At 41.0% G+C, this 72,089-nt stretch overlaps 1 protein-coding gene across 1 annotated transcript; it reads left to right on the top strand.

Moving 5' to 3' along the window:
- The first annotated feature begins 7,995 nt into the window (after positions 1-7,995).
- opn8b (opsin 8, group member b) lies at positions 7,996-56,767 on the top strand. The gene is made up of 4 exons (XM_055885349.1): positions 7,996-8,348; positions 51,709-52,002; positions 52,619-52,944; positions 54,401-56,767. Exons 1-4 carry the CDS (start codon positions 8,204-8,206, stop codon positions 54,797-54,799), a joined length of 1,164 nt encoding a protein of 387 aa, XP_055741324.1. The 5' UTR covers positions 7,996-8,203; the 3' UTR covers positions 54,800-56,767.
- The last annotated feature ends 15,322 nt before the right edge of the window (positions 56,768-72,089 follow it).

The raw sequence follows: 72,089 nt of genomic DNA on the forward strand, positions 1-72,089 counted from the left end.
AAGAAATGCAAGCTTTTGTGAGTGTAATGCTAGAACAGCTAGCCCCAAATTAGCATGGTCACGAATGTCAGAAAAGCAATCAAATTAATCGCTTAACTTTGATAGTCTACTCACGAGACTCCCAGTTACACAATAAATGTTCTTTTTGTTCGATAAATATTACTTTTATAACAAAAAAACGCCATTTGGGTTGTGCGTTATGTTCAGAAAACTACAGCCTCCTTCCGGTCCTAAAAGCCAGAAGAAAATTCACAAACGTATCAGATTCAAAAATATTACTAAAAATATTTATAATCATGCAATCACAAGTGAAATATACCAAAATACAGCTTAGCTTGTTGTTAATCCACCTATCGTGTCAGAATTTGAAAATATGCTTTGCAATGAAAGCAATCTAAGCTTTTGTGAGTATATCAATCAATGCTAGAACAGTTAGCCTTATATTAGCTTGGTTAGCTTGGTCAAGAAAGTCAGAAAAGCAATCAAATTAATCGCTTACCTTTGATAATCTTCGGATGTTTGCACTCACGAGACTCCCAGTTACACAACAAATGTTATTTTTGTTCGATAAATATGACTTTTATCACAAAAAAACACCATTTGGGTTGCGCGTTATGTTCAGAAAACCAAAGCCTCGTTCCATTCGACGAAAATTCCAAAAAGTATCCGTAATGGATGTAGAAACATGTCAAATGTTTTTTATAATCAATCCTCAGGTTGTTTTTAACAAACATAATCGATAATATTTCAACCGGACTGTAACCTACTCAATAAGAGAGAAAAATAAAATGGAGCGCTACCCTCTCGCGCGCAGGAACTAATCTGAGGACACCTGACTACTTTTGAAAAATCTCGCTCATTTTTCAAAATAAAGGCCTGAAACTATGTCTAAAGCCTGGTCACAGCCTGAGGAAGCCATTGGAAAATGAATCTGGTTGATACCCCTTTAAACGGAAGAAAGACGGGCCAGGAACCACAGATTAAAAAAATGTAAAAAGATCATTGGTTAGATTTTCTCAGGTTTTCGCCTGCAGAATCAGTTTTGTTATACTCACAGACAATATTTTGACCGTTTTGGAAACTTTGGAGTGTTTTTTATCCTAATCTGTAAATTATATGCATTATACGATCTGGACCTGAGAAATAGTCCGTTTACCTTGGGAACGTTATTTAAAAAAAAAAATAATAATCTGACCCCTAGCGTCAAGAGGTTTTAAACCCTTTACAATGAAGATCTGTGAAATTATTTGGATTTTTACGAATTATCTTTGAAAGACAGGGTCCTGAAAAAGGGACGTTTATATTTATGCTGAGTTTATCATAGAATACTATCATACCTAATATCCATCTGTTAGCACAAGTCAGGTCAGTGATGCTGAGAGATTTCCTAGGGATCATCTTCTTTCAGGAAGAAGCAAAACTAGAAACAAAACTTTTCAGATTCTGAGAAATCATCACTCACTCTTGTTGCATCCTTTAGAGTGTGGGACTGACCTTTTGGATAATTTGTTAATTGGTAATAGGCCTACAGTGGAGTCAAAGGCACAAAATACCCACTGCACGCCCACCCACTGATGTTACATGGCAACAGCTCTTCTGAATAGCTAAAACTGTGTAGCCTACTTGTCATAATGTTCTCTCTCCTACGCTAGTTTCAATCTGTCTTTCAATCAGAAGTCAAGATGTTGATGAGAGGCTCCCGGGTTGCAGATGAGATGGAAAGATCAGCTTCAAATCAATGTGCTCTGCGTCAGGTAATGAGAGTTATAATGAGGATGTGGAGACCTAGGTTAGCTCTGGCTACAGATCCCAATAACACCTATCTAATAGTGTAACACAGGCCTATGCCACCTATCTATCTATCTATCTATCTATCTGTCTATCTATCTATCTATCTATCTATCACTGTTCTCTTTCTGAATGAAATGCGATAAAGGTCAAATAAATGATCAACTGACACCAATTGACGAATACTCAAGTGACAGTAATCTATCACTTGATCTTGTCAGTCTAGGATGTTTTGCATATGCATGGTCAGGGAATAGAGCAGGGAGCAGTAATATGTTCCCTGTTTAAAATTAAATGTGGTGAAAAGAATGATGGAGCCTTGACACCTTGAAAATAATTAATTTCTCTTGTTGTTTTTCAATACAGCACATTGTTGTCTCTCTCACTCAACGGACTATTCTATTAATACACAACTACTAAATAAATAGCCAATATATTTAAAACAATTTTGAAACAACATAACATGAAAATATTTCAGGGGTATTTAACCAGGGGTCCGCGGCCCTCTAGGGGTCCGGGGAGATACTGCAAGTGGTCTGCAAAGAAACACAAAAATTGGAATTAAAAAATATATGTTTTCAATAATATTGCAAACAACAACAGAATAGGCCTAAACAAATGTTGAATTAGATACCTACAGTAGAAAAGAGAATAATCATTCTCATCTTTCTTGACTTGGACATACACTACATGGACACCTTGACACCTGTGGACACCTGCTTGTCGAACATCTCATTCCAAAATCATGGTCATTAATATGGAGGTAGTCCCCCCTTTGCTGCTATAACAACCTCCACTCTTCTGGGAAGGTATTTTACTATATGTTTGAACACTGCTGTGGGACCTTGTTTCATTCAGCCACAAGACCTACCACCAAACTTTACAGTTGACACTATGCATTTGGGCAGGTAACGTTCTCCTGGAATCCGCCAAACCCAGATTCGTCTGTCAGACTGCCAGATGGTGAAGTGTGATTTATCACTCCAGAGAACGCATTTCTACTGCTCCGGAGTCAAATGGTGGCGAGCTTTACACTCCTCCAGCCGACGCTTGGCATTGCACATGGTGACCTTAGGCTTGTGTGTGGCTGCTTGGCCATGGAAACTAATTTCAGGACGCTCCCAACGAACAGTTCTTGTGCTAACGTGGCTTTCAGAGGCAGTTTGGAACTCGGTAGTGAATGTTGCAACTGAGGATTTTTATATGCTACGCGCTTCAGTACTTGGCAGTCCCGTTCTGTGAGCTTGTGTGGCCTCCCACTTCACAGCTGAGCCATTGTTGCTCCTAGACGTTTCCACTTACAGTTGACCGGGGCAGCTCTAGCACTGACTTGTTGGAAAGGTGGCATCCTATGACGTGCCATGTTGAAGGTTACTGAGCTCTTCAGTACGAGCCATTCTACTGCCAGTGTTTGTCTATGGAGATTGCATGGCTGTGTGCTCAATTTTATACACCTATCAGCAATGGGTGTGACTGAAATAGCCGAATCCACTAATTTGAAGGGCTGTCCACATACTTGTGTATATATAATGTACATTTTTTGGCAACACAAGGCTAACCTTTGTTTAGCCAGTTAATTACCCAGCTAACAAGGAATGTAACTGAGACATTTATAACGTTCCCCTTAAGTCTTCTAGAGGTACATAGTACGTTTGGGTCATTATAGGCATAATGTTTCTGATAAGTATTTTAGAGTTTAAAAAATATCCGTTCACTCTACAGACATCATGGGAACATTAAAAACGTTCCTTGGTAGTCCATGAAAGGTTATGAATATCATGTCATTTTAGAGATATCCTAGCAACATTTCATTACGTTACAATCGGAATGATAGAAATACATTTTGTAACGTTGTCTGTAAGTCAAGTGGTGGTACTCTTGTAACATTGTCTTTCTAAGTGTATAGGAACATTTGTTAAAACATCTTACGGCTGAGATCCCGTTAACCTGTTTGGGCTGCAGGGGCAGTATTGAGTAGCCAGATAAAAGGTGCCCATTTCAAACGGCCTCGTACTCAATTCTTGCTCGTACAATATGCATATTATTATTACTATTGGATAGAAAACACTCTCTAGTTTCTAAAACCGTTTGAATTATATCTGTGAGTCAAACAGAACTCATTTGGCACAAACTTCCTGACCAGGAAGTGGAAAGTCTGAAATCGAGGCTCTGTTCTACTTCCTGCCTATAAATGGACATGATACGTATTAGTATACGTGCACTTCGTAGACCTTCCCCTGGATGTCAAGAGGCGGTGAGAGAAGAAATGTAGTGTTTATCTTGGTCTGAAGTGGAATACAAGCTCTTTGTATGACGTGTCCGCCCATTTCCTGTTTTCTGGAGAGCGCGAAGGGGGACCTGGATTTGCCTTCTGTTTAGCTGCCGTTAAAGAGCAGCGTTTAAGAGCAGTTGGAGGCCACGGAAGGAGTGTTGTATGGCAGGATATCTTTAAAACATTTAGACTCACACTATCGAAAGAAAATGGTAGGGATGGCCATTTAAAATGTCTTTGTTTATTTAAAAAAATGTCATCTATATCACGTATTTGAACAGCAATTGAAAAAAAAAAGCTTGCTGTTTATCAAGAGTCCCTGGAATGTGACCAGATTTGAGAGATTGCAACCTGCAATATTATTGAATCCAAATATCTTAATGTCAAATGCAGTTGTCATATATGCCATATGCTTATTTAGTGTTTCGATTGATTTCCCAATTAACACTTGTCTTAAGAAGAAATGATCAGCCCTCTCTCTGCCTGTTTACAAGTTTTAGCCCATGATTACATGATACACTACAAAAATGATTTCTCATTACTATCAATCAGAACTGTATGGCCAGCTGTTTTAGCTGAGGAAAACACAAATGAGTGGGACTTTTGTTTTTATCAGATCTGATATCTGACCCTCTGCTGCGGCCAGGACCTGGGCTCAGGAATCACATGAATGATGATAAAAATTGGAACAGAGGAGCTGTGTACAGGCTTGAAGGGGAAGAGGGCCTTTAATGAGATATCAATCTATGATGCTGTCACAAGTAAGCAAATGCACAAGTTTAGATCGGTATTTATTATTATTTAGTAGATAGTATTATTGGTCAAGTGATGGTAAATCAATTGTGTATTTATAAAAATGTCAAATGAATTAAATCAGTAACAAGGCCGTTACAAACTAAATGTGAAATCCTACCACCTGTTAAGATCATGGAGAGAGGACAACGGAAAGGTGGAGAGAGGTCTCATGGCCAAAACTGCCTATGAGGGAAGAGAGGGACAATACCCAACTTATGTCTCAGCCAGCATAGGTGGAAAAGTAGTGATATTACATGGAATGTACCATTTAATTTTTTTTCACAACATAGGAGCGTCCCTGAAATCACACCACAAGGCTGCCTACCAAGAGGTTGATGACAAAATAACAGACGCTCTCAAACATGCACCAGCTCGGCTGGTGAAAGGTATGATTAAAAACAACACTTTATTCTTTTTTATATAATTTTTTTACTTCACTTTTTTCCAGTCGGTCGGTATAGCTCAATTATTGTGCTAGTACAAAAGGAATGTAGAAGGGAGTCGACATTAAACCGGCATTTTGATAATTTGTTTACTGAAAATAATGACCAATTTGTGTTAGTGACTTCCAGGAGCGTCAGTGGAGGAGGATGGAGCAGCAGCACCTGAATAAACATAACATAGTTATTAGCTTTAAGCAGTTGTACAGTTCTTGATTGGAGTGCAGTGTTCATGTTTTTACTGACTCTTATTTTGTGAGCTTATTGCTATGATTTTGTTTCCGAATCTATTGTGATACAGTTTAAGTAAAAAATAAAATAAAAAGAGAACTTCTTATTTTCTGGATTTTTGCATATTTTGTCAGTGGACACCTACCGACAGGAGACTGTGTATATTTTCAGGGTAGATTAAATGACGTGTCTTATAATGTCATTAGATATTCAGGGGCCCCCTCATTTTAACCTCCTGAAGTGACTTGGGACGTAACTTGTGTCAACTGACACCATAGGTACATCTAGGAGACTTTATATGAAAACATTATTTTTAGGTCAACCTCATAACGTTGCTAAAAGTCCGAAAGTACATTGAGAGCCGCACAAAAGGCAGTATCTGGTAACCACTGGGAACGTAACTTGCGTCAGTGGGTACCTACAGTACCAATAAGACACGTAACAGTGTGCACGTTCAGGGACCATTCAAGGCCATCTCTTGGAACGTTACTGAATAACGTTATTTGTCTCTTTAAAATACCACACATTTCTACGTCCTGTAAAGACTTGGGACGTATGTTTTGTCAGCGGGCACCAATGCTACGTAGAAGGCACGTTTCACAATAACGTTATCATGAATTATGTGGGGACTAAAATAACTTTGGTCACGTCCTGGAAAGTACTTTTGTTAGCTGGGTAGCTGCTCTTACCTAAAATGTGTTTAGACAAACCTTTCTAGCTAGTAGACTATGTTAGAGTTTACATTTCCTCTACCATTTATAATGTGGGGAGGTCAAAATAATGAAAAACTATCAACCAAATTGTTAAGAGAATTTTGTTCTCAGTGTTCATAATACCCAATTGAATTAATTACTCAGCCTGAAACCCAGAATTTGTAAGAAACTGGTTGAATTGAATCAGACGGAGGCCCAGCCACAATAGTCAGAAAATGTATTTACGAGAGCGCTCTGCTTATCATTTCCTGTACATTGGATTATATACCTCTCATTTCGTCATAACTGTCCCTCCTCCTCTAATACAATGACAATATAGTTCACAAGTCTTCTCCTTCTCATACATTGCCTGCCACCTGTTATACAATCTACTACAAGCCCAAGGTTTCTCCCCTCCCTGGGTGGGGAGACTTCCTTCCCTGTTATCAGTTCCACAGTGGTCACAAGTTGTCTGACGCAGTTCCTTGTCTGCTAACAGTCCCTCTTTCTTATGGACAAACATTATTCATCAGACAGGATATAATTCTGTTAGTTATATTTCTATGTTAAATGTATACATCATTTAGTCATTATTCATAAAAATCCCATAACACAAATCTATTCATTTTAAAATGTTGACTACTTCTCCTTGCCATTATCATTCACTTGATGATAAGACAAGACATGTGAAACATATTTTTTTGTGTTAAAGTATGATTGGGGTTCCTGGGTCACCAGTTTGCCTGGGAGGGGGTCCCTGTGCAAGAAAAGGTGAAGACCCCTGGTCTAGGCTAGTGTGAGAACCTGAGTGTGAGAGCACATGAAGCAACCTTGCGAGAGGTCCCCTCTGCTGTAAGAAAAGCACCACAAATGCATGTGACAAAGATGATCCATCACACATGCATGCAATGTAAGTGTGACAAACTGGCTATTTATGGGACTGCTTGTCTGCGCCAACCTGATCTCAGAGCATTTGGTTTCATTCTGTACGTAAATCCTGACTCCATTTAGTATGATATGTTACATTTTGTATGGTATGTATTAATTTCTGGATGTCCATCCCCCATTTCGTATGATATGTTATGAATTACAATTTGTATTATATGTTACGGATTTGATAAATAAACAATATGGTACGAATTTGCAAAACGTACAATATGTAATGAATTTTAACGTATGACATGTTACGAATTCTAGCTAGGTGGCTAACATTAGCTAGCTGGCTAACATTAGCTAGGTTAGAGTTAGGGGTTATGGTTAAGGTTAGTGTTAAGTTTAGGAGTTAGGTTTAAGGTTTAAGGTTAGGGTTAGGTGAAGGGTAAGCTAAAAGGGTTAGGGAAAGGGTTAGCTAACATGCTAAGTAAGTGCAAAGTAACTAAAAAGTAGTAAGTAATTGAAAAGTTTCTAATTAGATCAAATGCTAAAGTTGTCTTGATAAGATTTGAGGTATTACCTTTCCACCCCGACCAACCACCCTGCTTTTGTTTTTGCCTTGAGTAACCATCTGTCATATGTAACCATACCAAACATAACATCATAAAACTGTTTATCGAACCTCTCGGATTTATGTACAGAATAATACGAAATGCTCTGAGACCAGGTTGTCTGCGCTGTCCGCGACCGCCACTTTACACACACGTTTATTATACACGCTCAAAAGTTATTTTCATGGACAAAGACAGTGCCTGTTCTAATGTTATGTGACTACATTCTATTCAACATAACACTCCCCCAGACGATAGTGTTTGATATACACATGGGTTGCACGGGATTTCAGATATCGAGCCCACCCTTCTCTCACACTCAATCTCTGACTTGGTTAGAAGCAGTGTCAACTCCACCTAAACGCGCTTCTTTCTCACATCGCAGCTAGCCGAGTTAGTACAGGCTGCTGGTCTGGATACTTCAAGTCAGATGGTTTTGACACAAGAAATCCACAACATCAATTGTGTCTGTCTCCGCTGCGTATTTAGGTTTGCGTTTACATGAAAGCAGAATATTTTACAGCTTTTTGCCTTTGGATTGGTGCTTCGGCGCAAATCTACAAATTAATGTCCCAGATGGATATTTATTCGTCGAAGTTATCACCTGCAGTGGATTTCGCAGCCGGTGCTTTCCTGCTCATTATAGGTAAACGCTTTTTCTTATGTCACTGTAAATGTTTAGTTTAATTTGTCACGCGCCAAATGGTTAGCCTTTTACGACTTATCTCAATAGTTTTGATGATAAGAAACTGATGAAGCATTTACAGTACCTAATCTAGCCAAATTAATAAACGGGCAATCTGGGATTGGTGCATGATTATTGAAGAATAAAATTTATAAATGCTTCATGAGATTAGTTCAACAATCTCACCCCATCGAACCCAAAATAAGCCTATGCTATTTTTACACCATTGTTTGTAAACAAGGTAATCGTAAACAAACAATGTAGCTTCAAAACATAGCCTATCATTTTGATCTCATGGTTGTCCGCACTTACATTTCTTCAGCGCCATCCCTCAGCTGTTTACCAAAACACATGGCGGGTGATGGCTTGGTTATTAGCCTACTTAACTAGTCTATTGAATAACTTTATTATTACGTATTATGAAGGGTACATGGATTTTGAAATATATGTCTCTCGAGTTACCGTCTGGTAACGTCTTTATTAGTCTCCACTTCTAAACAGTCTTGTCATTAGGGATCATAAAGGCTCTCAAGACAAATTCCCACTTTCTCATACATTTCACACTTTTCTATTGTCTTAGACGCTCTTTCTCTCTCTCATCCTCCCTCTCTCTGTCTATCTCTCTCAAGCACGCACACATCACACACACACACACACACACACACACACACACACACACACACACACACACACACACACACACACACACACACACACACACACACACACACACACACACACACACACACACACACAAATGAGCACATTTCACTGTTCATCTAGTGTCAGAGACAGAAGTCGGTGGCAGACAAGTGGTTAGCGGAGGATGTGAATCAGACCATCTTTAGTGTCCCTGGCTGTGTCTGTACGTGTGTGTGAGTGGACGTGTGTGTGATTCCAGCAGAGACCTCCCCGTGCCTTCCTCTCTGCATCTCTGGTTGTCTTGTGACATGCCGCTGTGCTCTCCTCTATGAAGAAAGAGAGAGAGAAAGAAAGGAGAGTAAGAGAGGAGGAGATGATGAAAGATTAAGTGATACTGCCTTGGCTCGGACACATTGTCTGCTCAGTACATAGTAATAAGACTGCTCAACCATGTGTGTGCGTGCATGCGTGTGTGACCATCCATGTGTGTGTGCATGCATGCGTGTGTGACCATGCATGTGTGCGTGCATGCGTGTGTGTGACCATCCATGTGTGTGCGTGTGTGACCATCCATGTGCATGCGTGTGTGACCATCCATGTGTGTGGGTACATGCGTGTGTGACCATCCATGTGTGTGGGTACATGCGTGTGACCACCCATGTGTGTGTGCTTGCATGCGTGTGTGACCATCCATGTGTGTGTGTGCATGCGTGTGTGACCATCCATGTGTGTGGGTACATGCGTTTGTGACCATCCATGTGTGTGGGTACATGCGTGTGTGACCACCCATGTGTGTGTGCTTGCATGCGTGTGTGACCATCCATGTGTGTGTGTGCATGCATGTGTGACCATCCATGTGCATGTGTGTGTGACCATCCATGTGTGTGGGTACATGCGTGTGTGACCATCCATGTGCATGCGTGTGTGACCATCCATGTGTGTGGGTACATGCGTGTGTGACCATCCATGTGTGTCAAATCAAATTTTATTGGTCACATACACATGGTTAGCAGATTTTAATGCGAGTGTAGCGAAATGCTTGTGCTTCTAGTTCTGACCATGCAGTAATATCTAACAAGTAATCTAACAATTTCACAACAACTACCTTTTACACACAAGTGTAAAGGAATTAATCAGAATATGTACATATAAATATATGGATGAGCGATGGCCGAACGGCATAGGCAAGATGCAGTAGATGGTATAGAGTACAGGATATACATATGAGATGATTAATGTTGGGTATGTAAACATTATATAAAGTGGCGTTGTTTAAAGTGACTAGTGATACATTTATTACATCCAATTTTTTATTATTAAAGTGGCTAGAGATTTGAGTCAGTATGTTGGCAGCAGCCACTCAATGTTAGTGATGGCTGTTTAACAGTCTGATGGCCTTGAGATAGAAGCTGTTTTTCAGTCTATCGGTCCCAGCTTTGATGCACCTGTACTGACCTCGCCTTCTGGATGATAGCGGGGTGAACCGGCAGTGGCTCGGGTAGTTGTTGTCCTTCATGATCTTTTTGGCCTTCCTGTGACATCGGGTGCTATAGGTGTCCTGGTGGGTAGGTAGTTTGCCCCCGGTGATGCGTTGTGCAGACCTCACTACCCTCTGGAGAGCCTTACGGTTGTGGGCGGAGAAGTTGCCGTACCAGGTGGTGATACAGCCCAACAGGATGCTCTCGATTGTGCATCTGTAAAAGTTTGTGAGTGTTTTTGGTGACAAGCCAAATTTCTTCAGCCTCCTGAGGTTGAAGAGGTGCCGTTGCGCCTTCTCACCACATAGTCTGTGTGAGTGGACCATTTCAGTTTGTCCGTGATGTGTACGCCGAGGAACTTGCACGTGCATGCGTGTGACCAACCATGTGTGTGCGTGAATGCGTGTGTGACCTTCCATGCGACAGGGTGATTGCTGCCTTTTACTCACTCATGATATCGTTGCATGAAGTTTAGTCCACAGGCTGGTAGAGAATATTAAACTAGTGGAATATAGGTTGAGTTTGCATGAAGTGACCTCGACCTAGGTCTCTGCATTCTTCGTGCCAACTGACGCATGAGGTGGAGACCTCTTCACTTCTGGCATTCTGAAGATTGTTTGGCAGCCAGGCACCAATGAAAGTCATGCACTGTAAGCAGTGGTGTAAAGTACTTAAGTAAAAATACTTGAAAGTACTATTAAGTAGTTTTTTTGGGTATCTGTACTTTACTATTTATATTTTTGACAACTTTTACTTTTACTTTACTACATTCCTAAAGAAGTGTATGTACTTTTTACTCCATACATTTTCCCTGACACCCAAAAGTACTCATTACATTTTGAATGCTTAGCAGGACAATAAAATTGTCTAATTCACACACGGATCAAAAGACCATCCCTGGTCATCCCTACAGCCTCTTATCTGGAGGACTCATTAAACACATGCTTCATTCGTAAATTATGTCTGAGTGTTGGAGCGTGCCCCTGGCTATACACAAATAAAATTAAAACAAGAAAATTATTCCATCTGGTTTGCTTAATATAAGGACTTTGAAAGGATGTTGATACTTCAGGATGTTTTATCAATTACATTTACTTTTGATACTTAGTATATTTCAAACCAAATACTTTTAGACTTTTATTCAAGTAGTATTTTACTGGGTGACTTTTACTTGTCATTTTCTATTAAGGTATCTGTACTTTTAGTATGACAATTGGATACTTTTTCCACCACTGACTGTAAGCTACGCTTTCTCTAGCACACCAATTTATGTCATTCAGAAACACTTTGGTTTTGAATCACAGAGAAGCCTTTTCTATTCCACTTCCATTGTCATGTCGTCAAACTAATATTGTTATAATGCAGCGTTTCCCAAACTCGGTCCTCGGGACACCAAGGGGTGCACATTTTCTTTTTGACTTGCAACTAAAATAATCAACTCATTATCAAGCTTTGATTACTTGAATCAGCTGTGCAGTGCAAAAACCAAACCGTGCACCCTTTGTGGTCCCCAGGACAGAGTTTGGGAAATGCTGGAATAATGTCTCTCACACATCCTGAAATTAGGGCTGGAAATAGACTATGGTTTTGGAGCTCAAAATGATAACCATATAAATAGAATGATTAATAGTAATAAAATTCTTAATTATCCATTAGTCTCCCACAGTGGCGATTTTAGCATGTAAATCTTGGTGGGGCAAACAAAAAATATTATTTTTTAGACGCATGCCAGCAAAACCACAACACAACTCAACACTAAACAATACATTAGTTTCCCTATAATGGTGACAAACAGTGCCCACAAACTGTTAGGGCCTACCTAAAGCTGTCCCAACAGCAGAGCTTTCTTTTCAGCACCATTGAATAAATCCTTACCACTCCTACACTTGGCTATCAGCGGAGCCTTGTCTGGTAGCAAAAAAAGTTAATTCAGCCTCATTTACTGCCTTTAAAAAAAACATAGCTTATCTGACTGACTTGCTTAAAAGGTTTTATGAACACTGTGTCCCGAAGGGCAAAGTGCTGAGAGTCTAAGGTGGAATCAGCTCCTAACCCTCACATAATCTCAATCTTAATAAAACATTCGCTCATAAAACACAAGACCTCTCACAGACATACTTTACCTAAAAACCTACATGTCACCCAATCAAAACAACAAAATGCTGTGGGATCCTAAGACAGATAGGTGTGTCCCAAAGCATAACACGGAACAAGGTGACCCTTATTTCAATAAAGTCAAGGTTTAGAGTTAACGTTGAGTCAGGTCAAGTGGTCAGGAGTGCTTAGGGGCAAATTATACCTGGAATGTCTCCTACGACCACCCTGACCACCTGTATAAGACTTACAGTACATCTCCCTATAGGGGTGGTGAGGTTCAGAATTACGCTTCAGTTACGTAATGTGAATGTATAGGCCTGAGTGAAATAAAGTATGTGGTATACAGGTTAGGAATTGGGCAAGGTCTGACGCTTAAACAGGTTAGGAATTGGGCCAGGTCTAACACTAAAACAGGTTAGGAATTGGGCAAGGTCTGACGCTGAAACAGGTTAGGAATTGAGCAAGGACTGATGCTGAAACAGGTTAGGAATTGGGCAAGGTCTGACCCTTAAACAGGTTAGGAATTAGGCCAGGTCTGACACTAAAACAGGTTAGGAATTGGGCAAGGTCTGACGCTGAAACAGGTTAGGAATTGAGCAAGGACTGATGCTGAAACAGGTTAGGAATTGGGCAAGGTCTGATGCTGAAACTGGTAGATCAGTGGCAACCTGTCATTCAGTGCAGGTAGGGCAGAGCCTGTTTAGCTAAAAAATAAATAATCTATGAGTTAATAAAGCCTCATACAAACATGGTCTCATTTTTCCTTTCTTGAGTAAGGCAGCTCTAAAATGCAGGTGTTTCAGCCTAGCTCCGTGCTTTCTGTGGTGGTGGGGCAGCCAGCAGAACATATGGATCGTAGGGCTTGGTAATGTTCTCTAGTTGCGCCGTGATTGGCTCAGTGTTCTGCCACTCATCGGGACACTACGTCACCACAAAATCTATGGGGAGAGCTCCAAAATTCAAGCCCCTTGGGTGCTGCCATAGATTTACATTAGAATTGCCCATCCGTGAAGGCTCAAGGTCATTGGCAACAGATAAAATTACGTCAAATTACATTATATCTGCCGTAGCTTTGATTGGACTGATCATGTCAACATCATACTTTCAAAATCTTAGCTAGCAAGCTAGACAAGCAGTCATCATGAATCACGTGAATCAGGAAGTGAAAAATCTGAAATCGAGGCTCTGTTCTAGGGCCATCCTATTCAATTGCTTGAAATCTATGGATATACATGCACTTCATACGCCTTCCACTAGATGTCAACAGGCAGTGGAAGGTGGAATGGGGTGTCTAGCTTGATCTGAGGTCGAACAAGAGCTCTTGGAATGACGTGACCGCAATTTCCTTTGTCTACCAAGGCGCAGGGAGGATATCAGCATTGGCATCTGAAAAGCGTTCGGTATAGACGGCTAATATCTCCGGCTTTGATTTTATTTGATACATGTGATAATATCATCGTAAAGTATGTTTTTCAATATTATTTTATCAGATTATTCAACGTTTATCGGGAGTTTTGGAGTTTTGCGTTCCCTGCGTTAGGTGAAGATGGACATCTTCGCGCCACTTGGCTAGCTAAGGTTGCTAATTCGACAGGAGATGAGGACATTTTAAAACCAAACAACGATTTATTCTGGACAAAGGACCCCTTGTACAAGATTCTGATGGAAGCTCAGCAAAAGTAGGAACCATTTATGATGTTATTTCGTATTTCTGTGGAAAATGTTTAGTCCTATTTTCCGCCCATTTTGCGGGCGCTGTCTCGCTATAACGTAAGCTGTTTGTTATGGTAAAGTTATTTTTAAAAATCTAACACGACGATTGCATTAAGAACTAGTGTATCTTTCATTTGCTGTCCAACATGTATTTTTTAGTAAAGTTTATGATGAGTTCTTTGGTCAGATTAGGTGACTGTCCAAAATAATCCCGGATAATTTGGTGAATCGATGCTACATATTCACAACGTATAACCACGGTTTGCAGCTCAAAATATGCAGATTTTCGAACAAAACATAAGTGTATTGTATAACATGATGTTATAAGACTGTCATCTGATGAAGTTGGTCAAGGTTAGTGATTAATTTTATATCTTTTGCTGGTTTTTGCGAATGCTATCTATGCGGTGAATAAATGCGGTTGTGTGTTTGACTATTGTGGTAAGCTAATATAATGCTATATTGTGTTTTCGCTGTAAAACACTTAAAAAATCTGAAATATTGGCTGGATTCACAAGATGTTTATCTTTCATTTGCTGTACACCATGTATTTTTCATAAATGTTTTATGACAAGTATTTAGGTATTTCACATTGCTCTCTGTAATTATTCTGTCTGCTTCGGTGCTATTTGTGATTGTAGCTGCAATGTAAAACTATGATTTATACCTCAAATATGCACATTTTCGAACAAAACATAGATTTATTGTATAACATGTTATAAGACTGTCATCTGATGAAGTTGTTTCTTGGTTAGTGACTAATTATATCTCTATTTGGTCGGTTTTGTGATAGCTACCTATGCGGTAAAAAGAATTGTGAAAATATGCGGTTGAGTCTTTTGCTATTGTGGTTAGCTAATAGAAATACATATTGTGTTTTCGCTGTAAAACATTTTAAAAATCGGAAATGATGGCTGGATTCACAAGATGTGTATCTTTCATTTGCTGTATTGGACTTGTGATTTCATGATATTTATATGCTAGTATTTACTTGTGGCGCTATGCTAGGCTATACTAGTCAGCTTTTTACTGATGAAGATGCTCCCGGATCAGGGATGGTGATGAAGTAGAGGTTAATGCAACCGCTGTGTCGGATTTTTTTTTAACTTTACGGAAAAAGCAAACCATGCAATAATCTGAGATGGAGCTCAGAGCAATAGTCAAATTAGCCGCCATGTTGGAGTCAACAGAAACCAGAAATGACATGATAAATATTCCCTTACCTTTGATGATCTTCATCAGAATGCACTCCCAGGAATACCAGGTGCACAATAAATGCTTGATTTGTTCGATAATGTCCGTTATTTATGTCCAATTAGCTACTTTGGTTAGCGCGTTTGGTAAACAATTCCAAAGTCACGAAGCGCGTTCACTAAAACCTGACGAAATGTCCAAAAGTTCCGTAACAGTCAGTAGAAACATGTTAAATGATGTATTGAATCAATCTTTAGAATGTTGTTAAAATAAATCTTGAATAATGTTCCAACCGGAGAATTACATTGACTTCAGATGAGCGATGGAACGGAGCTCCCTCTTATGTGAAGGCGCATGGTGAAAGAATGGTCACCTCATGGCAGTGGTGACTCATTCCTCTCTCCTTCGGCCCCCCTTCACAGTAGAGTCATCAGACAAAGTTCTACAGACTGTTGACATCTAGTGGAAGCCGTAGGAAGTGAATACTCATTCATATATCGCTGTGATTTCAATGGGATCTTGGTTTAAACTCGACCAGCCTCAGAATTTCCACTTCCTGTTTGGATTTTTTCTCAGGTTTTTGCCTGCCATATGAGTTCTGTTATACTCACAGACATAATTCAAACAGTTTTAGAAACTTCAGAGTGGTTTCTATCCAATACTAATAATAATATGCATATGCGTAACTGTGACTAAGGAGCAGTCCGTTAATTTGGGCACCTTTCATCCAAGCTACTGAATACTGCCCCTGCAGCCATAAGAAGTTACAGAAGATATCCCGAATGTTTGTGATGAATATCGTGTAGCATGTGGGCAATTCCACAGTAACGGAATAATGCTGAGACTCAGATTTTTTACCCTAAAATGTATGCCAAACAAAAAACATTGATTTCAAAGTTTAATAAACCATACAACTCTATGCAGAAGCATTACTTTGAACAATTTACACAGAAAATGTCACAAAACATGTTTAATGGAAGAATTTTCCAGATGCAAAGTTCGGTAACAGAAATACGGTGAAGTCTCAACCACGTTTTCCAATAAACCCTATTAAATATATGCTCTGAATTTGACTTTGAAAAAACGTTTTGTTATTGAACTAGTGAAGTGGATTTACACTCGGTAACAGAATTACGGTAACGGAATTACATCACGGGTCCATGATCTGTACTAAACAGAAATGCATAATTATGGATATGAATGTCTTTCTCTTCATGGTGATGTATATTGAATAGGTACACAAAGTTAGAAATATGCAATGTCATCCTTTACATATATGGGTATTATTCTACACACTGGCTATTATTCTAATGAGCTCCTCCCCCAAACAAGACCAAATTTGGTTGATCCAGAACAGACCCAATCTGAACCCATTATAGATGTCTATGTTACACAACTTTAGACATCACAGTACAGCACAGTAGAGCACAGCATTGTGCAGTACAGCACAGCACATCACAGTACAGTAGAGTACAGTACAGTAGAATATAGTATAGTACAGTATAGTTCAGTACAGTACATTAAATACAGTGCAAACAGTACATTATACTGTACTCTAGTATGCTCTACTGGACTGTACTGAACCCTACTCTACTGCACTGTGCTTCACTGTACTGTGCTTTCCAAACTTGTGAAACATAGACATCTATGATTGGTTCAGATTTGGTCCGGTCATCAATCATGGACGTCTATGTTTGGGACTGGACCAAAAATCAACACCTTTGGACGTTGAAATCAAGGCGCATGTGGGTACCGATAGTTCGCATGGGGTGTGAGTAGCTCAGTTTTGTACCTGAAAAACTGTGGTTATATGTAGAAACCAGACAACAAAGTTTAAATCAATCCTCTAAAATAGATAAATCAACATATCCCCAAGCAACTGGGAAAGTGTGAGCAATCAGTTATGGACAACAGCAAACCAATCAGTTGGTAAAGCGTGGCAGCGACACGAATCCAAAAAGCCATGGCTTCCCCCAGAGGAAAAGACAAGGATCAATTTGGAGATGAAAACGAGAGTAACGAACAGTTAAAGGCTATCCAGGAAAACATCGCTAAAATGCTCTCAGTGCACACCAAAACAAACTAACTGGTACAATTTTTATTATAAAAGTAAATTTGCTCGAAAAGAAAGTAGAGGCTATCGTGTCAGACACGCACAAACAAGGTGTGCGCATGAACGAGCAACACAACATATTTGCCTTTTGGAAAACAAAGTTACAAACTTTAGAAGACAAATTGGACCAGCAAGAAAACAGAATGAGACTAAACAACATAAGAATATTGTCCTTACCAGAAAACAAGGAAGAATGAGACCTTTCCAGCTGCATGGCCAAACTGATATCAGAGGAACTTGACGTGGATATAGATCTGGTGAAATATCAACATAGGATCGCCGTGAAAAACAGAAGAATGCTAAATACCCACATATGGTCATCTTCAAACTGTGGAACTATCAGACCAAAATAAACATTCTGAGGGCACAGGAGGAAAGGAGATCAAAATCCACGGAGGGTCCATTCGACCTGTCTGCTAGGCTGAGAAAGAGACGCAAGGAATACATTCCGATCAGACAGTCACTGGAGGAAAAAGGGATCAAGTCTCAGCTCCGCTTCCCGGCAGTGCTGTGGGTATGGAAGGGAACACAAAGGATGAAATTCACAAGCCCCCGATGAAGCCCTAATCAAGCTACAAGAAACCTTCCAGTTGAAGTAGGAGATCCCCCTGCTCTGAGAAGTCAGAAAAAACGATAAGCGCATTAGGCTACACTTTTTATTTGTGTTATTCAACCTAATTTATTTACATACAATGATGCCTAAGACCAGCTTATCGTAAGTTGAGACATTGTCCTTTCTCCCTCCTCCCAATACAATCTATACTCTACTTTCCACAAGTAACTGTTCTTCTCTATGAAGTAATGATAGAAGTAGCCGTTGCCAATGGGCTATATGGACACTGAAACGACAATACAAAGGGGGACATATAGCATGTACTGTATGTCAATAACTGTTCTATGGATGTGCGTGTGTGTGGGAGTGTAGGTGTGTATATGTGTGTGTTTGTGTATATGAATGGGATTGTGAAGGAAGAGTGAGGGATGAAGAATGTGAATATGTGTAAGAGGGTGGGAGAGAATGGCTATGTGGATGCATAGGGTATATGTTGGGCGGGATTGAATGAGAATGTGTGAGTAAGACGATGGATGGATGGATGGATGGATGGGTCTAAGTGTGTCTGAGTGGTAGGGAGGGTGGGAAAATATGGGAGGTTGGGACAAGCTTGGTTTGGGTGGGCAAGGATGGGTGAGGATTGGAGATTGGGACAAGTTTGGCTTGGGTAAAGGGGGGAGAAAACCAGGAGGTGAGGTGGTGAGGGATGGTTTTGGCTTGGGAGAGAGAAATGGAAGGATTTAACTATTTTTTGCAAACCTGCTGTAAAAGGAATATGATTTCTGGACAGATTAGGAGAGGATGTTGAGTCGTTATTATTACTTGTTTATTATAATAGCAATGTATAGCTAATTCACTGGGGGTTATTGGTGAGAGTGGAGAGGGGCTCTATCTGAGCGATTGGAACGGGGTGACTGGTAGGGCATCAGACACTTCTCTGAAGTATGTGTGGGGCCTCCACTCATCTCACTTCAGTCTCTTGGTAGACCCACTCCCCCCAAGTATGCCCCCACCAGCCACTATACTTTAATTTACAAAGTAATACAAACTGACCACATTACTTAAGTGAGTCTTTCTCCGAAGTATGTGCAATGACATAATCCACAGACTTTTGGTACATTAGGTGAGTAGTTGGAGCTTAAAACCCCTAAAAAGGCATGAGGCGGCTTTTGGTTTTAATTTACAATCCTCCAATCCTCTATATGTAATTATTGGCGGAGAGTCATGTCATATTTTTCGATATACTGTATGCCTACCATAGGCGACATGAGTCTCACTAGTTTTGAGAAATGTGCTGTTAAAAGTAATGTAGGTCATAGCTCATAGGTCATAGCATAGTGTTTTTACATTTACATTTACATTTAAGTCATTTAGCAGACGCTCTTATCCAGAGCGACTTACAAGTACATACATTCATACTTTTTTGTACTGTTAGTGTTCAGGTCAGGATAACCCAAACATTTCCTTATGAAAGACTATCAGAAATAATTTGGTACTTATTTATTTTGATCCAAAGCCATGAATGAGTGAGTCACTCAGCTTTATGGAGGTGCCGGGCAATATGACTGTGCCATGAACTTGTCACGATCGCTGTCGTCGTGGAAATGACCGGACCAAGGTGCAGCATGGTGAGCGTACATTTATTTTATTGATAAATGTCGCCAACAAAACAAAGAACAAGGAAATGACCATGAAGCTTACTTCGGCTATAATGCCACTAACAAAGACAACTACCCACAAATACAAAAGGAAAAAAGGCTGCCTAAGTATGATTCCCAATCAGAGACAACGATAGACAGCTGTCCCTGATTGAGAACCATACCCGGCCAAAACATAGACACAAAGAACATAGAGTTTCACACCCAAGTCACACCCTGACCAACAAAACATAAAGATTAAAAAGATCTCTATGGTCAGGGCGTGACAGAACTTGAGAATATATAATGATATTCTGGAGGTTATTTCGTTTTCAAAAAACTAAAGTGAGCGATTGTAATCTGAATAAAAGCCAAAGTAATATTTGTGAAGGCCAAAACATTTATTTATATTTTTAAAGGGAGAGAAACACTGGGCCAATTGTGCGCCACGCTATGGGACTCCCAATCACGGTCGGATGTGATACATAATAATAATAATAATAATAATACTTTTTGTTGTATTATTTGTTTTGTCTTTTCTGATGGATTATACTGAAATTGCAACCAATCACGGCCAACCTAACTAAGAAATACATTTGGTGATAGAATTCTCCCCCTTTCCTCCTTCTAGGAAAGTCTATTGTCCAGCTACCTGCTAATAGCCATAATGGCGCTGTACAACGTGACCGCGTGTGTTTGAAAGAGTATTTTCCAGTAAGCAACCATTTGTTTACCTTCATTATTAAACTTTGTTCCAATATTTCTGTAATTCAGTGATATTTATTTCCATAGTAATTTGTTCGAAATCCATAACTAAATAAACATCGGCATTTTGAAAGAGTATTTTTATCATTATTTTATTAACGAAAGCATAAAGATGCTGATGAAGAAATACAGTACTGCACAGTATATGCTTTTACATTTGGATGATAAAGCATTTAAAGCTTCTTCTCTGTATACATCAATGATGTCGCTCTTGCTGCTGGTGAGTCTCTGATCCACCTCTACGCAGACGACACCATTCTGTATACTTCTGGCCCTTCTTTGGACACTGTGTTAACAACCCTCCAGACGAGCTTCAATGCCATACAACTCTCCTTCCGTGGCCTCCAATTGCTCTTAAATACAAGTAAAACTAAATGCATGCTCTTCAACCGATCGCTACCTGCCCGCCCGTCCAACATCACAACTCTGGACGGTTCTGACTTAGAATACAGTGGGGAGAACAAGTATTTGATACACTGCCGCTTTTGCAGGTTTTCCTACTTACAAAGCATGTAGAGGTCTGTAATTTTTATCATAGGTACACTTCAACTGTGAGAGACGGAATCTAAAACAAAAATCCAGAAAATCACATTATATGATTTTTAAGTAATTAATTTGCATTTTATTGCATGACATAAGTATTTGATCACCTACCAACCAGTAAGATTTCCGGCTCTCACAGACCTGTTAGTTTTTCTTTAAAAGCCCTCCTGTTCTCCACTCATTACCTGTATTAACTGCACCTGTTTGAACTCGTTACCTGTATAAAAGACACCTGTCCACACACTCAATCAAACAGACTCCAACCTCTCCACAATGGCCAAGACCAGAGAACTGTGTAAGGACATCAGGGATAAAATTGTAGACCTGCACAAGGCTGGGATGGGCTACAGGACAATAGGCAAGCAGCTTGGTGAGAAGGCAACAACTGTTGGCGCAATTATTAGAAAATGGAAGAAGTTCAAGATGATGGTCAATCACCCTCGGTCTGGGGCTCCATGCAAGATCTCACCTCGTGGGGCATCAATGATCATGAGGAAGGTGAGGGATCAGCCCAGAACTACACGGCAGGACCTGGTCAATGACCTGAAGAGAGCTGGGACCACAGTCTCAAAGAAAACCATTAGTAACACACTACGTCGTCATGGATTAAAATCCTGCAGCGCACGCAAGGTCCCCCTGCTCAAGCCAGCGCATGTCCAGGCCCAATAAAATGCAAATTAATTACTTAAAAATCATACAATGTGATTTTCTGGATTTTTGTTTTAGATTCCGTCTCTCACAGTTGAAGTGTACCTATGATAAAAAATTACAGACCTCTACATGCTTTGTAAGTAGGAAAACCTGCAAAATTGGCAGTGTATCAAATACTTGTTCTCACCACTGTATGTGAACAACTACAAATACCTAGGTGTCTGGTTAGACTGTAAACTCTCCTTCCAGACTCACATCAAACATCTCCAATCCAAAGTTAAATCTAGAATTGGCTTCCTATTTCGCAACAAAGCATCCTTCACTCATGCTGCCAAACATACCCTCGGAAAACTGACCATCCTACCGATCCTCTACTTCGGCGATGTCATTTACATAATAGCCTCCAACACTCTACTCAGCAAATTAGATGCAGTCTATCACAGTGCCATCCGTTTTGTCACCAAAGCCCCATATACTACCCACCACTGCGACCTGTATGCTCTCGTTGGCTGGCCCACGCTTCATACTTGTCGCCAAACCCACTGGCTCCAGGTCATCTACAAGACCCTGCTAGGTAAAGTCCCCCCTTATCTCAGCTCGCTGGTCACCATAGCAGCACCCACCTGTAGCACGCGCTCCAGCAGGTATATCTCTCTGGTCACCCCCAAAATCAATTCTTCCTTTGGCCGCCTCTCCTTCCAGTTCTCTGCTGCCAATGACTGGAACGAACTACAAAAATCTCTGAAACTGGAAACACTTATCTCCCTCACTAGCTTTAATCACCAGCTGTCAGAGCAGCTCACAGATTACTGCACCTGTACACAGCCCATCTATAATTTAGCCCAAACAACTACCTCTCCCCCTACTGTATTTATTTATTTATTTTGCTCCTTTGCACCGCATTATTTCTATCTCTACTTTGCACGTTCTTCCACTGCAAATCTACCATTCCAGTGTTTTTACTTGCTATATTGTATTTACTTCGCCACCATGGCCTTTTTTTGCCTTTACCTCCCTTATCTCACCTCATTTGCTCACATTGTATATATACTTATTTTTCTACTGTTTTATGTATGTTTGTTTTACTCCATGTGTAACTCTGTGTTGTTGTACGTGTCGAACTGCTTTGCTTTATCTTGGCCAGGTCGCAATTGTAAATGAGAACTTGTTCTCAACTTGCCTACCTGGTTAAATAAAGGTGAAATAAATATAAAAAGCATTTTGAAGATATAAGCCACCTGCATTTGTTTATTAGGCTATAGCAGAACAGCAGAACGGTCCGTATGGACCTTGCTGTGCCTGTGAGCAGTTGGTCAAGTTCTGTTGACAGAAGAGGAATGGAAACGTCAGGGTGAACCAACGACCTGATGAACCCGCCAGGTATGTTGACTCTGCCTGTTGGAAGTGGAGTTTCAGAGCTCACAGGTGTGCCTGGCATGGATTGTGACTCCATCTCGTTCCTCGCCCTCTTCAACGCGTCATCCTCTGCCTGACATTCCACCAATGCCGCCTGGCTCTGGACCAATGCATCAGCTGTCGCCCATATCTCTGCCTTCAGATAATGTTTCTCTTTCTGCTGGTCTGCCTTCAATGACTCGATCTCGGTCTTCAAAGTTTGAATCTGATCCATGTGCACCTTCATCAGATGAGCAGAATGGTACCGCCCTGAGCCCCCATCGATTACAGTGGCCTATGAACAGGTACAGTAGGCGACAATACTGTAAAGTAGGCCTAATAATGCTAAAAAGAATGCTTAAATAAATCAACTACTGGTCTTTATTGAATGCTGCACATTTTTACATTGTATTCCATTTCCAGCAAGACTATTCAAGCCATCGACTCACTGATGAATGAAGATGATGAGCGATCGGCAAAGTCCATCTGTAATCTGCTGGCATCATGGCACAACATCAACATCACTCTAATCACAGTCAGAAGACAGGTGAAGAAACTTGCGTGGACTTATGGAAACGCTCGGTAAGACATGTTTTATATATATATATATATATCATTTTTTTCAGAACATTAGAAACTTATTTGGGATCGGTGTCCTGTCCACGGGATGGTTGAGCTTACAAAGGCTTTGCGATTAGCATGAGGTTGTAAAGTAACAAGAACATTTCCCAGGACATAGACATATCTGACATTGTCAGAAAGCTTAAATTCTTGTTAATCTAACTGCACTGTACAATTTACAGTAGCTATTACAGTGAAAGAATACCATGCTATTGTTTGAGGAGAGTGCACAATTTTGAACATGAAAAGTTATTAATAAACAAATTAGGCACATTTGGGCGGTCTTGATACAACATTTTGAACATAAATGCAATGGTTCATTGGAGCAGTCTAAACTTTGCACATACACTGCTGCCAACTGGTGGCCAAAATCTAAATTGCACCTGGGCTGGAATAATACATTATGGCCTTTCTCTTGCATTTCAAAGATGATGGTACAAAAAAACGTTATTATATTTTACCAGATCTATTGTGTTATATTCTCAAATCAAATCAAATGTATTTATAAAGCCCTTCTTACATCAGCTGATGTCACAAAGTGCTGTACAGAAACCCAGCCTAAAACCCAAAACAGCAAGCAATGCAGGTGTAGAAGCATGGTGGCTAGGAAAAACTCCCTAGAAAGGCCAGAACCTAGGAAGAACCCTAGAGAGGAACCAGGCTATGAGGGGTGGTTAGTCCTCTTCTGGCTGTGCCGGGTGGAGATCTCCTACATTCCTTTCAAATGGTACCAAGAATATGCATATCCTTGCTTCAGGGCCTGAGCTACAGGCAGTTAGATTTGGGTATGTCATTTTAGGGATTAAAAAAAGGGGGTGCAGATCCTTAAGACGCTTTTACAATGTGTGTTCACTTGTTTTGTACTGTTCTGTAGTTTTGACCCGATGATTTGTCTGACAAACGAAGAACTTTGCGTCCTGTAGGCCCAGGCATCGATCAAAGCTGGCGAGACATTCAATGATGTCATCTTGACAGACGAATCAACCGTGGCCCTTGAGCAATTTGCTCAAAATTGCTACAGAAAAAAAGGAAGGTCAAGCAAGCCGAGTCCTAAGCATCCTCTCAAACTCCATGTGTGGGGGGCAATTTCTCGTCAGGGACCAGGCCCATATTTGATTTTTGATGATAGGTTTGGCTATTTACAAATCAAAGGTACATAAAATGTTGTAGCCTACACTGCACGGAATGCTATGTGTTCCACAATAATTCACTGTTGCTTCCTTTTTCAGGTATCATGGCTCAAAACTTATTTGAGGAAGAAATCATCGAGGGATATGCTGGATCCAATGTCAGAGGTGTTTCTGGGACCACATCATTTCTTTCAAGGTAGGATTATAGCAATATTTTGTTATGTTTAGGCCTATGTACATGTATATTTCTAGTATTGTTGGCTGTTAGGCTTAATGTCTGCATTTGGAGAAGTAAAAAAGACAACAACCCAAAACACACTGCCACCCGGGTTTGCATTGCAAATGAGGACATAAACTGGGTCAAGACGCCAGCAGAGTAAGTAGACCTTTATGAAGTAAAATAAAGGTAAAATAAAAAGAAACAAATAAAATACCTACAACATCTACAGTAGTCCTACAGTATATCTAAAAATGTTTTTTTAATCTCTACATGTAGGTCTCCTGATTTAAACCCGATCAAACTTGTTTGGCATCAACTGAAATCATTCATCCATATCTCTGCCAAGCCTACAAGCAAAGATGAATTGATCAAGGCCATCAAGACGGTTTGGCTAAAGAAATTGACGATACTACAATGTGTTAGGTTCTAATTCTCAGAGGAAAAACTTGATGGACACTATGAAAGCTTAAACCAAGTTTATTCTTCCCCGAGGGTCAATACAGCTCCATGTAGACAAAGACATTGTTCACACAAGCACTGATATTTAACCCTTTCTCCATGCTGAGTCTCCTCCTACACATCTGTACAAACATTATATCTTTATTGCTTAACATGCCCCGTTGTGACCACAATGTACCGAAATCATGAACTACTCCAAATGCATATCGAGAATCAGCGTATATTGTGACATTCTCCCCTTCTGACAACCTACAGGCCTCAGCTAATTCATGTAACTCCGCCCCCTGGGCTGACACCGAGGCTGGCATTAGACCAGCCTTCATTATTCCCCTGTCATCACACACAGCGTACCCCGTTACTCTCTTCACTTCTATGGTCATGTAACTAGAGCCATCTGTATACAATACTTGTCCCGATTCCAATGCTGCCTCTTGCAAATCAGGCCTAGGATTTGGAGTAATCTTATCTGGGTCACATGTATGCGATTCACCCTCCCCAGGCAACGGCGTTAACGACGCTGGAGTCAAAGCACCAATCTTATGAAATTGTAGATTTTCCACATTTAACGTTATCTCCTATTTTGTCCATTTGCACTAGTAACATGTTGTGCTTTCCTGCTGTTAATTATTAATAAGTGCAACATGGTCGTAAACGGAATTGCAGAATCTCCACATGAGACCTGGACGGAGTCTGAGGACAAAGTGAGGGAAATTATTTTAGAGAAATTGAGGATGGACCACAGGAAGATTGAGGTGGAGCGAGCCCACAGGACTGGAAAACCCACCACCGGCCCAGGTGACAGACCCAGGCCGATAGTGTTCAAGTTCCTGAGGTTCAAGGACAAGGTAGCTGTTCTGGAAAGAGCCAAGAACTTGAGAAGAACGTATCTCTTCCTCAACGAGGACTATCTTGAAGCTGTGGGCCAGAAGACGAAATAACTTATCCCAGCCATGAAAGCTGCTGGAGCCTGTGGGGACATTGCTTACATCCGCTATGACAGGCTCATTGTCCACCCTCCCTCCCAGAAGACTGGAAGGGATGAGAGAGCCACGCCTATGGTTTCGTAGCTTCAACCCCGCAGAACACACACACACACACGCACACACACACACACACACACACACACACACACACACACACACACACACACACACACACACACACACACACACACACACACACACACACACACCATTTGATCAATGGACTGCTGAATGTATATTCTTTCTCTTGCTTTGCTTGTTCTTTTCCATATTATGTCTATCTCTGAGAAGCTACCCAGGAAATGGTTAAAAATAGACCATATTAATATATATAGCCTTATAAATAAGGTTCATGAAATCAATAACTTGCTAACATCGATAACATTCATATAGTAGCCATTTCTGAGACTCACTTAGATAATTCATTTGATGAAACAGCAGTAGCAATACAAGGATATAACATCTATAGAAGAGACAGAAATGCTTATGGGGGAGGTGTTGCTGTATATATTCCGAGCCATATCCCTGTAATGCTTAGAGAAGATCTTATGTCAAGTGTTATTGAAGTGCTCTAAAGCCTTTTCTTTTGGGGTGTTGCAATAGGCCACCAAGTGATAACAGTCAATATCTAAATGCTTGATAGTGTATATGATGTAAACAGAGAGGTCTACTTTCTTGGGTACCTGAATATTGACTGGTTTTCATCAAGCTGTCCGCTCAATATGAAGCTCCTCACTATAACCAGTGCCTGTAATCTGGTGCAGGTTATTAAACTACCTTCCAGGATTTTACAAACACTACAGGAACAAGACCACAAGTTCCAAAAACTGGGCCTAAAATAATGTATAAGAGATCATACAAAAGATTTTGCTGAGACTCTTATGTGGATGATGTTAAAAATATTTGTTGGTCTGATGTGATTAATAAGGAGCATCCAGATGCGCACTTGATGAATTTATGAAATGTCTTCTGCCAATTATTGATAAACATGCACCTGTTAAAACTTCTTGCCACTAGGGGGGTGCCATTTCGACATAGCACAAATGTGTACCCAATGTAAACGGCCTTGTACTCAATTCTTGCTCGTACAATATGCATATTATTCTTACTATTGGATAGAAAACACTCTCTAGTTTCTGAAACCGTTGGAATTATGTCTGTGGGTGAAACAGAACTCTCTCTGCAGCAAAATCCATGACAGGAACTGCGAAGGTCTGAAAACTAGGCTCTGCTCTCGGATTAGTTTAAAGATCTGTGTGTATCCTATGGGTCGACATGAACTGCACCCGCCTTCCCCTGGATGTCAGTAACCAATGAGAAGTGGAATGGACTTTCTGCGGAGCGAGAGGACCTATCTTTTCAACGCTCGCCATTACGCAAAGCAAGACCTCAGGATGGCATTTTGGAACGCTCAGTTATTGACCTTAGATATATCCGTCTGTAATTTAATTCGTTACAGGTGTTAGAAACATCATAACAAAGTTATTTTAAACCGAGTTATATCAGTTTATGCGAGTATATTGCTATTTTCGGAATTTCCTTAGTATTGAGTATAACGTTTTGGGCATGCTGTTTGGTATAGCTACTTGTTAGCTGCTACTTCCGAATTTGAACACGACTTTTTACAACCAAGCAACAATTCTTTTGGACAAAGGACCACTTCGCCAAGATTCTGATGGAAGCTCGTCCAAAAGTAAGAGCTATTTATGATGTTATTCCGTATTTATGTGGAAAAATGTGAACGTATTTGTCCGCCATTATTGCGGCACTAGTCTGGCTGTAATGCACACTGTATGTCTAATAACGTTAATTTTAAAAATCTAACTCAGCGATTGCATTAAGAACTAATTTGTCTTTCAATTGCTGTCCAACCTGTATATTTTTAGTCAAGTTTATGAATAGCTTTCGATAAGAGTAGGTGCCTTTCCAAGATGGTGCCGGCCAGAATGCATGCCCTGTTGCTACTGATCACATTGTATAACCACGGTTTGTGCTGCTAAATATGCAAATTTTTGAACAAAACCTATATGGATTGTGTAATATGATGTTACAGGACTGTCATCTGAAGAATTCTGAGAAGGTTAGTGAAAAAATTAATAGCGTTTGGTGGTTTATAACGTTATTGCTATTTTTGCCTTGAATCAATGCTGCTGTGTGATTGACTATTGTAGTAAGCTAAGATAACGCTATATTGTGTTTTCGCTGTAAAACACTTAGAAAATCTGACATATTGGCTATATTCACATGATCTGTGTCTTTCATCTGCTGTACGCTGTGTATTTTTAAGAAATGTTTTATGATGAGTAATTAGCTAATACACGATGGTCTCTGTAGTTATTCTAGTCATTTTAGTGACAGTTGTGATGGGGGCTGCAATTGTAAACTATGATTTATACCTGAAATATGCACATTTTTCTAACAAAACCTATGCTATACAACAAATATGTTATCAGATTGTCATCTGATGAGGTTGTTTCTTGGTTAGTGGCTATTTATATCTTTATTTGGTCGAATTTGTGATAGCTACTGATGCAGTAAGAAAATGGTGGAGTATGAGAGTGGTGTCTATTGCTAATGTGGTTAGCTAATAGATTTACATATTGTGTCTTCCCTGTAAAACACTTTAAAAATCAGAGATGATGGCTTGAATCACAAGATCTGTATCTTTCATTTGGTGTCTTGGACTTGTGATTTCATGAACATTTTATTTTATGATATCCCTGTAACTTTAGGCTAGGCTATGCTAGTCAGCTTTTGTGATGGGGGTGCTCCCGGATCCGGGTTTGTGAGGCGTTAGAGGTTAAGAAGCTGACTGTTAGAACTGTTAAGGCTCCATGGATTGATGAGGAATTGAAGAACTGAATGGTTGAAAGAGCTGGGTCAAAAGGCATGGCTAATAAGTCTGGCTGCACATCTGCTCTACTTACTGCAAATTGAGAAATTATGTGACTAAACTCAACAACAAAAAAGAAGAAACTGTATTATGAAGCCAAGCGCAATGATATAAAGAATGACGGGAAAAAAACTTTAAATTAAATTATGTCCAGAAAGACCAATAATTGGCAACGTGGGAAAAAATTTGCAGGAAATGCCATCAACGAACAGTGAGACATCAAATTCATGCATCATTTTTTTTATAATGAAAGAAAAGCATTGCAAGTTTGAATTTTGTAAAGTTAGTGTGGGAGAAGTGGAGAAATTATTGTTATGGATCAATAATGACCAACCTCCTGGCATTGAAAACTTAGATGGAAAGCTACTGAGGATGGTAGCTGACTCCATAGCCACTCCTATGTGTCATATATTTAATCTGAGCCTAGAGGAAAGTCTTTGTCCTCAGGCCTGGAGGACATTCAAAATAATTCCGCTACACAAGAGTGGTAAAGCGGCCTTTACTGGTTCTAACAGCAGACCTATAAACTTGCTGCCAGCTCTTAGCAAAGTGTAGGACAAAAATGGTGTTAGATCAAATACAATGCTATTTCACTGTAAACAAATTAACAACAGATTTTCAACATGCTTATAGAGAAGGGCACTCAACATGTACTGCACTGACACAAATGACTGATGATTGGTTGAAAGAAATTGATAATAAGAAGATTGTGATAGCTGTACTGTTAGATTTCAGTGCAGCCTTTGATATTATTGACCATAACCGGTTGTTGAAAAAACATATTTGTTATGGCTTTTCAACCTCTGCCATATCATGGATTCAGAGCTATCTATGTAATAGAACTCAGAGGGTTTTCTTTAATGGAAGCTTCTCTAATGTCAAACATGTAAAGTGTGGTGTACCGCAGGGCAGCTCTCTATTCCCTCTACTCTTTTCTATTTTTACCAATGACCTGCCACTGGCATTAAACAAAGCCTGCGTGCCCATGTATGCTGTATACGCATCATTTACCACAGTTAATGAAGACACTGGAACCCTTAACATAGAGTTGCAGTCTGTTTTGGAATTGGTGACCAGTAATAAACTGGTCCTGAACATCTCTAAATCTAATAGCATTGCATTTGGTACAAATCATACCCTAAATTCTAGTCCTCAGCTGAATCTGGTAATTAATGATGTGGCTGTTGAACAAGTTGAGGAGACTAAATTACTTGACATTACCTTAGATTGTAAAAACATGGTCAAAACATATAGATTTAATGGTTGTAAAGATGGGGAGAGATCTGTCCATAATAAAGAGATGCTCTGCTTTTTTGACACCACACTCCAAAAAGCAAGTCCTGCAAGCTCTAGTTTTGTCCAGTCGTGTGGTCGTGTGCTTCAAGGAAAGACCTAGTTAACCTGCAGCTTGCCCAGAATAGAGCGGCACGTCCTGATCTTTATTTGTAATCAGATATATATATATATGATATAAATACTATGCTGACAGTCTCTCTTGGCTAAGAGTTGAGGAGAGACTGACTGTGTCACTTGTTCTTTTTATAAAAAAACATGAACGTGTTAAAAATCCCAAATTGTTTGCATAGTCAACTTACACACAGCTCTGACACACACACTTACCCCACCAGACATGCCACCAGGGGTCTTTTCACAGTACCCAAATCCAGAACAAATTCAAGAAAGCGTACAGTATTATATAGAGCCATTACTAAATGGAACTCCGTTCCATCAAATATTGCTCAAATAAACAGCAAACCTGGTTTAAAAAAACAGATGAAGCAACACCTCACTGCACAACGCCTCTCCCCTATTTGACCTAGATAGTTTGTATGTATTGATATGTAGGCTACGTGTGCCTTTTTTAATAATTGTTTTATTTTTATTCTTTATAGTTATTTATTTACAGTGCCTTCAGAAAGTATTCTGACCCCTTGAGTTTTTCCACATTTTGTTAGGTTACAGCCTTATTCTAAAATGTATTAAATCGGTTTTTTCTTCATCAATCTACACACAATACCCCATAATGACATAGCAAAAACAGGTTTTTAGATTATTAATATTATTTTTTATTTTTTTTAAGAAATGGAAATATTTCATTTACATAAGCATTCAGACCTTTTACTCAGTGCTTTGTTGAAGCACTTTTGGAAGCGATTACAGCCTCAAGTCTTCTTGGGTATGATGCTACAAGCTTGGCACACCTGTATTTGGGGAGTTTCTCACATTCTTCCCTGCAGATCCTCTCATGCTCTGTCAGGTTGGATGGAGAGCGTTGCTAGACAGGTATTTTCAGAAGATGTTCGATCGGGTTCATGTCTGGGCTCTGGCTGGACCACTGAAGGACATTCAGAGGCTTATCCCGAAGCAACTCCTGCATTGTCTTGGCTGTGTGCTTAGGGTCGTTGTCCTGTTGGAAGGTGAACCTTCGCCCCAGTCTGAGGTCCTGCGCGCTCTGGAGCAGGATTTCATCAAGGACCTCTCAGTTCTTTGCTCCGTTTATCTTTGCCTCAATCCTGACGACTAGTCTCCCAGTCCTTGCTTCTGAAAAACATCCCTCAAAGCATGATGCTGCCACCACCATGCTTCACCATAGGGATGGTACCAGGTTTCCTCCAAATGTGACTCTTGGCATTCAGGCCAAAGAGTTAAATCTTGGTTTCAATCAGACCAGAGAATCTTGTTTCTTATCGTTGGAGTCTTTAGGTGCCTTTTGGCAAACTCAAAGCAGGCTGTGATGTGTATTTTACTGAGGAGTGGCTTCCGACTGGCCGCTCTAACATAAAGGCCTGATTGGTGGAGTGCTGCATATTTTTTTTATTTAACCTTTATTTAACCAGGTAGGCTAGTTGAGAACACGTTCTCATTTACAACTGCGACCTGGCCAGGATAAAGCAAAGCAGTGCGACACAAACAACAACACAGAGTTACACATGGAATGAACAAAACATACAGTCAATAACACAATAGAAAAAAAGTCTATATACAGTGTGTGCAAATGAGGTAAGATAAGGGGGGTAAGGCAATAAATAGGTCATAGTGGTGAAATAATTACAATGTAGCAATTAAACACTGGAGTGACAGAGACTGGAGTGATAGATGTGCAGAAGATGAATGTGCAAGTAGAGATACTGTGGTGCAAAGGACCAAAATAAATAAATAACAGTATGGGGATGAGGTAGCTGGATGGGCTATTTACAGATGGGCTATGTACAGGTGCAGTGATCTGTGAGCTGCTCTGGCAGCTGGTGCTTAAAGTTAGTGAGGGAGATATGAGTCTCCAGCTTCAGTCATTTTTGCAATTCGTTTCAGTCATTGGCAGCAGAGAACTGGAAGGAAAGGCGGCCAAAGGAGGAATTGTCTTTGGGGATGACCAGTGAGATATACCTGCTGGAGCGTGTGCTACGGGTGGATGCTCCTATGGTGACCAGTGAGCTGAGGTAAAGCAGGGCTTTACCTAGCAAAGACTTATAGATGACTTGGAGCCAGTGGGTTTGGCGACAAATATGAAGCGAGGGCCAGCCAACGAGAGCTTACAGGTCACAGTGGTGGGTAGTATATGGGGCTATGGTGACAAAACGGATGGCACTGTGATAGACTACATCCAATTTGCTGAGTAGAGTGTTGGAGACATTTTGTAAATGACATCGCCGAAGTCAAGAATCAGTAGGCTAGTCAGTTTTACGAGGGTATGTTTGGCAGCATGAGTGAAGGATGCATTGTTCCGAAATAGATTCTATTCTAGATTTAACTTTGGATTGGAGATGCTTAATGTGAGTCTGGAAGGAGAGTTTACAGTCTAACCAGAAACCTAGGTATTTGTAGATGTCCACATATTCTAAGTCAGAACCGTCCAGAGATCTGATGCTGGACGGGCTGGCAGGTGCTGGTAGCGATCGGTTGAAGAGCATGCATTTCGTTTTACTTGCATTTAAGAGCATTTGGATGCCACGGAATTGGAGTTTTATGGCATTGAAGCTCGTCTCAAGGTTAGTTAACACAGTGTCCAAAGAAGGGACAGTAGTATGCAGAATGGTATCGTCTGCGTAGAGGTGGATCAGAGACTCACCAGCAGCAATAGCGAGATCATTGATGTATACAGAGAAAGTCGGCCCGAGAATTGAACACTTTGGCACCCCCATAGAGACTGCCAGAGGTCCGGACAACAGGCCCTCCGATTTGACACACTGAACTCCGTCTGAGAAGTAGTTGGTGAACCAGGCGAGGCAGTCATTTGAGAAACCAAGGCTGTTGAGTCTGCCGATAAGAATGTGGTGATTGACAGAGTCGAAAGCCTTGGCCAGGTCGATGAATAAAGCTGCACAGTATTGTCTCATATAGATAGAGGTTATGATATCGTTTAGGACCTTGAGCGTGGCTGAGGTGCACCCATGACCAGCTCGGAAACCAGTTTGCATAGTGGCGAAGGTACGGTGGGATTCAAAATGGTCGGTGATCTGTTTGTTCACTTGGCTTTCGAAGACCTTAGAAAAGCAGGGTAGGATAGATATAGGTCTATATCAGTTTGTGTCTAGAGTGTCTCCCCCTTTGAAGAGGGGTATGACTGCCGCAGCTTTCCAATCTTTGGGGATCTCAGATGATACGAAAGAGAGGTTGAACAGGCTAGTAATAGGGGTTTGCAACATTTTTGGCTGATAATTTTAGAAAGAGAGGGTCCAGATTGTCTAGTCCTACTGATTTGTAGGGGTCTAGATTTTGCCGCTCTTTCAGGACATCAGCTATCTGGATTTGGGTGAAGGAGAAATTGGAGAGGCTTGGGCAAGTTTCTGTGGGGGGTGCAGGGCTGTTGGCCAGGGTAGTGGTGGCCAGGTGGAAAACATGGCCAGCCGTAGAAAAATGCGTATTGAAATTCTCAATTATCGTGGATTTATCGGTGGTGACAGTGTTTCCTAGCATCAGTGCAGTGGGCAGCTGGGAGGAGGTGCTCTTATTCTCCATGGACTTTACAGTGTCACAGATCTTTTTGGAGTTTGTGCTGCAGGATGTAAATTTCTGTTTGAAAAAGCTAGCCTTAGCTTTCCTAACTGCCTGTGTATATTGGTTCCTAACTTTCCTGAAAAGTTGCGTATCTCGGGGGCTATTCGATTCTAATGCAGTACGCCACAGGATGTTTTTGTGTTGGTCAAGGGCAGTCAGGTCTGGAGTGAACCACGGGCTATATCTGTTCCTGGTTCTACATTTTTTGAACGGGGCATGCTTATTTATGATTGTGAGGAAAGCACTTTTAAAGAATAACCAGGCATCTTCTACTGATGGAATGAGGTCAATATCATTCATACCAGGGTTGTCCTCCTGGAAAGTTCTCCCATCTCCACAGAGGAACTTTAGATCTCTGTCAGAGTGACCATCGGTTTCTTGGTCACCTCCCTGACCAAGGCCCTTCTCCCCCGTTTGCTCAGTTTGGCCGGGTGGCAAGCTCTAGGAAGAGTCTTTGGCGGTTCCAAACGTCTTCCATTTAAGAATGATGGAGGCCACTGTGTTCTTGGGGACCTTCAATGCTGCAGCCATATGTTGATACCCTTCCCCAGATCTTTGCTTCGACATAATCCTGTCTCTGAGTTCTACGGACAATTCCTTCGACCTCATGGCTTGGTTTTTGCTTTGACATGTACTGTCAACTACGGGACCTTATATAGACAGGTGTGTGCCTTTCCAAATCATGTCCAATCTGTTTAACTTCTTAAGGCTAGGGGACAGTATTCAGAAGTTTGGATGACTGTGAAACTGCCCGTAACTCAGGCCCAGAAGCTAGGATATGCATATGGTATTATTGGATAGAAAACACTCTCAAGTTTCTAAAAACTGTTAAAATAATGTCTGTGAGTATAACAGAACTGATATGGCAGGCGAAAACCCGAGGACAAACCATCCAGAAAAACAAATTCAGCCCACCATTGATTACTATGGCTGTCATTTTTAATATGAAAGAAATACCTCCCAGATTGCAGTTCCTAGGGCTTCCACTAGATGTCAACAGTCTTTAGAAAGAGTTTCAGGCTTGTTTTTGGAAATATTAGCTCGAATTTGTAGTTTTTCTAAGTGGCTCCCACTTTGTAGTTTATCTCCAATAATGACAATAACTATTCTCCATCTTAAATTTGATAGTTTATTTACGTGTTAGGCTACCTGAGGTTTGATTAGAAACGTTGTTTGGCTTGTTTGGAGAAGTTTATTGGTAACTTTTGGGATTCCTTTTGTATTCATTTTGAAGGAGGGAAACCGGTGGATTATTGAATGAAGCGCGCCAGCTAAACTGAGTTTTTGGAGATATAATGAAGGACTTTATCGAACAAAATGTCCATTTGTTATGTAGCTGGGACCTTTTGCAGTGCCAACAGAAGAAGATCTTCAAAGGTAAGTGATTTATTTTATCGCTATTTCTGACTTTCGTGCGTATCTGCCTGGTTGGAAAATGTTATTAATGCTTTTGTGTGCTGGGCGCTGTCATCAGATAATCGCATGGTGTGCTTTCGCCGTAAAGCCTTTTTGAAATCTGACACAGCGGCTGGATTAACAGGTGTGCCTTGTTAAAAGTTAATTTGTGGAATTTATTTCCTTAATGTGTTTGATTCAATCAGTTGTGTTGTGACAAGGTATGAGGGGTATACAGAAGATAGCCCTATTTGCTAGAAGACCAAGTCAGTATTATGTCAAGAACACTCAAATAACCAAAGAGAAACGACAGTCCGTCATGACTTTAAGAATTGAAGGTCAGTCAATGCTGAACATTACAAGAACTTTGAAAGTTTATTCAAGTGCAGTCACAAAAACCATCAAGCGCTATGATGAAATTGGCTCTCATGAGGACCGCCACAGGAATGGAAGACCCGGCGTTAGCTCTGCTGCAGAGGATAAGTTCATTAGAGTTACCAGCCTCAGAAATTGCAGCCCAAATAAATGCTTCACAGAGTTCAAGTAACAGACACATCTCAACATCAACTGTTCTTAGGAGACTTTTTGAATCAGGCATTCATGGTCGAATTGCGCCTAAGAAACCACTTAGGAGAGTGCTGAAGAGTGATGGAGTGCTGCATCAGATGACCTGGCCTCCACAATCACCCAGCATCAACCCAATTGAGATGGTTTGGGATGAGTTGGATCGCAGAGTGAAGGAAAAGCAGCCAACAAGTGCTCAGCATATGTGGGAACTCCTTCAAGACTGGTGGAAAAGCATTCCAGGTGAATCTGGTTGAGAGAATGCCAAGAGTGTGAAAAGCTGTCATCAAGGCAAAGGGTGGCTATTTGAAGAATCTCAAATATAAAATATATTTTGATTTGTTTAACACTTTTTTGGTTACTACATAATTCCATATGTGTTATTCATAGTTGTGATGTCTTCACTATTATTCTACAATGTAGAAAATAGTACAAAAAAAGAAAAACGCTTGAATGAGTACATGTTCTCAAACTTTTGTCCAGTAGTGTATGTCAATGGTGCCCAGCTGTCAATGAATTTAGAAGGTGAGATGATGATGATAAAAATGATTTCACAGTCCAGATCCGTCTACAGTTGTATGATATTCAGACACAATGCGAGCCAGAATACCTCCTGAGGTGGTAAGGAAAATCTGACCACAATCAGACCACGATGCCTCAATCGTCTACACCTGTCTGAAAATGTTGGTGGTCATGGGTCCTTTTACATGGAAATGACTATGTGTAACCAGCTTAACTTGACAAAGAGACTGTATTTGTAATTTGTCCCACAGAGAAAGTATTACATGATTCCATATGTGTTATTTCATATTTGTGATGTCTTCACTATTATTCTACAATGTAGAAAATAGTACAAATAAAGAAAAACCCTTGAATGAGTAGGTGTTCTAAAACTTTTGACCGATATTGTATGTCAATGGTATTATATTAGAATGTGCTTTTTATGCCCTCTGGCATTTTCTATCCATCTAATTTTCTACATGACTACTATCCAACCGCATACGAATTAGGCAGGAGTGACATCTTTTGCACAAATTGGATATCTGCTCAGGTGGTGATTGGAGGATGTAGATGTAATGTTAAAGTAATGAAATGTCTTATGAATGGTATATATTCTATGCGACTGTAAGTGGAGGGATCCACATGTGATCAAGGGGGCAACAGGTTATTTTGATCTATAATGTCTGATTACTGAGATAACTAACCTGTTGCCAAGCGTGTGTGTGTGTGTTGTTATTTAGATTGTGTGTATAGTGTCCAATAGAGCTATTTTAGTCCCCAACAGTGAAGACTTCACTAGCAGTCAACAACAGGGATACCTTCCTTAATAATTGGTAATGATAACCTGCTGTACAGAGGCAATTTTATCATATAAATCTTGGTGGGGTAAAAAAGAAAAGAAAAAGGGATGCATGCCAGCAAAGCCATTACACAACACAACCCTAAACAATACATTAATAGCACTATAACGGTGACAAACGGTGTCCACAAACTGTTAGGGCCTACATAAAGCTGTCCCAACAGCAGCCCCAACATCTTGCCACTGCTACACCTGGCTTTCAGCGGAGCCTTGTCTGGCAACGAAACACCTCATTTTCTGCCTTTTAATAAATATGTCTGACTAGCTTTAACAAATGTGGTTTCTAATGACTATTGAGATGTACAAACTATGGCATAAGGGGACAACAAGCGGATAAGAGGCAATCCGTAATTTCGATTAGACATTATGGAGCAAGCGACGATGGACGTAGTCAATATAACTATTTATTTGGCACTTTTGAAATGTACAGCGACAGAACTCAGAACATAGGCCATTCTTACAGTGTTCTCCCTGTACACCAAGTCAGAACCGTAGGATAAATAAAGGAGGCATATAAGCAGACAATGAAAGCTCTTACAATATTCAATGATAAAATTTCCATAAAACAGGTTATAGGCTACATATGCATCACCAAGTCAGAACAGTAGGCGAAATTGAGAGGGGTAAATAGACCAAATGATTCGGCTGCTGCACATGAGCTACTAACATCTTACTACACAACATACACTTAGTATTACTTTCTTAGCTACAGTATACATATCTCCCTGGAATATTACATCATTTTTGCAGCAGCAGACAAGACATTTTTGGACTCACCTTGTTGTGCTGTGCTCACTTGAACAGGAAGTTGGCGCGACGGTCCTTCATGGGCAGATTTTGTCATATAAGTCTGGCATTCTCTGGATTTATGGTGCTTTCAAAACAATTGGGAACTCTGATAAAAACAAGGTTGAATCATGATGACGTCAATAATCTTCAGGTCGTAGCACCAAGAAAGAGGCCGGATTCAATTCTGAGTTGTTGAACTCACTGAAGTCAAGTTTTCGCAGTTCCGAGTTAACTGTTGTTTTGAGCACGGTTGAATGTTTATCATTTTAAACTTGGAAAAGAGCCCCTTAATCCTAGAATTGGTACCACACAGCCACTGTCACTAATTTCTTCCAAACCACTCGTTGTTGAATTTGCGATTTCCAACTTGTTGTGTAATGTTTATGTCCAATGGCCGATGAGCACCAATTCATTTTATCTATAATTTCTCTTCATTATTTCTCTTCTTATGACAAAGATTAAAAAGGATTTGCCAGTAGATTGTCGACTTGATTCATGATGATGACTGCTAGCTAATATTTTGAAAGTATGAGGTTGACATGATCAGTCCAATCAAAGCTACTGTACATATAATGTAATTTGAAGTCATTTTATCTGTGGCCAATGACCTAGAGCCTTCTTGGATGGGCCCGTCTAATGTAACTCTATGGCAGCACCCAAAGGGCAACATTTTTCGAGGTCTACCCTTAGACTTGGTGGTAACGTAGTGTCCCCATCAGTGACAAAACACTGAGACAATCATGGCGCAACGCTCTGTATTTTCTGCTGGCTTGCCCCACCACCACAGAAAGCACTGAGCTAGGCTGAAACACCTGCATTTTGGAGCTCCCATACTCAAGAAAACAAAAAAGAGACCATGCGGGCTTTATTAACTCAATGATATATATGTGACACGTTTTAATGCCCAATTTCTTTATTTTCTTTTAATACTTATTTAGCTAAAAATGTGGGGCTCAATGTGCCTTGAATGACGAGTGGTCACTGCTGCTATATGATAACCTGCTGTATGAAACATTTAGCTTACCATAATCAGCCATAGATAATTACTGTTATTATTACCCTAATCATAATCAATCAAATGTATTTATGTAGCTCTTTTTACATCAGCAGATATACAAAAACCCAGCCTAAAACCCCAAACAGCAAGCAATGCAGATGTAGGCGAATTACATGGGCATCCAGCTCCACTACTCTCTGTAACAGACAAAAGGACATACAGATGAGTAAATATAGTATGTCTGAGGTACTGGAAGTAGTGTTGCATACATACCTCTACAAAGTCATGTCGCATATTCTTGACTCTGTCAGAGTTTCTCTCAAATGGCACCTTGTAAAGTTGTTTCATCGTCACTCGGTGCCGTTGGAGGATGCGTTGTATGGTCGACAGGCTTACAGCATTGATGTTGTTAAATATGGTGTCATTATTCAAGATATGCTCTCTTATCTCTGGAATCCTAATTGCATTGTTGGCCAAAACCATATTTGTAATTGCAGTCCCTTATACATCTGTAAACAAGCGTCCTCGTCCTCCATGATGTCTTTGCCTTTCCACTCTGTACATAATTCAAACACAGTATGTGTTCAGCATAGGAACTGTAAACAATGTACAAAAGAAGGTAGTACAGCATAATAACCAACCTCATTCATTCAATGCAGTGCAGTAAATGGATGGCTTAGAGTTACAAAAGTTTATGCAATACTATGCAGTCATACGTATTTTACAGTACATTACTGTAATGCTAAAATAGTCGTTAGATAGTTGCATACCTGTTCTCATTTCTGAAGGTTCGAATTATGGACGCCACTGTAAATCAACTCAAGTTGGGCTGGACTCTCAGTCCAGCCTCTCTCATGGTCAAACCGTAGTTGATCACAGTGTTGCCCTAATCTCATCAGAGATGGCTCTCCTTCCTTCTCTTCTTTGCCCTCGTCCTCCTCTTCCTCTCCCTCCTACTCCTCTTGCTCTCTGTCCATTGTTGGCACCCATTGTTCAAAACAGGTAATCTGACCTTTGACCTATTTATAGGCCTGTACTACAGTAAAGCAGTGATTGGTTATTGATCAGTTAAGCTATTAGTGTTTGCACATGTGAGGAGTGTGTGTGTGACCTTGTGAATAAGTGTAGCATTTTGATTGGTTGTGTTTGGAAAAGGAAAGCAAGTCACTTCCTGTTAGATTTTTGTGTTTTAGGTAGAGAATTGTGTGTAGTGTAGTGTGTAGTGTTTTGAAAAAAGTGCTTTATGCAATTGACAACTGAGTCAAAGGCTGAGAAATAGCTTATGGTTTTGGATATTTGGTGCGTAGTTTTGCACTTTGAGTGAGAGGTTTCAAAAATCGTGTGACATGAAAAGATTTTGTGTGTAAGCAGTTGGAAAAAACTGTAATAGAAGTGCTGCTTATGTGACCATGGACATTGTATGTATGTACCTTGACATGTATAGAGAGGGGAGAGCTAGAGGAGGGGAGGTGGTTTTAAGACCCTGAGGCAATGCCTCCAGCTCCAGCTCTTCTATAAGTCTGAGAGAGATGTACTGGAAAGTCACCCCAGGTAGGGAGAGTGGGTGTGTTGTGTGTTGTTATTATGACCCTGACCTTAATGAGTCCAGGCCAGGCTTAAGCAATGCAGCCACCTATTGGATTCCTTTCATAATGGAATATCTCCTCACATTTATGCATTCACCGTGACACACAGAGAGGTGAGGGGGTGGAGGGGAGTAGGAGGGGAGATGGCTTTAAAAGCCTGAGGCTTTGAGCTCCAACACAGGTGTCTATATGTGTGTGTGCGTGTGTGTGTGTGTGTGTGTGTGTGTGTGTGTGTGTGTGTGTGTGTGTGTGTGTGTGTGTGTGTGTGTGTGTGTGTGTGTGTGTGTGTGTGTGTGTGTGTGTGTGTGTGTGTGTGTGTGTGTGTGTGTGTGTGTGTGTGTGTGTGTGTGTGTGTGTGTGTGTGTGTGTGAGAGCATGTATGAGAGAGTCATTAGTTGGATTAGTGGGCCTGACTGATCTAATGTCATCCACAAGTCCCTCAGGTAGATGTAGAGAGACACTCCTCACAGTCCCTCAGGAACAGGACTGATTTAGGATGGGACTCACATCCATGCACACAAACACACACACGGGCACTTAACCTGAGTGATGCTGCCATTAATGGCTTCAAGAGGTTCCTCTCCTCTCCTGTCATCTATTCTTAACGGAACATAGGCTGTGTCTCTAATGGCACTCTATTCTCTATAGTGCACTACTTTGGTCACCAGGGTAGGGTACAGTACTGTCCATGAAGAGAAATCAGTGCATCATCTACCAGGGGTGGGCAACTCCAGTCCTCGAGGGCCTGATTGGTGTCACTTTTTCTCCATCCCTAGCAAACACAGCTGATTAATCAAATTGCATTCTAAACTGAAGATCATGAATAGGTGATTATTGGAGTCAGATGTGTTGACTGGGGCAAAACTGACACCAATCAGGCCCTCGAGGACTGGAATTGCCCACCCCTTATCTAGACAATATTATGGCAAATTCGCTAGAAAATATGTTTATTTTGATAATGGTTCAACATTCACAAATAACTTTTTTTTATATTGAACAAAATATTAAAGTAAAAAATCTATCCAAAATAAACTGACATTCACAAACAGAAACAATACACTGCAAAAACAAAACACACATAAACATGCCCACACTTGCCCACAATCACACACAAAAACACAAACGCGACATGCGCACAACCACAACCAATCAGAAATTTGGAAACCCCCGAGCCCCGACCGGCACGCAAGCGCGGCACAAGTAGCCGTCACTTCCACTTAAGCACCACACTCCCCGAGATGGTCCACATATGGCCTCCAAACTCTGTCATATAAGTCTGGTTTTTGTTTGACTTCATAGTATATAGAAACCTAGTGTCACGACTTCCACCGAAGGTGGCTCCTCTCCCTGTTCGGGCAGCGCTCGGCGGTCATCGTCGCCGGTCTACTAGCTGCCCCCGATCCCTTTCGTTTGGTTTTGTCTGTCTTGTTGTTCACCTGTGTCGAGTTTAGGTTAATTGTGGGGTATTTCATCTCGCCCTACCCTCTAGGTTTTGTGCGGGATTGTTTGTGTATCTGTCATTTGTTTGGGTTGCGTTTGGTTTGTTCTGTTGAACAGGTGTTTTTTCTGGACTGCGCTCCTGTTTTTTTTGTGGCTGCTGTTATGGTCCTGTTGTGGTCCTGTTGTGGTCCTGTTGTGGTCCTGTTGTGGTCCTGTTGTGGTCCTGTGCCTGTTTTTTATTGGACTTGTAAATAAACGCCCTTCCTGCAATTCTCACTCTCCTGCGCCTGACTCCACACCCACCTCTCCTAGGGAGAACCTGACACCTAGTGGGATGTAACTAGATAGTTCAGTCCTCCAGTTTGTTATTGAGTGTGAATATGAGGCGTTTCCAATTGATGGCTATACACATTTTTGCAGCAATTAGACATAGATTAGAACACTTTCTCTAATATTGATCACCAATATTAACATTTCCCAACAGACAAAATCGTGGAGATGGATGGATATAAATTCCTAGCCATAATGAAATAATAGCACATACAGTACCAGTGAAAAGTTTGGATTTTCTATATTTTTACTATTTTCTACATTGTAGAATATCAGTGAAGACATCAAAACAATGATATAACACATATGGAATCATGTAGTAACCATTTTATATTTGAGATCCTTCAAAGTAGCCACCCTTTGCCTTGATGACAGCTTTGGGATTCTTGGGATTCTCTCAACCAGCTTCACCTGGAATGCTTTAACAACATTCTTAAAGGAGTTCTCACATATGCTGAGCACTTGTTGGCTGCTTTTCCTTCACTCTGCGGTCCAACTCATCGCAAACCATCTCAATTGGGTTGAGGTTGGGTGATTGTGGAGGCCAGGTCATCTGATGCAGCACTCCATCACTCTCGTTCTTGGTAAAATAGCCCTTACCCAGACTGGAGGTGTGTTGGGTCATTGTCCTGTTGAGAAACAAATGATAATCCCACTAAGCGCAAACCAGATGGACTGGTCTATTGCTGCAGAATGCTGTGGTAGCCATGCCGGTTAAGGTTGCCTTGAATTCTATATAAATCACTGACAGTGTCACCAGCAAAGCACCCTTACACCATCACACCTCCTTCTACATGCTTCATGGTTGGAACTACACATGTAGAGAGATCCTCTGTTCACCTACTCTGCGTCTCACAAAGACAAAGCGGTTGGAACCAAAAATCTAAAATTTGGACTCATCAGACCAAAGGACAGATTTCCACCGGTCTAATGTCCATTGCTCGTGTTTTCTTGGCACAACCCAGTCTCTTTTTATTATTGGTGTCCTTTAGTAGTGGTTTCTTTACAGAAATTTGACCATGAAGGCCTGATTCACGTCTTCTTTGAGCAGTTGATGTTGAGATGTGTCTGTTACTTGAACTCTGTGAAGCATTTATTTGGGCTGCAATTTCTGAGGCTGGTAAATCTAATGAACTTATCCTCTGCAGCAGATGTAACTATGAGTCTCACTTTACTGTGGAGATCCTCATGAGAGCCAGTTTCATCATAGCGCTTGATGGTTTTTGCGACGGCACTTGAAAAAACGGTCAAAGTTCTTGAAATGTTCCGCATTGACTGACCTTCATGTCTTAAAGTAATGATGGACTGTTTGTTGTTTCTCTTTGCTTATTTGATCTGTTCTTCCCATAATATGGACTTGGTCTTTTACCAAATATAACTATCTTCTGTATACCACCTCTACCTTGTCACAACACGACTGATTGGCTCAAACGCATTAAGAAGGAAAGGAAATGCATTCCAGGTGACTACCTCATGAAGCTGGTTGAGGGAATGCCAAACGTGTTCAAAGCTGTCATCAAGGCAAAGGGTGGCTACTTGTTTAACACTTTTTTGGTTACACCATGATTCAATGTGTTATTTCATAGTTTTGATGTCTTCACTATCATTCTACAATGTAGAAAATGGTACAAATATTTAGTAAAACAAACCTTGAATGAGTAGGGGTATACAAATTTTGACTGGTACTGTACATTAGTGGAGGCTCCTAGGAGGAGAAAGGGGAGGATCATACTCCTCAATGAATTTCGTAAAAATAAAAATAGTGTGGGAAAAAAAAACTATACTAAATATATAGTTGGTTAAAACACACTCTTTTGCAATGAAGGTCTACAGTAGCCTCAGCAGCACTCTGTAAGGTAGCTCCATGATGTAGCCAGAGGCTAGCATCTGTCCTCTTCTGGGTATGTTGACTTCAATACAAAACCTAGGAGGCTCATGGTTCTCACCCCCTTCCATAGACATACACAGTAATTATGACAACATCCGGAGAATGTCCTCCAACCCATCAGAGTTCTTGTAGCATGAACTGACGGGTTGTCGACCCAATCAAAGAATCAGAGAATTAATCTAGTACTGAAAGCATAAGCTACAGCTAGCTAGCTCTGCACTGCATAACATGTGGTGAGTTGTTGACTCAAAGATAGTGTTGTGTCTTTGACATCATTAAAGTGAAGACTTATTTTATCAAATCAATTCTGTGTAATTATTATTACGTGATTAAACTAATCATATAAATGTAAATAATGAGGAAGTCGGGGCACCAAAGAAAATCTTCAGATTACAAAGTTATAATTTTCCTAATATAACTTTTCAGATATTTTAATATCTGATCCGTTAGTCTTCTAATTAATGAATCATTCTTTACCTCACGTTAGACTCATTCCAAACGTCGTAAATGGTTGGTTATCTGCACAAACCCAGCCTTCACTATGAATCATCCATACATCAGTTGTTTTAATCATTTATTTACTAACTAACTAAATAATCACAGAAATGCATAAACAAACAACAATATATATGGTTACAAGGAAATTATAATTATAAAGTGGGTGCGGACTGAGAAGGCCGGGAAAGACAAGAGACACTACAATGTTGATAATTATAATAATTGAAATGCTAATCCTTTGCACATGAACGCTCACTCATTCGGGAATATTTGCAATCAATATATATATTTACGCTAAGTGTGTCGTCATAATCTCTGTTGGAGTCGTCCGTCTTTCTGTTGGAAAGTTAATCTGATCTTCTGTTTGCGTCCCTGGAGTCTTTTGTGGTTAGAATGAATACTTCAGAGTCCCATTCAGAAATGTTCTTATAGAATAGATGTTTCAGAGGTTGTCGGTTTTCGTAACCAGTCAACATAAATTCTAGCTGCAGACTAGTAATTAGTATCAAAGATTTGCTCTTATTCTGTCGGTATCGATAGTCTCAGAGTTGAACCATTTCCACCAGTGTAGCCAATGCTCCACGTGGTTTGGTTAGGAATTCAACAACCGAGGAACGCATGGTCTCTACTCAAACCTTAGCCCTCTCGGTAATCGAGGTACGCATGGTCTGCAGATGATTTCTCTAGGTGGGGTTTTATTCGGAACAGCAGAAAAGGATGTTCCATGAAACCAGATCAATATCTGTGCTCATGGGGCGGGCCAATTACTTAGATAACTTTAAAGGGAATTGGATTCTCTTTCATTAAACAGTTTAAAATCACATTACATAATTTCACAAATAGTTTAATCTTTACTCATTCATTTTATACAATAATTAGATACACATCTCATAACGGAGGCTCCTGTATAAACAGAGTTATGGTAATGTGGCTGTATTGTCTCTCAATGAGGTCACAAACATTAAACAAAATGGACCGGTCGTAGCTGGATTCTCCACCGACCGTTTACGCTTTCTCCAAAACATGGACATTGTTCAGTTCTCAAGTTCTGTGATGTAGAAGAAGTTCCTTTGTTCTCTCTATGAACCCACTCTCTATACTGCATGACCGGGGGGGAAGAGAGTGCTCTAGGAATTTACGACCTGAGATAACAGAACCTGGGTGTAAGAGGGAGAGAGAGGGGGAAGGCACTCGCTATACCCAAAGAGGGCCACGTCATGACAATAGAGAAAGTCAATAGTTTAACAGTTTTGAACAAATTCATTTCTTCAAAAATGGAGAAGCAAGAGAGAGAGAGATTGAGACCTATATTTTGTCATTTTACTTTCACTTTCACTGTAATGTTATGCGCTGAGAGACGGGAAGCAAGTTCAGGGAGTGAGTGTTTTAATAATATAATCAGAACATAATACAAAACAAGAAACACTAACAGCACACAGACATGAAACAGAAACAGAAACAATGACGCCCGGGGAAGGAACCAAAGGGAGTGACATACAGTTGAAGTCGGAAGTTTACATACACCTTAGCCAGATACTTTTAAACTCAGTTTTTCACAATTCCTGACATTTAATCCAAGTAATCATTCCCTGTCTTATGTCAGTTAGGATCATCACTTTATTTTAAGAATGTGAAATGTCAGAATAATAGTAGAGAGAATTATTTATTTCAGCTTTTATTTCTTTCATCACATTCCCAGTGGGTCAGAAGTTTACATACACTCAATTAGTATTTGGTAGCATTGCCTTTAAATTGTTTAACTTGGGTCAAACGTTTCAGGTAGCCTTCCACAAGCTTCCCACAATAAGTTGGGTGAATTTTGGCACATTCCTCCTAACAGAGCTGATGGAACTGATTCAGGTTTGTAGGCCTCCTTGCTCGCACATGCTTTTTCAGTTCTGCCCCCACATTTTCTATAGGATTGAGGTCAGGGCTTTGTGATGGCCACCCCAATACCTTGACTTTGTTGTCAAGCTACAGTCAATTTAGTGTATGTAAACTTCTGACACACTGGAATTGTGATACAGTGAATTATAAATGAAATAATCTGTCTGTAAACAATTGTTGGAAAAATTATCTGTGTCATGCACAAAGTAGATATCGTAACCGACTTTCCAAAACTATAGTTTGTTAACAAGAAATTTGAGGAGTGGTTGAAAAATGAGTTTTAATGACTCCAACCTAAGTGTATGTAAACCTCCGACTTCAACTGTATATAGGGAAGGTAATCAGGGAAGTGATGGAGTCCATGCGCAGCTGTGCGTAACGATGGTGACAGGTATGCACCATAATGAGCAGCCTGGTGACCTAGAGGACAGAGAGGGAGCACACGTGATGTTCACTTACTTAGATAGCACATGCAGCTAGCTAGTTTAGCCTACTCAAACACCCGGCTCAAACAAAGGGATGCAATGTTAGCTAGCTGGCTATGACTATCCAACACAACACTGGAACTCTTCCAAGTCAAGATAAGTGTTTGGTTTTACTAATTTATTGCCACTGGGGCCCACCGGTGTAACTGCTAAACTGCTTACTGACTGTACACTGTACTGCATGATTGTAGCATGTTTACTAACGCGTTAGTTCTATTGGCATTGTTGACTATGATGTTACTTTAGCTCATATGGTAACAACGATGTAGGCTGTGTGTAGCGGTTATGATATATTTAGGCTTGGAAAGGTGTTTTCGCCTGGTCACATATAGCGGATGTGTTGTACATTGAAGTCAACAAGCGAAGGAAAAAGGTAAGAGGTGGAGAGGGCATAGATGCAAGAAGGAATACAACGTGGCTGCTATGAAAGGAACCTGTGCTTGTGTGATCAGGCGTGTATTCATTCTGCCGATTCTGTTGAAAAACTTTTCTTAAATGGAAGCAAACAGAATGAAACAGGATTAACATACAGTACCTGAATGTGTTGCAACTGTTGAACTTATGATTACACCCTATATCAGCTAGATGCAGGCAAGAGTGTGCAAGGCGGTATTGAATGTGTCACTGTCTGTCATCTCAAATTTCTCTCTCAATCTGTGTGCAACTACGTTGTAAACTTTCATTCATAGGCTATTATGTAGCAACCTCATGATGGGTATAGGGAAAAATGTTGCATCATGTCGTAGCCAAAACATGTCGTAGCCAAAACATGTTGTAGCCAAAAATCTTATATTGAACTGGGTGAATGGAATATGAATGACACTCATTCAATATGCTGTAATATGAATAAGGCCATGCTCATGAAAAAAAATGCCCCTGACTGCCACTGACATACAATGCTTTTCCCCTCATCAATCTACACACAATACCCCATTAGGACAAAGCAAAAACAGGTTTTTAGAAATGTTTGCAAATGTATAAAAAAATAAAGAACTGAAATAACACATTTACATAAATATTCAGACCTTTTATTCAGTACTTTGTTGAAGCACGTTTGGCAGTGATTGCATCCTCGAGACTTCTTGGATATGACGCTACAAGCCTGGCACACCTATATTTGGGGAGTTTCTACCATTCCTCTCTGCAGATCCTCTCAATCAATCAGACAAATGTATTTATAAAGCCCTTTTTTACATCAGCAGATGTCACAAAATGCTATACAGAATCCCAGCTTAAAACCCCAAACAGGCAGGAACCTAGGAAGAAACCAGGCTCTGAGGGGTGGCCAGTCCTCTTCTGGCTGTGCGGGTTAAGGATTATAAGAGTATATGGCCATTTAAGGTCAGATTGTTGTTCAAGATGTTCAAATGTTCATAGATGACCAGAATGGTCAAATAATAATCACAGTGGTTGTAGAGGGTGCAACAGGTCAGTACCTCATGAGTAAATGTCAAAGGTCGAGACAGCAGGTGTGGTAGAGAGAGAGAGAGAGAGAGAGAGAGAGAGAGAGAGAGAGAGAGAGAGAGAGAGAGAGAGAGATTTGGAGCTGCACCTTAGTTACTGTTGAAAACAGCAGGTCAGAGACAGGGGTGGGTCGGGGGACACTGTGGCCCCATCCGACGATATCCCCAGACAGGGCTAACCAGGCAGGATATGGCCCCGCCCATTTTGCCAAAGCACAGCCCCCCACACCACTAGAGGGATATCAACAGACCACCAACTTACTTCCCTGAGACAAGGCTGAGTATAGCCCACAAAGATCTCCTCCACCGCACAGGCCTGGGGGGGTGCAAAACCAGACAGGAAGATCACGTCTGTGACTCAACCCCTCTCTTAGGGATGGCATGAAGAGCACTAGTAAGCCAGGGATTCAGACCCCGTAATAGGGTCAGAGGCAGAGAATCCCAGTGGAGAGAGGGGAGCCGGCCAGGCAGAGACAGCAAGGCAGTTCGTCGCTCCAGTGTCTTGCCATTCACCATCGCAACTCTGGGCCAGACTACACTCAATCATAGGACCTACTGAAGAGATGAGTCTGCATCAATGATGACTTTTCTTTTTTTGTAATGAGACCAGTGTTTAAATAAATTTGTTGTGGCCCAAAGGAGTAAGTAGAAACCTTCAGGGATTTGACAGTATTCCAGAATTTAGCCATGTTCCCATTGCAATCCAAAGAGCGGTTACATAATAATCAGATTCGGCCTTTCTGATTAGTTTTACACAATGATTCCTCAGTTGCTTAAAAGCTTGCCAGTCCAGGCCTAGGCATGTGTTCTTGTTCTTGACCCAAGCATCAACTCTTTTATGAATGACTTCTGATAATTCCGGAGTGTACCAGGCATTCGATCTAGCTTTAACCCTTAAATTTCGGAAGGGAGCATGATTATCCACAATAGTGTGGAAGACATCTGCAAAAAGGCTCAAAGCTAAATCAGTTTCAGGGATAGCTGTAATACAAGCAAGGTCACTAAAATAAAGAAAATGTTTTAAAAAACTGTTCACGGATGTTTTTATAGTTCCTCTTTGTGATGACATGAGGCTAGGATTGTTGTTTTCTCACATCTCTAACACAAACAACGGGTCAATGGTCACTAATGTCTTGGGCGAAGACACCAGTATTAGGGCAAAAGTAAATACATTTAAAAAGAATTGGGAGCAAAAGCAACGGGGGAAAAAGTACTGTGTGCTTACATTTTCAGGTTCTTAGGCTGTATGACATTTGATCCCTCCCAGTCTTTTTTCACATATGGGCCGTTTAAATTCTTTCCATCCATCCAGGCCTTTGGAGCCTATCGGCTGGGGAGCATTTGCAAATAATTGTCCAGAACATAGCAATCATCATGTTGTCCTGTTCACTTGTCAGTTTGTTACTTGAACATTTAGATCATGGCTATAGCCTACCAATGAATTGGTTGTCACTTAAGCTGCATAACCAATAGTCATTAAAGTGTTATTCATTTAGACAGATCTCCTGAGTGGTGCTGTGATTGTATTTTCAAAAAGCGTGTTTCAGTAGCCTAAACAGTCAAGTATTCCAGTGCCCCATCTGTCGTACATTGTCTGTTGAGAGTCTGTCCTGTAGTCTATACAGTTCATTCATTGCCATTTCCACCATTGTCCTTGTCCAGGAATCAGGTATCTTCTTTGCTGATTTTAGTGGGGTGTCTCTTTCCTTCCATTTGACCTGCAGTTGTGTGGGGTATACCACAGAAAACGGGATTTGTTTTTCCAATAGCTTTTTTATTTAATTCAATGTGCATTGAAATGAAACCAATTTACAACGTTTTATTGAGTTATCAATATCATGCTGAAGTCCGAACTCGATCTTACTTTATCTTATCTAACTCCTGTGTATTTAGAGTTAAAGGTAACGTGATATTTTTTGGCCCACATTAATTTACTCAGACGAAGAACCTCTGCCAGAGGCATATAATCTTCATATTTCTTTTATCTGGAAATTATATTAGGCTCAAAATGGGATCCTTGTCAGATCCTATCAGACCTGTTTTCTTGTCTATTACTGATGACCTCAAATACTCCCAATCAAACAAAACTGAATGTGCTCGCCATTCATTGGCACAACAAAATACCCATTGAGAAAAGATTCACAGTTTATACAACCTTGATGTTTTCCTGTTGGTAAACAGGGGTTTCTTTTCAATGGTCTAATCGCCATGACAGCTTGAGGAATCTAGGTCTGATCTTCAGTTAACCATCTGTGTTGTCTGAAAATTAAACGGTTAACTCTCTATGGCTCATGGTATTGCTCTATCGTGTGCTAACTTTATGTAATCTCTTTCACTAAACCATTACACGGGTCTGGGCATTGAAGGTATGTTGGAATCACGTGGAGACCATGTTGACCAAATCAATTTCTCTCCGGAGGGATTCATGTGCTTTTTGAATGCCTAATAATTTAGTGTTTACCCAGACAAGAAAATAACCAATGTTAGCCTGGTGGGATTGTTGGGTCTGGTCTGGGTGTTGGGACTTTCCCTCTTTGTCTCTCTCCCCTCTCTCTAGCTATATTGTCCATTGTGGGGAACCTGCTGGTGCTTATTATGGCATTTAAGCACTCATCTCACATGAAGCCCCCGGAGCTGCTGAGTGTCAACCTGGCGGTGACAGACCTGGGAGCTGCTGTCGCCATGTACCCTCTGGCTGTGGCCTCGGCCTGGAACCACCACTGGCTGGGAGGAGACACCACATGCATCTACTACGGCCTGGTAGGGTTCTTCTTTGGCACGGCCAGCATAATGACCATGACCGTGATGGCTGTGGTGCGTTTCGTCGTCTCCCTCAGCCTCCAGTCTCCCAGTGAGTATATAGAGCATGTGGAGCAGGAGTACGACAGGGAATGATGTTAGGACCATTGGAATTTGTGTGTGTTTGAGTCAGTTTGTGTATAGGCTGTGTGAGTGAGTGAGTGAGTGAGTGATACCACCACTTGTCATCATAAGAACATTTTGGAAAGTAATTGTGGATGTTTTGAATAAAAAACACACAAACAAGGAAGCATTTACAAAAGTGGTGTGTGGTTAGGGGCCCCAACTGATTTCTCAATGCCCACGCAGCATTTAAACCTGAAAAATACCTCTTGTTTTTGAAGAGTACAACCCAGAAATAGCAACAGATAAACTATATAAAGCTCCTCAAATTATTTTCTCACTCTCACACTACAGAGATCCGGGAAAATGTCTAAAATCCGGACCTTGAGGTCAGAAGTGTAATATATACCACTTAGCAGACGCTTTTATCCAGAGCAACTTACAGTACAGTGAGTGCTTACATGTTTGGTATGCATATGTGATCCCTCCAGGACTTGAGCTCATGGCCTTTCCATTGCTAGTGTTCTTACCAGCTGAGCCACACAGGAAGTACTGCTCTCCCACTAAACCTCTTAGTGACCCACTGTCTGTGTGTGTTTCCCTAGAGGAGAAGATCAGCCGGAGGAACGTGAAGCTGCTGTGTTTGTGGACGTGGCTCTATGCCCTGCTGTGGGCCTGCTTCCCTCTCCTGGGCTGGGGCCGGTACGGTCCAGAGCCCTTCGGTCTTTCTTGCACCCTGGCCTGGGGAGAGATGAAGGAACAAGGCTTCTCCTTCGTCATCTCCGTCTTCTCCTTCAACTTGCTGGGGCCCTCCTTCATCATCCTCTGTTGCTACTTTGGCATTGCCTTGAAGCTGTACATTACCTACAAGTCCCTCGACCACAGCAAAAATATCCCAAACATCATCAAGATGCACCGCCGCCTTCTCATAGTGAGTGACTTGCTGACTTGGAGTTGAAATCCTATAGAGTTGTTTTTGTCACACCATCTTAATTTAAATATATATTTTTAAAGGACTAGAATATGGAGATTATACAGGCCTATTTACACATACTTTCAACTTTATACGTTATATATACTGACCAAAATATAAATGCAACATGCAACAGTTACAGTTCATTTCAGGAAATCAGTCAATTGAAATAAATAAATGATTCTGTAATCTATGGAATTCAGATGACTGGGAATGCAGATATGTGTCTGTTGGTCACCGATATCTTTTTTTTTTTAAAGGTAGGGGCGTGGATCAGAAAACCAGTCAGTATCTGGTATGACCACCATTTGCCTCATGCAGTGGGACACATCTCCTAGAGTTGATCAGGCTGTTGATTGTGGCCTGTGGAATGTTATTCCACTCCTCTTCAATGGCTGTGCGAAGTTGCTGGATATTGGCGGGAACTGGAACACGATGTCGTACACGTCGATCCAAAGCAACATGTGTGACATGTCTAGTGATTATGCAGGCCATGGAAGAACTGGAACATTTTCAGCTTCCAGGAATTGTGTGCAGATCCTTGCAACATGGGTCCGTGCATTATTATGCTGAAACATGAGTTGATGGCGGCGGATGAATGGCACGACAATGGGCCTCAGGATCTCGTCACAGTATCTCTGTGCATTCAAATTGCCATCGATAAAATGCAATTGTGTTTATTGTTGGTAACTTATGCCTGCCTGCTCTCTAATAATGATGGAGAGAATGTATGGTTCTTTAATAATGGGGCAGAAGTTGAAAATTCACTGAGACCAAACGATCGCCTGAACTATTTCCAGATTGTTAGAGAATGTTTCACAATAGGGTTTTTAATGTATTTGGAAACGGTCTCAGCTAGTTTAGAACAGAGTAAGGCAGGTAAGGAGGTGGGGCCACAGGATGAAATCCCCAAGGTCAACAATTTCAGGCCTGTAACATCCGGGATTTCTGTCATCCAATATAGAACGATTCTTATATTAGCTGCCCAGTAATAATATTGAAAAAGTTTGAAAGTGCTAGACCACCCTGGGGGCGAGATCTCTGCAATACGCTCTTACGTATGCAAGGGTTTTTCTTGTTCCAGATAAAAGCAGATATCAGTTTATCTATGGAGATAAAAAAATATTTTGTCAGAAAGATAGGAATACATTGAAATAAGTATAAAAACATAGGTAATACATTAATTTTAACAGTGTTATTTCCTATGCCCAACGAAAGAGAAAGTAAATCCCACCGTTCAAAATCCTGTTTCAGGGACAGTGTCCAAATCAGATTTTAACTGAAGATATGGATTCAACAACAATGTTTCAACTGCATGGTCTTCAAAGTATATTTAGCTGGTTTGCTTTCTACCCTCTGTTTCAGATAGTTTTCTCTGCCTGCCCATTTTCACAGTGTTTCTTCTATCTTACAGATAGCAGTCCTGATCAGCCTGGGCTTCATCTTATCATGGGCTCCATACGGTTTGGTGAGCCTGGTGTCTGTTGTCAGGGGCAGTGAGTTCATCCCCCCTGAGGTGACCATGCTGCCCTGCCTGTTTGCCAAGTCCTCCACTCTTTACAACCCCCTGATCTACTATATCTTCAGCAAGACCTTTAAGCAGGAGGTGAAGCAGCTGTGTGGTAGATCCAACGCATGCCATGCTTCCAGCGCCAGGAACAACATCACGGACAACGCCATCTACCTGGTGTGTGATGGCAGCCGGGCGGAGAAGGTGGTGGCCACGGTGGTCGGGAGGACCACTGAGGATAAGTTGTCCTCTGGGAAGAGCCGGGAGATGGAGACCAGGTTAAACTCATTCGACAGCCAATAGGAAGGCCTCGGGGAGGGAGGGGGTAAGGGGTATAGTGTATGATGTCCTTTCTCATGACAATCTTATCATTCCTCATCCAGTCAGGGTCTAAATGACCATAAAAGTTCACCATTGAACTTGGTAAACTCTACCCGTGGGTGTCGGAGATGAGATGAGGTTTCACAGAATGCTGAATTGACGAAAACTTTTAGAGACAATGGTGAACTTTTATAATAATTTCGACCCTGAGGAATTATAGATTGTCATGAGAGAGGACATCATACAGTATATCATTTGAAACGAGCTAAGACCAATGTCTATGATTTTATTGTTATACGCCTGAATCAATTGCTGTTGGCATGAAAATAGTTTTTACATAAAGACAAGTTATACTTTAATAAGCACAACTGGTGTGTGCAACATAACTTGCAGGGTAATATCAAATCCTGTATTGATGGTTAAATGAAAGAGGGCGTGTTTGCACTACTGTATCTTAACTCAATGGATGTGAGTGAAAAATGGCAACCAATGAGAGGATTTCTGGACTGGTTCCCAAGCCAATTGGCTGCCAGGATGAAGAGGATTGACAATATGCTATAGCCAATAGGGAATCATAGACCGTATACGGTTTGAATGGACGGAGCGTACAGTAGGTGGGCTGTTTTCTTTAGATAAACACAGCTGCCATTGATCAATGCAGAGGAAGGAAGTGACCGTATTCCCATGGAGGAGAGGATGGCTGGAGACACTAAGCCTGGGTCCACCCTATCCCCTATGTAGAGCCATATGGGCCCTGGTCAAAAGTAGTGCCCTGCACTAAAGAGGGAATACACTGTTAGTGCTCAGGACTGATCCAATGAGGAGAGGATGGAGAAATGGATGCTTCTAGTGCTCAGGACTGATCCCATGAGGAGAGGAAAGGATGGAGAAACGGATGCTTCTAGTGCTCAAGACTCATCCCGTGAGGAGAAGAGAGGATGGAGAAGCAGATGCTTCTAGTGCTCAGGACTGATCCCATGAGGAGAGGAGAGGTTGGAGAAACGGATGCTTCTAGTGCTCAGGATGGATCCCAGCCCAGCCTCAAAGGTCACACGCCAGCCACTAAGGGGGTTGAAAAGTCATAGTTGAGGTCGGACGGAATCTGAATTTGTGACGGATGAATTGGGTGTCTGTTCATATTTCCTTTTAATTCTGTTTAATATTCCCATGGCCACATAGCTTGGCAAACCCACTTTACCATGACTGTAATTCCTTTTGGATAAAAGCGTCTGCTAAATGGCATATATTCTATATAATACTGTATTATTATATTTGTCTTGAGACTTAGCAGGCACTCTTATCTAAATAGGATGCTAGCATGCTAAGTAGCAGTCAGCTAGGACTGCGAGCAGAGCCTGCTGAGGCTCCTCTGGGTGGGCAACCACGGATTGATGATGGGGATGTCATGCATCTAGTTGACCCGGCTATGCCATAGACTGTACACTAATCTCATAGGTGATGCATCTGGGTTCCTACAGATCTATACGTAGTTTAGGAGCTCCATGCTTCATGAAGATAAGATATACAGTACATAACCTATTTCCCATGTATTGTGGGGGGGGCAATATGACCCTATATGACCCCAAATAATGTTGTCATGCAACCATGGTATGTATAGTTTGGAACCTTATTGTGAATACAGTCCTGTGGTATTGAGCAGATCTGGTTTTTGGAATGTAGTTATTATGTAAGCGTCTTCATGGATTATTCATTTCTGCTATCACTGGTTTGTCAATGTCCTCACCCCCGGTGTTGTCTTAAGTGTTGCATACTAAATAACTTCCCTCGTTGTACTCTTTAAAGCAATGTTTGAAAAATACAATTACATTATTGTCAGGGAACCAAAAGTTTAAATGTATAGGCCTGTCACAATTATTTGATCATATCTCTAAACCTTCAGGAGAAATACATGTTAATATATATATATATAGATTAAAAAATATTATAACACTCTTTGATCTTATAACACTCTTTGTTTGTTATTATATAATTTTGCCCCCTCACATGTTCCTCAATGTTACAAAAGACCACTTTACACCGATTCAGTTGTCAGACTGAGTGCAGTTGTCTGCTTTTAAAGGGCAGGATACAGTATAATAATTTGATGGGTGCTTATATTTGTGCTATTTCACACATGTACAATTGTTTATTAACATGCACTTTTGAATTGGAAATGTGAGACACCCTCAGGGAGTGGGGTCAATCATTTTAGAGGGGCTCCCGAGTGGTGCAGCAGTCTAAGGCACTGCATCTCAGTGCAAGAGGTGTCACTACAGTACCTGTATCACATACAGCTGTGATTGGGAGTTCCATAGGGCGGCACACAATTGGCCCAGTGTTGTCCGGTCTAGGCTGTCATTGTAAATAAGAATTTGTTCTTAACTGACTTGCCTAGTTAAATAACAAATATAGATTTTTAAATGACATTATGAACAGCTACCCTGGAGCAATTAAGGTTAAGTGCCTTGCTCAAGGGCACATCAACAGATTTTTCACCTTGTCAGGTCAGGGATTTGAACTAATGACCTTTCAGTTACTGGTTCAACACTCTAACCGCTAGGCTACCTGCCACCCCAGTGTTTTGCAGTTGGGGAGAGAACTAGAGAGGGTTGAGGAGGAGGCTTGAAGCGCTGGGCATCTTGTTATGACATGCATTATCTGAATTAGGTCCACAGAATTATACCTAGGAGGAGCGGCTTCTATGAAGGAACTTTGAATGTCTTTTGAGCTAGCTAGCTAACAAGCTTGTCTGTGCAGAGCGGCACAAGATTTAAAAACTCGTTTTACTTTTTTGTAGTTAATAAATCCAACATGAAACGTGGTAACTATGCCTATAGTATCCTTAACTAACATTGAAAAAGTGAATACATTTTTCTCTAGCTAATTAAAAATCTCTCTTCCTATCTTCTAAATCAAGATTGTAACTTCAGTACAGTAGCTTATGCTTCGGAGGGGGGAGGGGCAGGTAGCCTAAACACGCACACACATTGGCAAAGATTTTCAGCTTTGCAGGCAGACACTGAAGTAAGTTTCTGAGTGACAGAGTGAGGGCTTTGCATAGGTGCTTTGTTCATTTTTTTTGTGGGACTAGAAAATAAAATAACATTATTAAACCAGTTCCCATGCATTAAAAAAACTAACAGTTTCGGTTCCGTGAAAAATGTTATTTTCCAGAACCAACCCCTGATAAAATCCCTGTTATACAGTTATGTTACTGTTTCTGAAAGCCCATAAAAACTGTTTCAGATGTGGACATTTTAATCACCTACAGTAGCATCACTATAAGTCATGTTTTGAACTGATAAAGGACACAATTCACATCCCCAAAACCATCTTTGAGTTTTGCAACTCAGGTAAAGATCACTTTGACACACATGAAGTACACATTGTAGAACAGGTGTATATATCAGTGAAGAAAAATGAAAAGAAAAAAAAGAACTTGAAAATGAAAAAAAAAAAAAAAGAAGAACTTTGGTTGAAGTGACTCCAGCACACTGTGTACTTGCAAACCAACATGTATTGACTAAGGGCTGTATTCAATCCATAATGCTGAAGATCAGCATTGTAGCACGGTTGAAATGTAAAGGTAATTTTCAACTGAGCTGATGCAGCGTTTACCTTGAATGCAGTTTCTGCCAACGTGGAAACATTGCCTTTAAATTTCAATCACGCTGTAATGTCGAACTTCAGCGCTACGGATTGAATCCATTCCTAATAGCTGATTATGAAAAAGCAATACCTAATTAATACATTTGTATTATTTATTATTGATGTTTGCAGAAGTACCCCCTACCATTCTATTTCTGGGTAGGTCCCATCTCAGTCAAACTATAGAAGATAAGCAAATTCTCATTGTATTGTAGAATAATGGTTGATTCTTGCCTTGGCCCGCAACAATGTTAACAGATGGCTCGTTGCGCAAGCTTCCGTAACAGAGGTTTTCCGTCAACAGAGGCATATCCAATATCCCTAGGAACAATAATTTTGATTCATCGAGTTGAATGTGTCCTTTGCTATCAAATAAGTATTTAAAACACATTTTTATCCAGGGTCTCCCATTTTCCACCTGTTGAAATGGGAGCTTACATAGTAGCCTGCGCTTGCGTGGTCTAGACAGTGGCTGCACAGAGGCGGAAAATGTGAGACGTGTTTCAAAGGACACATTCAACCTGACGAATCGTAAGTATTGTTGCTAGAGATATTGGATGTGCCTCTGTTGCGGGTAAACTTTATTTTTGTGAAACCAAATAATGTAGATTTGGTTGATAAAGGACGCCAGGCTATAGAAGCCTCAACTACTAGTCATCTGTAAACAATGGGTTGTTGCAGGACAAAGCAAGCTTGATTCATGAAAGCATGGGAGACTTATTACAATTATTCCGTTTCCTTATAGCATCGCTATGGTTGACTCCCTTACTGCAAAGCCATTACAAAAACCTGTCAAACTGTTGTCTTCAATTGTGTGGAATGTGACGTTCTGTTTGACTGCAAACCACTTGTATCCCCTATAATGCCCACGTTTGATTTTAAAAAACAATTGCTGACAAGAATCTAGACACAAGCAGTGTTTAAACTTTCAAACGCCAGACTACGTCCAAATTTAAAGGTAGACTCAGAGAAAAACGGTGCAACGAGCAGTACCGCAGATATTGAGATGAGTGCGCTGCAAGACTTCGCTCTCTCAGTCACACACAGTATCTGCGCATATGCACGGGTTCACGTCACACGGTTCACATTGTGGCAGCCACGTGACCAAAACAGCGGAGAAGTTGAGCCTCAATCTTCAATGCTATTAGTTGACCCACTATGCTGTTTACTTTCTACATCATTTCGCTGTCTACCTTTACCTACAAAACATGGATAATATGCTTATAAGGGTTGCGGTGTACAGTAAATAATTGATGCTCCTACAGAGACAGACAATGATACAGCGAGAGGAGGACAGTCAATTTATTGATCAATTATTGGCTCAGTGTGGGCCGTACTGATTATATTTCCAATATTATCATCTAATATTATTTAATGGACAGAGTTAATGGTTCATAACACCTCTAGCTGATCATCATTGATGCTCTGAATATAATGGTTAGAAAAGTATTTATTCAGACAGGCAGATTGGTTGATATTTGCATAATTGATGCAGAAGCAATTCAAACAGTCATTTATTTCAATCTGTTGTGTTTCTCTGATGTAGCTTTCTGTTCATTTTACTGCTCAAAGCAAATGATCAGAAATACAATTTTCATTACAGAAAAATAAAACACTGGTGTTGGCACCATCATTTTGTGGAGTGATGATTATTCTTTCTGACCAAGGACATTCTTTGTCTCTAACATATATTTTCAATCAAGTACATTCTGTTTCCATTTAAAAAATGTATAAAACATAAAAAATATATATTGTAACTACACACACGCGCAAGGTTTCTTTAATTGATACAGCTACTTCTTCTCTTCTTTAAAAAAAAAACTGAAACCCATTTATTTTAGAATCTCTTTTCTGTCATGCCTACAAAGATTTTAAAAAGCGAGATCAGATTGAAGTTTCAGAAGGCACATTTTTCACTTGACAGAACCATTTTAACAATTGAAGGTTGTCTTTATAACTGTTGACACGGATGTATGTCTACCTCTCACTAGCCACAATCCTCTGGATGGCGTACGTCAGAGACCGGACTAAAATAGAGGGGAAAAAATATCATAAAACGACAGTTGCAATATTTAATTGGGAGCATATGTGCTATTCTCCACGGCCGCCATGTGTCTGGCAAGCAAGACTACATTGGTGCCAACTGGAGAGGAATGGGAAAGTGCTAATTGGTGTGATTAATTTTGATTTTTAATTCGGTGAGAAGCTCATTAATTTAATCAAGAAGTGCCATTGACATGTTTCAGGAAGACAAAAACAGGAGCCAACATTACTGAGATAAAAATGCCTGGAGAGGCTCAATTAAATGGATATGGAATACTGTATAACTGAAAACTGCTCTTTAACTCTTTAAGAGGAACAGTCACACAAAATGGAAAAGATGGGGGAAATATTTCAGTCTTTGGAGAAGAAGTGACGTCATCCTCACACTCAACCATTATTACTGTCAAAGATTATGCCTATACTGACAAGATACATACATGTCTCTCTGCCCTAACAATGGGAGTCGTTGTCCACAAAGTGGCATGGCGGGCAGTCTTGTGTAGCTCCCACGTACCCTTTCTTTGGATTGGTGGATACATCTCAGTATTGTAAACCTATTTTGAATATTCAATCAAATAAACCTCACATAGAAAATAAGCCATTAACTTTTATGTTGACCAAATTCCACACTTTCACATTGACCTCCATACAAAAACTCCTTGCATGTTGGTTAAAACAATGAAAAACGCCACCTGCTGGAGGGAGACAGATTTTCTCCCGAGTTGGGCCTCTCTTCCTCTATTACTGTCGCTGAGCTTTTGAAGAAAACCCCTGTTACTTTTCTATCACGGCTAGTCAATAAAAAGTATCTTGAAGTGACTGAAAGCATCTTGTCTTGTCTTGCTGAAGACATTACCATCCATTATTTAGTGATCTGGATGTGTCCAAGCAATGACATGGCAAGGTTTCACACGGCTGTTGAGCTGGCTGACTGGGGAGAGTAGCAGTTCAAATTCACACAGAGGAAGATGATTGCCACTCTCTCCAACAGCCACTTCCCAACTGTCACTTTCCTCTCACTGGCTATCCCCTCAGCCTTGCATGCCACATAAACGTGCTACTTTTCATCTCAATGTGAAATCTATAACAATGAACAACACTTTCTGTGGGAAAATGGGTTTATACGACACTGTTCATCTCAGGCTTATGAAGTGAGGGTGTGTTTAGGGTGACTGAAGTCATCTTACAAGGACAGACTTAAAGGGGCAAATTATACATAGCACTGTCACTGCTTTTATGGCAGATCAGCAATGTAGGCAATGTATGGCTTGAGACAGATTTTGTGACAGCAAATTCCTGAAGAAGAGAGAAAAATCCACAAGGAGAGGAACACGATAGACTATTAAGATGGAGCCACCGTGTCATGGAGAGGAATCCACGATAGACTATTAAGATGGAGCCACCGTGTCATGGAGAGGAATCCACGATAGACTATTAAGATGGAGCCACCGTGTCATGGAAAGGAATCCACTGTAGACTATTGAGATGGAGCCATAATGTCATGGAGAGGAATCCACTGTAGACTATTGAGATGGAGCCGTAGTGTCATGGAGAGGAATCCACTATAGACTATTGAGATGCAGCCATAATGTCATGGAGAGGAATCCACTATAGACTATTGAGATGCAGCCATAATGTCATGGAGAGGAATCCACTGTAGACTATTGAGATGGAGCCGTAGTGTCATGGAGACTGCAGCCATTTCTTTCAAATAAAAACAGTCACCTTCAGAGCAGAGAAATCCCCTCCATCATGCGGCTCCCATGCTGTTCTCCTCTCATGCCCTGCGTGGAGGAATACATAGCATGGAAATCATAATGAGAGGAAGCACCCTGGTCTCACACTGGGTAGTCATGCTGCTCTGACTAGAACAACAGGCATTATATACTGTAAGACCCCTTTTGCAACACTCACTCATCTATCTTACTCCTCACACAACCGTCACCCCTTAACCATTCTTCACAATTTACCCCCTCCCGTATCTCACCCCGTCATTAATTAGGCCTCCAACACTCCTGACCCCTCACTATATTCAGCTGTAACCTATCTCACTCTCCTCCACCATGGCTCTTTTACCAGGAAGAGCCAGATTTATCATGTGAAGGCAGATCAATACCAAGACAGCCTCTGAGAATGTGGCAACAAATGGCTGCTAATAGGAATATCGACTGTTTAAAACATTAAGACATGCATGACTGATGCCGTGAATGAAACATATTTTATATAAGGAAAGCCCCATGACTCCCTCACCCATTTATCCACCACCCTCACCCAACATTCACTCCTCCTTCCCTCAACCATCACCCACTCCTGTCATTCTCAACCTTCCTAACCCTCCCATCCCCTCCTTCGCTCAGCTGTCAACTGAAGGCAATTTTGCAGTCTCACCATGAATTTCCTCGCTCTCCTCTACCATCCTCCAGTCTCACCCTATCAGCCAGCCAGCCAACTAGAAGAGACAGATTTATCATGTGAAGGCAGATCAATACCAAGACAGCACCTGAGAACGTGGCATCAAATGGCTGGTATTAGGAATATTGACTGTTGTAAGCTTTCCTAAGCTTTTCATAAGACATGCTTCACTGGCCACGGCTTCATGGGAGGATTTACTTTACATTACTATCAGGGCTTTTGTCAACACCAAGCAGTCAATATAATTAGGAATTTGTTCTTAATGGATTCAGCTGGATAAACAAAGGTTAAATAATTGTATTTATTTTTAAAACACAGTTCTAATCCTGCATATATTTACACTAGAGAGAATGAAAGAAAAATAGTGAGTGTGTGTATGAGAGAGAAAAAGACCACAACACAGATAAAAGGGAGAGCCTCAGCTTAAAGTTAAACACTTTATTATTTCATTCATTACCCACGTCAGTGAACCTCAGGGCAGAATCACATGTAGAAAAATACACTTGTCTATGATAGCTATCTGTGATAGACGGACTCCCGGCATGAATAGATGTAGAGGAAAGCATGGAGTTCATCCTTGGACAAAATACACAACCATTCTGCTACTGTGGCCCTGCACAGAAATAACCCCTAGCTCCTACCTCCTAGGTACTTGAAATGAATGGGTAGGAATAACCAATATTCTAGTAGCTCCGCCTCCACCTCACACTGATAATAGTTGATTCCAAAATGTTCAGATCAAGTTACAGAAGTGCCTTGGGGTACCGAGTATATGGGTTAGTGGTCATCCCTAAGGGCTAGGTGTTGTTTCTGGATGGTGATTGACTGTGGCTTAGTGGGGATGGACAGAGAGAAAGAAAGAGCTGTTGAGCTTTCTGTTGTTGAGAGCAGAGACGTGAGCTTACGCAAGTCAACCGCAGTCAGCTGGTATAATCAGTCTCCATAGCACTCAACTCTTATTCCAATAAGCCAGTTGAAAGCTCCAGCAGATGGGTTTTTTAATAAGATAAAGATAATACAAAAGACTGTACATCAAGGCAAAAGGCTATCTGACTAAATGCGTAATGTAGCCAGCAACGGTCCACTATGTATTATGTCTGATCTGATCTGCTTGAGCAAACCTCTGACCTTCCATCATCAGTTAGAGTCTCCAACTTGAGAGCTTGAGAACAGAGAATCAGGAAAATCTCTAACCCATTGTGACACAATGAGTGATTTAAGTATGTAGTCAGAGCTGCTCTTGCGTTTCTCCAGTTATGATTCGTTCCGGTTTCCATGATCTATATTGAATTTAGTCATTACTATTTGTCTGAGGGCAAGTTCTGGAGATAAAGGGTCTGTTAGGATTCACAATGTCACACATGATAACGAAGAGCGAAAGTAAAAATAGTTATGAGAGCAGTAGCTGTGCGTGGGTAAAATCACTGGAGGAGCCAAGCCTGGGAAAAAAAGCTAAATTACAACCTATTGTATGTGTTGTGATAATTGTGTTGTTTGCTCTGTAAGCTGTTAGTTCATATGCCTTGGCACCATGATATATAGGCCTAAGGCTGAGACAATAAGACACAGCGGCATCACAAAACCGGAGAGCGACATATGTCAGGTGGAGTCCACAAAGCATATCGCATGTGACAAACTGTTACAGGACCTACAGTATGGTCAATCAAGCTAATGTTGCCGACATCTTTAGACTACTTAACAACTATTGACTTAGAACACCAGAGAGTTACACAAGTCGCACGAAAACAGGAGCTGCCTCCACCATTCCAGCACCATTTCAACATCAAATCACCTATGCTTAGTCAATTACAGTGACAACTGTAAAAGATTACAAAAACGATTTATTCCAATCACTGTAAGCTACACTATAGAGCGCATTCGGGAAGTATTCAGACTCCTTGACTTTTTTCACCTATTGTTAAATGACAGCCTTATTGGATTAAATCGTTTTTAAATAGTTGTTTGCGTAACCATAACGTAACCATTCAGAACCTTTACTCAGTACTTTGTTGAAGCACATTTGGCAACGATTACAGCCTCGAGTCTTCTTGGGTATGAAGCTACAAGCTTGGCACACCTGCATTTGGGGAGTTTCTCCCATTCTTCTCTGCAGATTCTCTCAAGCTCTGTCAGGTTGGATGGGGAGCGTTGCTGCACAGCTATTTTCAGGTCTCTCCAGAGATGTTCGATTGGGTTCAAGTCCGGACTCAGGCTGGGCCACTCAAGGACATTCAGAGACTTGTCCCGAAGCCACTCCTGCTTTGTCTTGGCTGTGTGCTTAGGGTCGTTGTCCTGTTGGAATGTGAACCATCGCACCAGTCTGATGTCCTGAGTGCTCTGGAGCAAGTTTTCATCAAGGATCTCTGTACTTTGCTTCATTCATCTTTCCCTTGATCCTGACTAGTCTCCCAGTCCCTGCCGCTGAAAAACATCCCCACAGGATGATGCTGCCACCACCATGCTTCACCGTAGGGATGATGCCAGGTTCCCTCCAGATGTGACACTTGGCATTCAGGCCAAAGAGTTCAATCTTGGTTTCATCAGACCAGAGAATCTTGTTTCGCATAAGAGTCCTTTAGGTGCCTTTTGCAAAACTCCAAGCGGGCTTTCATGTGCCTTTTACTGAGGAGTGGCTTCCGTCTGGCCTCTCTACCATAAAGGCCTGATTGGTGGAGTGCTGCAGAGATGGTTGTCCTTCTGGAAGGTTCTTCCATCTCTACAGAGGAACACTGGAGCTCTGTCAGAGTGACCAATGGGTTTTTGGTCACCTCCCTGACCAAGGTCCTTATCCCCCGATTGCGCAGTTCAGCCAGGTGGCCAGCTCTAGGAAGAGTCTTGGTCGTTCCAAACTTCTTCCATTTAAGAATGATAGAGGCCGCTGGGGGGCCTTCAATGCTGCAGAAATGTTTTTGGTACCCATTCCCAGATCTGTGCAGAGACATAATCCTGTCTCTGCACTCGACGGCCAATTCTTTCAACCTCATGGCTTGGTTTTTGCTCTGACATGCACTGTCAACTACGGGACCTTATATAGACAGGTGTGTGCCTTTCCAAATCATGTCCAATCAATTGAACTTACCACAAGTGGACCCCAATCAAGTTGTATAAACATTTCAAGGATGATCAATGGAAACAGGATGCACCTGAGCTCAATTTCGAGTATCATAGCAAAGGGTCTGAATACTTATGTAAATAAGGTATTTCTGTTTGTTATTTGTAATACATTTACAAAAAATTCTAAAAACCTGTTTTTGCTTTGTTGGTATGGGGTAATGTGTGTAGATTGATAAGGGGGGGGAAATTATTTAATCAATTTTAGAATAAGGCTGTAGCGAAACAAAATGTGGAAAAAGTCAAGGGGTCTGAATACTTTCCGAATGCACTGTATATACAAAAGTATATCGACACCCCTTCAAATTACTGGATTCGGCTATTTCAGCCACACTCGTTGCTGACTGGTGTATAAAATCGAGTACACAGCCATGCAATCTCCATAGAAAACATTGGCAGTAGAATGGCCTTACTGAAGAGACCAGACTACAGCTGTCTGGTCTCCTTCACCACCAGCAGTTACCATACCCGGTCTGCTACGTGGTTGCTACTTAAAGTCCCCAGGACATTCACAGTATTAGGCAAGACTGCCTTCTCTTCTGTCCACCAGACGCATGGAATAATCTACAATCCATGCTTCATCTAGATATGTTAGTGCCACTGAATTAATTAAAATAATGATGGGACAGAGGAGTGTAAATGCTTTTTTTAGGCTGAATCATGTTGTTGTATGTTTTAATTCTGTAATGTATTGATTGTTGCTGCTTTCTTGGACAGGTCTCCCTTGAAAAAGAGACACTGGGTCTCAATGGTCTTTTCCTAGTTAAAAAGAAAAAAACAGTGACCTTCAATTAGCCATAGGATGCCACCTTTCCAACAAGCCAGTTCATCAAATCTCTCCCCTGCTAGAGCTGCCCTGGTCAACTGTAAGTGCTGTTATTGTGAAGTGGAAACGTCTAAGAGCAACAACAGCGCAGCCGCAAAGTGGAAGGCCACACAAGCTCACAGAATGGGGCCACCTAGTGCTGAATTGCATAGCGCGTAAAAAACGTCTGTCCTCGGTTGCAACACTCACTACTGAGTTCCAAACTTCCTCTGGAAGCAAATTCAGCACAATAACTTCTTATGGTTGCAGGGGCAGTATTGAGTAGCTTGGATGAAAGGTGCACAGAGGTGCCCAGAGTAAACGGCCTAGAGTCATAGTTGCTAATATTTGCATAGTATTATTAGTATTGGATAGGAAACACTCTGAAGTTTCTAGAACTGTTTGAATTATGTCTGTGAGTATAACAGAACTCATATGGCAGGCAAACACCTGAGAAGTTCCACTTCCTGTTAGAATTTTTTCCGATGGTGGCAGATTTTCAACCAAGCTCTCATTGATGATAACAGGGAGATGTTGATGAGTTTTCACTTCCTACGGCTTTCACTAGATGTCAACAGTCAATAGAACTTTGTCTGATGACTCTAATGTGAAGGGGGGCCGAAGGAGACAGGAATTAGTCACCACTGCCACGAGCTGACCATGCTTTGACCACGCGCGTTCACGTGATAGGCAGCTCCGTTCCATCTCTCAACTGAAGTCAATGTAATTCTCCAGGTTTGAACGTTATTCAAGATGTATGTTAACAACATTCTAAAGATTGATTCAGTACATCGTTTGACATGTTTCTACTGACTGTTATGGAACTTTTGGACATTTCGTCACGCTATAGTGGACGCGCTTTGTGACTTTGGAATTGTTTACCGAACACGCTAACCAAAGTAGCTAATTGGACATAAATAACGGACATTATCAAACAAATCAAGCATTTATTGTGGACCTGGGATTCCTAGGACTGCATTCTGATGAAGTTCATCAAAGGTAAGGAAACATTTATCATGTATTTTCTGGTTATGTTGACTCCAACATGGCGGCTAATTTGGCTATTGTTCTGAGCGCCGTCTCAGATTATTGCATGATTTGCTTTTTCCGTAAGTTTTTTTACAAATCTGACACAGCGGTTGCATTAAGGAGAGGTATATCTATAATTCCTTGTGTATCACTTGTATTATCATCTACATTTATGATGAGTATTTCTGTTGAAACGATGTGGCTATGCAAAATCACTTGATGTTTTTGGTACTAGTGAATGTAACGCGCCAATGTAAACTCCGATTTTTTTATATAAATATGAACTTTATCAAACAAAACATGCATGTATTGTGTAACATGAAGTCCTATGAGTGTCATCTGATGAAGATCATCAAAGGTTAGGGATTCAATTTATCTCTATTTCTGCTTTTTGTGACTGCTATATTTCGCTGGAAAAATGTCTGTGCTTATTGTGGTTTGGTGGTGACCTAACATAATCGTTTGTAGTGCTTTCGCTGAAAAGCAAATTTGAAATTGGACACTTTGGTGGGATTAACAACAAGATTACCTTTAAAATGATATAAGACACATGTATGTTTGAGGAATTTTAATTATGAGATTTCTGTTGTTTGAATTTGGCGCCCTGCACTTTCACTGGCTGTTGTCATATAGATCCCGTTAGCGGGATTGCAGCCATAAGAAGATAACTGATTCATAAAATGGGTTTATAGTCTTGGAAATGGGTTTCCATGGCCGAGCAGCCGCTCACAAGCCTAAGATCACCATGCGGAATGCCAAGTGTCGGCTGGAGTGGTGTAAAGCTCGCTGCCATTGGACTCTGAAGCAGTGGAAACGCATTCTCTGGAGTGATGAATCATGCTTCACCATCTGGCGGTCCGACAGACAAATCTGGGTCCCCAATGCATATTGCCAACTGTAATGCTTGGTGGAGGAGGAATAATGGTCTGGGGCTGTTTTCATGGGCCCTTAGGGAGGTAACCCTTAGTTCCAGTGAAAGAAAATCATAACGCTGCAGCATAAAAATTACATTATAGACGATTCTGTGCTTCCAACTTTGTGGCAACAGTTTGGGGAAGGCCCTTTCCTGTTTCAGCATGACAATGCCCCTGTGCACAAAGTGAGGTCCATAAAGAAATGGTTTGTTGAGATCGGTGTGGAAGAACATGATAGGCCTGCACAGAGCTCTGACCTCAACCCCATCAAACAACTTTGGGATGAATTGGGACACCGACCGCGAGCCAGGCCTAATAGCCCAACATCAGTGCCCGACCTCATTAAAACTCTTGTGGCTGATTGGAAGCAAGTCCAACATCTAGTGGAAAGCCTTCCCAGAAGAGTGCAGGCTGTTATAGCAGCAAAGGGGGGGACCAGCTCCATATTAATGCCCATGATTTTGGAATGAGATGTTCAATGAGCAGGTGTCCACATATTTTTGGTCATGTTGTATAAATTTGATTTGGCTGTCCGTGGTACTGATTTCTGTGTGTGTGTGTGCGTAGAAAAAAAACATGTTGATTAACCCTAGTTGTAGAGAAACGCCAATGCCTCTTACATGTTGCCAAAACGGTCTATGACTCTGACATACAGTACACGCTTTTCGTTTTTGTTGTCCTAGGCTACCTGGCTCAAATGCTTGCTCGCTAGCCTAACTTCCTTTCAAGAACAACAATTAGCCAGCTAGTTAACATTAGCCTACTATATCTAGCTACATAAACTCAGCAAAAAAAGAAATGTCCCTTTTTCAGGACCCTGTCTTTCAAAGATAATTAGTAAAAATCCAAATAACTTGACTTCATTGTAAAGGGTTTAAACACTGTTTCCCATGCTTGTTCAATGAACCATAAACATTTAATGAACATGCACCTGTGGAACGGCTTACAGACGGTAGGCAATTAAGGTCACAGTTATGAAAACTTAGGACACTAAATAGGCGTTTCTACTGACTCTGAAAAACATCAAAAGAAAGATGCCCAGGGTCCCTGTTCATCTGCGTGAACGTGCCTTAGGCATGCTGCAAGGAAGCATGAGGACTGCAGATGTGGCCAGGGCAATAAATTGCAATGTCCGTACTGTGAGAGGCCTAAGACAGCACTACAGGGAGACAGGACGGACAGCTGATCGTCCTCGCAGTGGCAGACCACGTGTAACAACACCTGCACAGGATCGGTACATCCGAACATCACACCTGCAGGACAGGTACAGGATGGCAACAACAACTGCCCGAGTTACACCAGGAACGCACAATCCCTCCATCAGTGCTCAGACTGTCCGCAATAGGCTGAGAGAGGCTGGACTGAGAGCGTGTAGGTCTGTTGTAAGGCAGGTCCACATCCGACATTACCGGCAACAACGTTGCCTATGGGCACAAACCCACCGTCGCTGGACCAGATAGGACTGGCAAAAAGTACTCTTCACTGACGAGTCGCGGTTTTGTCTCACCAGGTTTGATGGTCGGATTCACGTTTATTGTCAAAGGAATGAGCGTTACGCCGAGGCTTGTACTCTGGAGCGGGATCGATTTGGAGGTGGAGGGTTTGTCATGGTCTGTGGCGGTGTGTCACAGCATCATCGGACTGAGCTTGTTGTCATTGCAGGCAATCTCAACTCTGTGCGTTGCAGGGAAGACATCCTCCTCCCTCATATGGTACCCTTCCTGCAGGCTCATCCTGACTTGACCATCCAGCATGACAATGCCACCAGCTATATTGCTCGTTCTGTGTGTGATTTCCTGCAAGACAGGAATGTCAGTGTTCTGCCATGGCCAGCGAAGAGCCCGGATCTCAATCCCATTGAGCACGTCTGGAACCTGTTGGATCGGAGGGTGAGGGCTAGGGCCATTCCCCGCAGAAATGTCTTGCAGGTGCCTTGGTGGAAGAGTGGGGTAACATCTCACAGCAAGAACTGGAAAATCTGGTGCAGTCCATGAGGAGGAGATGCATTGCAGTACTTAATGCAGCTGGTGGCCACACCAGATACAGACTGTTACTTTTGATTTCGACCCCCCCCCCCCCCCTTTGTTCAGGGACACATTATTAAATTTCTGTTTGTCACATGTCTGTGGAACTTGTTCAGTTTGTCTCAGTTGTTGAATATTGTTATGTCCACACGTTAAGTTTGCTGAAAGTAAACGCAGTTGACAGTGAGAGGATGTTTATTTTTTTGCTGAGTTAATAAACTTCCAGCCTCTCAAGCCAGAGGCACAATGTATGAATTTATGGTTGGATCAGAATCGCAGTTATAATCATTGGCCATTACGAATAATTAAGTAAAACCACAAGTCCAAATCCCTTTCTCCATCCATGGCTAATTTAAGAAAGGGACAATTTTAGCTAGCTAGCCACTGAGAACAACACAACGAGTTGCAACAATTCAAGTTGGGTCAATGAAGTTTGGCTTTTGACGTGATTGGTGCGAAGCCAAACCCAAACTGGATTCCCTTGACACTTTTTGTGGTGTGCCAGTACCATTCACAATTGAGCTTGCTCAGTTTAGCTCAACGCTGATTGACTATTTTTGTATACTTTTATCAAGGGAGGCCAAATGCTCGCTGGTTTCCCTTGCATTCAATGCTACGGGCGGAGACAATATTATACTATTTTTGGCCAGACAACATCAGATAGATTGGCTACACAGAGACAGAGGGGCACTGTTTTATTCGTTCAGATGCTTTCTCCAGTGAGATACATTCAGCATCTTGCAAATTGAAGGAAAATTATTAAACAAGAGAGACAAAAGACACATTACTTTTATGTTTCTTTCTTGGTCCATTTTTGGGCGAATCCTGGTTTCTCTTGGCATATATGAAAACACGCCACCGTGTGAGAGTATTGACCTAATATACCAAATGACTATCCCATTGCCAGGTTTGTATTGTTAAATGAGAATGTGTACAACCTCTCAATAGCCTACCTGAATAAATAAAGGTAATAAGGTATCTTCAGAATACTATGCGCAAGTTAGGGAGACTTTGCAGAATAGCCAGCAGTAAAACTATGAATCAATAAGTAATCAAAATAAGTTGTTAAAGTTATTGATCTTATTTATCAAATGTAACACCTCATCTGAAGCATGGAAGCTTTAACATGAAACAAATCACATTATTTTTAATCACAACAAACTTAAGTCCAGTGACTTAACATGATAGTATGGATCACTTCAAAAAGTCATTAAGAATATTTCACAATTTCCTTGTTCTACAATATATTTTCAGTTTTCACAAGCATCTGTCTATATCAGTGTTGC

This window comes from Salvelinus fontinalis, chromosome 27 (assembly GCF_029448725.1).
Source record: "Salvelinus fontinalis isolate EN_2023a chromosome 27, ASM2944872v1, whole genome shotgun sequence".
In the NCBI taxonomy this organism is placed as follows: Eukaryota; Metazoa; Chordata; class Actinopteri; order Salmoniformes; family Salmonidae; genus Salvelinus; species Salvelinus fontinalis.

Bases quoted from the DNA above. Each gene is read 5' to 3' on its own strand.
- opn8b (XM_055885349.1), top strand. From the start codon at position 8,204: ATGAAAGCAGAATATTTTACAGCTTTTTGCCTTTGGATTGGTGCTTCG. The intron at 52,003-52,618 runs GTGAGTATATAG...GTGTTTCCCTAG, and splicing joins CCTCAGCCTCCAGTCTCCCA to AGGAGAAGATCAGCCGGAGG. The intron at 52,945-54,400 runs GTGAGTGACTTG...TCTATCTTACAG, and splicing joins TGCACCGCCGCCTTCTCATA to ATAGCAGTCCTGATCAGCCT.